Raw genomic sequence first — 61,295 nt, 5'->3', positions numbered from 1 at the left:
TATGTTTAAGTTATAATTTTCTATAGATATAGCTGTGTTATATATTTCATTTTGTGTACAAATGAAGGAGATTTGAAACTAATTGTCAAATTATAAACTGATAAATGTAAATATGTAGCGATATTATATTGAGTAGAGACTTGTTTGATTAGGTACGCTTTACTTTGCCTTAATTATTCAAGATATGATTTTATTGTCACCATTCAAATCGTATGTTATATTTTATGCATTTAAAATGCTTATTAATTAATTATTATAAAAGGAATTGAGTATAATGTGTGCGCCATGATAGATTATATTTAAGATATTTTCAATGTCAATATAACAAATAATTATGTCTTCCAGAAGTCTTCCTAGTCGAAAAAATAAGTGGTTACGCACGGTATGTATAAATTATAACAGCTCGAAGATTATTTAGAAAACAATGGCGAGTTACGTCTGTAGTCTGTACCGTGCTTAAACACTACAAAAAATATATTTTCAGTGTTCAGATGTCGAGAACTATTAGTGTTACAGAATATTTAGCGTTTAGAAGCTATATTATCTTATCGTGAGTTTTTGATCATGTGTAACTTGGAATTAGACGAAATATGATTGTTGCTAAATGTAAACCTGTATAACCAATAAAGGTATTGTTGTTAGTTACTTTGTGTTTTATTGTCATACCTACCTATAAACAGAAATATTATATTGTACTTACGATGGTTTCGATTACTAACACAAAAAAAAAAATACGGACCGCCCGGAAATCAGGGGGCTTAGGTACTCCTAACAGTATCGAGATCGAATTCAATCGAGTTCGTTTCGATTGAACACTGAATTGGTACCTACTCTTGAAAATTAACACAGCACACGATCGAGCTGTTGTCAAAGAGCCAGCAAAAAGATCTGTAGACTAGCCGATGTTCTTTTTAGTATGTGTGTCGAAATTTTACATCAATGTAACAAAATGAATCGCCAAATGTGTTGCTAAGCGCAAACCTCGAGAATGGATGAACCGATTTCATTATAATATTCATTGAAGTACGAGGTACCATGGTACCACAGAGGCCGGGGCCGGGCCGGACCGGTACTTTAATATAATTTTGGTCAAATACACATCAGTGTTTTTTCTGCAACGCGAGATGCGATTTAAAAGATCAAATACCTACGATTTAGCAACATGCGGCTCCATTATTAAATATTTAAGTTTCACCCAGTTCAGTAGTTCTATTGCTTAGGGATCTATAAATAGACTCTCTAACCTCCTTGTATAATAGAATGGTGTTTATTGTCTACATGAGAGTTCGTTAATGATTTTTGATTTATACGATGACTTAACTACGATTAGAATAATTGTTACTTGAAAAATTTACAAAAAACTATATAGTATAGTAAAGATACCACCGGTTTTAGCAGTTTTCACAGAGGAGCCAATAGAGCTCTTAAAATTTGATTTCCATGTCTGTATTAGTTTCTTACATAAAGAAAAGAAAAATGTTTTGTATTGGCAACTTTGCCCCGACTCCACCAACTTCACACATCTCAAGGATAAATAAAACACACTTTTAGCAAAATGAATGGCACATTTATATTTAATTATAATTATTCATTTTTATAATAAGAGCTTTCTTGTAATATTTATAATCCATTTGAACAGAGGGATCGCTCCATTATACAGAGTTCACAAAACAACAAACAAATCTTGCAAAGCCTCATCATTACGAATCACCAGGATTAGTAACAGAAAGAAATAAAAATCAACTCCAGTGCCGCGTTCTATTAACCTGAGCATTTCCAATAAGTTACCGGTGTGACGAGCGGAACCAAATCGATCGATTCATAATAAAAAAAAACTTAAAATTAACGCTAAATGGAAGAGAAAGTCAACTAAGCTAACAGCGGTCGCGATTGCGTGACTTAAAAACTACGACGAAATACTAAAAAAATATTTTGAACTTTCCAATCTCGTGGCGAGTGGGGGGGGGGGGACTGTTGGTGCTGTGCCTCACGCGTAACTAACAAATAGTTACTAATTTGGTACAGCCCGCAGTGCCCCCCCCCCAGCGACCAGCTTCCGAGGCTCACACACACCAATCAGGTTTCCTGATCGAGATATTAGATTCGGAATATATAAATATTTCACAAGGAAACCAAACTATTCCGAACGAAAAAAAATCTAACGTGCGGTTTTACGTTTGTGCTAGGAATTCAGAATCTGACTTCGGGAGCAGGAAACGGACCGCGTGTGTGTGAGCTCGCACCGATACCGACATTACATTGAGCTTCGATATCCACTTCCTATTTACAAGTCGATTGTCGCCAAATAATCATTCAAATGTTGAACGCGAAACGAACACAATGTCACGTTAGCTCTCCTTAAACTTATTTTATTATAATTTATCGAGACGCGTTCGTTCCGTAAAAACAATTTCGAGTGCACTATAAAAAATCTATAAAAATACTTGATTTGCATGCAAAATTAGATTTGTCATGCGTTGCGATTTATAATAATCAATAAATCAAAATCTCGATTAAAAATAATAATAATCATACAAAAAATAATTAATTTCATACAGTGCACTGGATAAGTACGATCCAATCAAAAACGCTATAGCTACCGAATAATATAAATAAAACGATACGCGATCGCGTAACATAAACCTGTAAACGGGGTAAAATCATAAAATTCACTGGAGTTACAAAATAAAAACCTTAAGTACGTCACTTAAGTTAGCAGCCAAACGGAACGTTTGTGTGTTTGTCCCTATTTCCTTCAATTCATTTATTTCATTACGTAAGGCCGTGTAACAGGGACCCTTCCGGGAAAATAGGGAAAAACACACAAATTCACAAATAAAACATTACGTCATTCGTCCCACCATCGAATCTCTAAAAAGGCGTAAAGAAATCCCTAATAAAATAATTCCAAAGTCCATTTCCGAGGTGTTTATTGTCAAGCGATTCGGTCGAGAAGTAATTACAGGCGGGACGGGAGCGGCCACGGAAACGGACTGCGGAGCTTAGCCTACGCTTATGGCAGCGAACGAAAACTATTCCGAGTCGTAATTAAAATATCTCTTCATCTCATATATCCATTAATTATGCTACGTATATCTAGGGGGGGGCTATTTTACAATTTTCCTCCATCGACGCGTCTTTGGATAGACATACAAAATTTCGTGATGAACGTTCGGGATATAAAGCTATGTCCTATGTCTAGGTAATATACACACTTAGAGCTATGTACAGGCCGGGACGGACGGCGCGGAACGGCCCGAGCGCCTACAGACGCGCGCGAACGGCCCGACACACACGCGCAACCCGCACGGCGGCCAATGGAATGTCTAACATTTGCGCTTTGCCGTCCGATTACAGACACAGAAAGGTGAAGGGGAAGAACGAAACGAGATACGAAACAGATAGACAAACAAAAATACAGACAAATTTCAACAGATAGACAGTAATAAAACCTACATTGATGCTATACAAAAAAAAAGTGAAGTTACATTGAAAATAATCCGAAACATATTTGAGTAAAGGCCGCTATCGTGCGGGCCGGCCCCTAGTGCCGGCTAGAGGCGCGCGTGTGTGTGCGTGTGTGTGCACGTGTGGGGGGGCGCGTGTGTGCGCGCACGCCCTCGCTATTGGCCGCCCGCCGGCCCTTGCCCTGGCACTTGGCCCATGCCCTGCAATGCGAAAAAAAATTATGTCAAAATAAATGAAAAATATCACCCTAAAATTAAATCATCATAATCATGACAAAAACGTAAACGATATTTTTTTTTCTTCGACACTAAAATTTTTGTGAATAAAAACAATTTAATCAAATTCAAATTCAAATTTCATTTATTTACAAGAATGTAGTTACAAAAAAGGTGTTGTTACAATATTAAGGCGCTAATACATTCTACCCACTATTTGGGTGTGCAAATATTTAAATGGAAATAAGTTTATTAAATTACACTACACCAACACTACACAAATTCTTCGCGTCACTATTGTTAAACGTCACTAATTCCTTCACAGATTCCGCAATGTAATAAGTTCTTGAATATCATAAAATTGTTTCTCCATTAACCATTTCGTCAGTTTCTTCTTAAATATATTTACTGGGAGATCTTTAAAGTTATCCGGTATTTTATTATATATTGTAATAGTCATAAATATCACACTATTTTTTGCTTGATTTATTCTACATGTTGGAAAGTGCAGTTTATTTTGATACCTCGTTAACATATGCGAATTTACTTCTCCTTTCTTTTTAAAATATTCTGGGTTCAAAGTTTAGTTAAATAACAATTTAAAACCAACAAAATCTTCGACGCTCCGAATTTAAATAAATTTATAAACAACAAGGCTATTTAATTCCTGACAATTATAATTCCAACCATAACAAATCTGACATATATTTCACATCAAAAAATGTAACAAAATGTTCAATAAACCACATAAAGGCTAATAATATAGTATATAGTAACCGGCATGGTCTGGTAGTGGTGCAGCGGCGCGGCGAGCAGCTTGGGCGCGTCCTCCGCCTTCTCCTCCTCGCGCCGCTTCAGGCACGCCGCCTTCGGGTTCAGGTTGCGCTCTGCCAACCAATGGTGCATTTGTCAACATAAGGAATCGTAGCGGACCAACGACGGAGCCTTGGGGGACACCCCCTATAGATTCCCACGACAAAACATTTTTTGGCAGTCTCTTTTTATCATGACTCTTCGGTTCACATTGCCAAACTTGTAAAAATACAATTACAAATTAACTATTATTTATTAGGGACAAACATACTAATTTTTTGAGTGATACTTTATATAAACACTAACTCGAAAGCCAATTGAAAAACTTAAACATGTTTTAACTACGAAAAAGTTTACATTACACCTTTTGAAGTATATAGTCACCAACATTTCAACTCTCATCCTTTCTGCCTCACTTTAAGCTGTAATTTGGAAGAGTATAACAAAATTTACAAATTATCACTATCACTTACCTCTGACTTGCTGCTCGAGCGTCATGATGACCTCAACGGCCATGTTGAGGATGCCGAGCTTGGTCTGCGGCTTATCGCTCTTCAGGTGCGTCATGCACATCCGTCCGAGCTCCTTCAACGCCTCGTTTATGTCTCTTATTCGTATCCTGCACAGTCCAATGTATCAGCAAACGTGTCATAAAAAAGAGCGTGTGTGCAGGGCACACGAGTCAGAAGTGAAACTTCTTTAGCAAGATTCAAAGACACCAAAATCGTCGCCTTACTCCATGACATAACGGCATTACCATGATGCGAATTTTTTGACTTGAATTTTTACTCATAAGAAGTTTCACATCAATAACTCACGTGGTAATTACAGCAGGGTTAGAATGTCACTACACAAACGACACATACGATATTTTTGCTTCATTTTAATTGGACATCAGCCCATCCGTCAAAGAAAATTTTCAATTTGCGAATATTTGGCGAAACTATCGTTCATGATATATTTTTACATTTTTTTAAATATCATTTTTTCTTAAAGGTCATTCTAACCCTGCAGGTAGTTCGTGAAACGGGTATTAACCTTTAACTGGTGACGCGGAGTCTCACAGGCGTCGCGTGTTTTACAAATTCTCAGAATTGGTCACTTCCCCCCGCCTGCCGCGACCCCGCTTCTCAGTAGCCTCTGTTTTAGTGCTAAAACGATCGGGGAACGAGGCGGACTTGTCGTCGGTTGTAAAACACGTGAGTAAAAACACTTACAAAATCTAAAGGAGTCTGTCAGGCTAAATGTCCCTAGTTGTCATACAAATGTTTTTTAAACCATTTTTTTGTTTTTCAGTGCAAAATGGCGGAAAATCAAAGGAAACGTAAATTGTCTGCCACAAATTCACAAACAAGACAAGTCCTGCGGTTAAACAGTCCATCGTTTGAAGAGGAGTTCAATGCCCTCATGCTAGCTTCAGACCAATCAGACAGCGAAGGTGATTGCGATGACTTTTTGATTTCCGAAAATGATTTTTTACAAAATCATGATAGTGATCAAGACGAATATTCCCAGGAGAGTCGGACCATTCGAGAAGACAGTAATGAGGAAGGTCAAATCACTTGTTAAGAAGTTAGCAGCGACAGTTCTGAAGACGAAGACATACCTCTTTCAGAATTACGAATATAGGTTGCCGATAGAGGTGATTTTTTGAAGTCATTAGCCCGTTCGCTAGTGATACCACATATGCAAAGACGTGTCATCAGCAGTCAATTACCAAGGGAGTTACGACTAGTGATAAAGCGAGTTCTGGGGGATGATATGATCGAAGAAGGTGACCAAAGTCACGAGCCAAGTCAGGGTAAACGAAGAGCATGTAGGGTTTGTCCACCTAAACTACACAGAATGACAATTTACACGTGTGTCGGGTGTTCTAATCCCGTTTGCTTGCAATGTTCTCGCCCCCTGTGCAAAAATTGCCAGTGATTTATATAAAGTTGAGCGGTTGTCAAATTTTTTATATTTTTGTTTTCAGAAGTGCTGTTTTGTTCTTTCGTTTCTTTATTGATTAGATTTTAAGTAAAAAATGTTAAATTTCAAATGTTACTTGTGTTTTGTCAATTAAAAGGCTAAAATGGAGATCTCAAGTCAATTAAGGCTGAATAGTACTAGATAGAGTTAATGACTGTTTTTTCTTTAATTTTATAATAAAAGCTGATTGTATTTAGTTTTGTGTCTTTTATTACATACCGATGGTTAAATATCAACACAATTTTGATACGTACATATTACATTTTATGCCTAAAATTTACTTTGAAAGTAGTAGTCTGTCAGACGTCATGTCCCGTATAGTGTTATACATTTTTCACGTCACTGGTTAAAGGTTAAATTCGCTTTTTTGCTATAGTTAAAAAATTACACTAGAAGTATCTTTTCCATCAGCAGTTATTTAAGTCACAGTATATTATTAATAAATAAATATATGACATAACATAAAAATTAAATTTGGATACGTGGTTAAAATAAATCCTTATTTTACAAAGGAGAACCAGTGTCAAAAGTGGTGAACTGCAGTAAGTATTAATTAATCCTTTATAGCGTAGTTTTTATTTTTGATATTGTTATAATTATTCAAAGATGTTTGCAAAATTATAAATAATGAACAAGAATTTAATAAATGATTTTGTACCAAAACTCTTCTAGGTTTGATATAATTACAAACTATCTATTGAATTAGGCATTACTAACCAAATTCAGCAGTTTTTGCATGAACGATTCGCATTTATTATTTTCCTTTATACAAAAATGTTTATAATAATTAAAAGCTTTCGTTAACTTTCGTCATACGTCATTACGCCTGCGGCTTCCTATCTTGTCGTTCCGTCTTTCAATCTGTCAGTCAGTCAGTTTGGCCGCTTTACATATTATGTCTGTCGACTTGTTCGTTTATCCATCTACTTGTGTCTCCGTCAGCGAGTTCGCCAGCTCTACCGGTTCGTGTGCCTGTGTCCCCGTGCACTCACCGCTCGCGCGCGTTGTTGGCCTGTCGCCGCTCCTTGTCGCGCAGCGCTTTGGCGCGCGGGTCGAGCTCGTCGTCGCCCGACTCCGCCGACGAGCAGCTGCCGCCGACACAACACACACACCCCACGTGATTTATCGCTTTTACGTACTTTTCTATTTTTTTACTACGAAGTTTTATGGCTCTGCTTTGTAACGACTTACATGGGACCGGTTTTGATGAGATTTTTGTTAATGTGAAATTTCGTCTTTCCGTTCAGTAGTTTAAAAGAAAAAGATAACTAAAGATTCAATATAACGAATCGGTTCGTACAAATAGTGATATGCTTTGATTCGATAAATTGAAAAATCATTAATTTTAATATTGTAAGCGATAACTCAAATAAACATGGTAATCTATTAAATTTGCAATTACATATATTAATGGGAAGATAAATTTATTTTAGCGTAAAAATAGTGTGATGGGTACGTATGAATGAACCAACGACGCGACGTTTAGAATTTATTGAAATAAAAATTATACTACATAATAATACCATCCAAAATTTACCTCTCAGTGGAAGGCAGCGCGCGAGCGAGAGCAGCCGACACCTATATTGTGTAAAAACAGCCTACTGTTTGTATAAAACACCATCCCAATCGGCCAAGCACAGACATACACACACATTAGCGTATGATATGAGAGTTAGTAACGACATAAGTATATATTTTTAACATTTACGCGACACGCGCGTCATTTGTCAACCGTTAGCCAATGAGAACGCTCCGATTTAATAATGTTCCGTTCTTAATTTGAAATATTTTCGACTTTTTGCTACTTTCGTCATATATTTAACCACGTATCCGTTTAAACATCACTCACCTTGAACCTAATAAGCAAACAAACAAACAAAAAATGGGGAAAAAATATTTAAAAACATATACTGTGACCCAAGTTGTTAGAATGATGGTAAGCTGAAACTCTAATTTTGTTAGGAAACACATTTTATACATGTAGTAGTTTATAAAATAATATTATTTGTGAAAACATACAAAGGGATCATGAAAATGAGATTAGAAGTCAGTTTTGATATTCATGAATAATATAAACAATAAACAATAGTGTATAACGCTATTTAAAATGTTGCTTCGTCACCATTAATATTTTTTTGCAACTTGCGATTTACATAATTACGATTTTGTAAATCTTACTTTTTATGAAAAAAAACGTTGTAAAATAGCCAAATACACTATCATAAAATGTGTCTATGAATTATATAACAAAAAATACCAATTGATATATCGATATAAAATGCCTTAGTCGTTATTTAGTGAGAATATGAATGAATACATAATTGTATTATTTTATATCAATATATTATGGATGCAGAAAGCGAGACGAGGTGAAGACGTGGCGATTCATTGCGCTGTAATTAAAGAGTCGAAAGTTACCTAAAAATTATTTTTCGATCAATTATTATTTGTCCATATTATATTGTATGATTCGCCAAGCCTTCCCGTGAAGCGACAGATTTGAGTTTTAATGGTTTGGAAATTTGGAGGAGTTTATGTTATATTACATTAATTTAGGTATAAAAAAGATGAGGATTTGCAAGATAGAGGAGTCGGACTTTTGTCTATTTTAGTAATGTTAGGGGTATTTTCATTGGAAGTTTGTGAGAACTGAGGTTTTTGAAAGTGTTAAAGGATGTTGCACGATTTTTGTGCTAGGATTTTGTTTGGGAAATCGGAAATGTGTGAAAAGCATGAACACATAATATGTTTACAGGCAATTATAAGTAAAAAGGTGTAGATAGTTTATAATAAGCCTTTTGGCAATTGAAATGTAATCAACCTGCATTTTGTTCAATAAATCTCACTGTGACGTCTAACGTGTGCGCGTTAGTGTGCCGTGTCGGTAACCTATCTACACCTTGTTGCTCATTAAGGCAATTAATTGTTCAAATTAGAGCGGTATCCACTAGGTACCGCCGCGGGTAGCGGTATCCCGATGGCACGCGATTATATCTCTCACGTAGTATATTACAGAGACTCTACGCGTACCTATTGGATACCGCTCTAACGTGAACAGGTCTGTATGTGCGTGCGTGTGTGTGTGTGTGTGTATGTATGGGGTATACCTCTCGCGCACGTTGTTGGCCTGTCTGCGCTCGCGCTCGCGCGCCGCCTTCGCGTCGGGGTCCAGCTCGTCCTCGTCCGCCGACGAGCAGCTGCCGGCCACACTGCGCGCCAGTTAGCGATACACTCTCACACACACTCTACACCCCCCCACCCTACCCCCCACACATATCGACCCCCCGACACGTAATCTTAACAGTTTCATATATTTAAAAAGAATGCTTTGCAAATTTAATTGTTGTAATCCAGATAATTTAATCTAATCTGGCGGATGTTGCGCATAATTTACCAAGATACATACTAGTTTGAGTGTTAGTAATTCTCCCGTCCCAAAACGAAACATCATCATAGTATTTATATTTTTTGGTTTTTATGGCATTCAAATGCTTTATAAATATAAATTAATAAAGAATAGAAAAAATTCGATCACGAGGCGGGACTCGAACCCGCATCCTTCGCGCCATTCCGGGGCGGATGCCTAACCAACTCAGCCACTCGTGACCCGCCTGAGCAATCGAATTTATTCTATCCTTTCAGTTTTATGTGTCTTAAGGGACACACCGCGCGCCATCTATTGAGATGATTTAACAACCATCTCAACCAATATGAAGCACTTTTCAGTGAATACAATATTGTAACGATGGTGTACGATTACCTAATCGTACAGACAATACATGTTCCCGGAATGCAATGCGTCGATGTTGCATATTTTATTATAATGTATTAATTATTATTTTACCACACAATGTTAGTTCGCAGTCGGATTCCGCACCGGGCGGAGCTCCATCCTAGATCATCTCATCTCATCCCATTATAGTGAATTAATAATAAATATCTCTTTATCTCAATCTCATATCTTATAATTAACCCCAACCCCCGCCAACATTGGTCCTTCGAGCAAACGGTGAATTGCGGGACCGGGACGCGTTCAGAAAGTGTGCTGTGTTTGTGTGCGTGGTTCTGGTTTCCGTGATTACGCGACCTCGGTGCTTTAGGAAGGCACCACATATATCTTCACATCTCTACCCTGGTGTCTTGGGGGGACACTGCATCCCAACATCTCAACCTCGGTGCTTTAAGAAGGCACCATACATCTACATATCTCAACCCTGGTGCCCTGGAAAGGCATCACATCTCTACACATCGACGGAATAATTTACATCTCGGCGCGGCGTAAGCGTAACTTGAAGCTGACCAAGTAAGGTTTCTTATATTTTATCTCTTATTTTCAAACATGTCGATGGAGGATATTTTAGCTACCCAAGAGCAATTAATAGATGCATTGGATAAGCTACATATAAACTTTAAAAAAGATGGAGCGGAGCGAAAGACTCCCGATTATATACGACGACGATTAGAAACGTTAGAACAATATTTTGTAGACTTCCACAACAACCATATGATACTTCTATCTTTCAACGATCACTCTCATGAGTATTTTGCATTCAATAGATATGATCAAATTAAGAAAAAATACAATAATATAAAGACAGCCTTACAGAATTATAAATCTTTAGAAAACCCTGAATTACAACCTCCAACCTTTCAAACCCCGTCAATCTCTAATGAATATCAAGAAAAACCTCCTAACAATATCTCCAATATAAATAAAACGGAAGAGCTTATGAAAAAACAAACAACTAATTTTAAGGCTTTTCTGCGAACTGTTTCAAACATAAATCTTGATCTTATATCGGAAAAGTGGGAATTTGAGGATATTCTAAAGTCCTTGCAAATCCGCTGGTCGGTAATTGATACCTTGCATTGGGAATTAGAAAATGAATTGAGCGGAACGAACGCTGAATATGAAGAACAATTTACTAATTATGAAAAACATTACTATAAGTTAAAAACAGATATCAATAAAAAGATGTATTCTCTATCTCATATAGAGAAATCAACCCCAAAAGTAGAGCTGCCTACATTCGAAGGAAATTACATGCAATGGGTTTCGTTTAAAGATCTATTTACAGAAACTATCCACAATAATCCGTCACTGTCGAATGCACAAAAGTTACAGTTTCTCAAGAGTAAAGTTAAGGGCGAGCCTGAAAAAATGATTCAACATCTCCAAATTAGCTCCGACAATTATCTCATATCTTGGAATATTCTCAGTCATCGTTATGATAATAAACGATTAATCTTTACATCTCATCTTAATAACCTCTTAAATATCCCTAATCTTCAATATCAGTCGTATCAACATATTAAACAGATTCATGATATTACATATGAGAGCATTAATGCAATTGAAAACCTTGGAATTAACGTGTCATCTTGGGACCCTTTTCTTGTTTGTATATTATCCCAGAAGTTAGACCCAGAGACATACAATGATTATATGCAATCCTTAAAGTCGCCCAGAGAGATACCTGTATTGCAAGACTTTTTACGGTATTTAGAAACTAAGTTTATGACGCTAGAGACCTCACGAAAAAAGCATGAAAGCTACACAATAAAAGCATTTGATCAACCATCCAATCAGCATACACATTTAAGAAACTATAATAATCAATCATCCTTTTCTAAAAGTTATAATTATAAATTTAAACAGAGTTTCAATAATCCATATTCTACAAATCATGCTATTTCGCAACGAACGTATTCCAGTAATGTTACAACAAATGTAAAACGCAAGCGGTGTCCGATGTGCAATTCTAGTGAACATCGCCTTTATACATGTCCGACGTTATTACAAATGCATCCTTATGAGCGAAGAAAAACGGTTGAAAACATGAAACTTTGCCTCAACTGCCTACATTACCATGAAGGAATGAAATGCTTTTCACGGATATTGTGTAAGCAATGTAACAAACATCATAATACCCTTTTACATGAATGTTTCACGTCACAAAATATGACACCGGAAGCGTCACGTTCGAGGTTCCACGTGCCTCGTTCGAAACCTTTACGCCCACAACAAGAAAATATGAACACATTAGTATCCACTCCAGGTGACCCCAGGGAAATACCTATTACTAGCTACTGCAATTATCAAGGTTCAAGCAGCAGATGGATCTCACCTTAACACGAGAGCGCTTCTAGATCAGGGCTCACAAATCTCAACTTTAAAAAATACCCCGTAAAAATGAATATATCAATGTAATCTTAATTTAAATAGCAATATCCAGTAGTTATGGGAAATGACCTTACTCTAAATCTTACTTTAAATCTATCTCAGGAAGACCTTTAAAGAAAATTTCGAAGAAAAATTAGGTGCGTCAAAATCTTAAATGTATCGCCTAATTTATGCAATTAGAAAACAAATTAATAAAACAATATCATTTGGCACGCGAGTATAAGCTATTCATATCGGAATACAAAGAACTCGGACATATGATACCCTGTATGTCGGACGCCGACTTAAGGCCCAGTTGCTACCTACCGCACCATTGTGTCTTACGCGCAGAGTCATCAACTACAAAGTTGCGAGTTGTGTTTAATGCTTCCTCGAAAACCTTGAGTGGTTTTAGCCTTAATGACCTCATGTATAGAGGGCCTAATCTGCAACAAGACCTTCAAATCCTAATCTTAAGATGGCGCCTATTTAAGTACGGGTTTACGGCTGATATTGAGAAAATGTTTCGTAATATATGGCTGCACGACGAACATCAAAAACTACAAAAATTATTTGGCGTGATCATAAATCCCAACCTTTACAGGAGTTTCAACTAGCAACTGTGACATATGGAACAAAAGCTGCACCTTTTTTGGCGATGATGACCCTGAAAAAACTCGCTAATGATGAGCGGTCAAATTATCCTAATAGTATCGCACCCCATGTGTTAGAAAATTCGTTTTACATGGATGACCTTTTGCACGGTTCGCACACTGTGGAAAAAGCGAAACGATTAAAATTAGATCTTATAAGCCTTCTTAAAGCTGGCGGTTTTAATCTTAGAAAATGGCGTTCAAATTTGCTTGATTTATCGGATGATATGGATGATATTGAAAAGGCGGAATTTGATTTTAAACATTTAGAGTCTACAAAAACGTTGGGTTTACGCTGGGATCCTAATGAAGATCAATTTATCTTTTACCCCATTGAATTTATCTCAAATCCTATTCCTACAAAGCGACAATTTTTGTCCGAAATATCGAAAATATTTGATCCCTTAGGCTGGCTAGCACCCGTCACTATAAAGCTAAAAATTTTATTCCAAGAAACATGGAAATCAGATCTAAGATGGGATCAACCTGTAACCACCGAGATAGCTTCAGAGTGGAATAGAATAAAGGACGACATACCTCATATAAAGAAATTTAAGATACCTCGATGGATACAAACGCAAGATAAAGATATTATCGAACTTCACGGATTTTGTGACGCTAGTACAAAAGCGTACGCATGTGTCGTGTATTGTAAAATAAAGAGATATAATACTACACATGTTACCCTAGTCGCAGCAAAATCTAAAGTCGTACCCTTAAAGAAGGCCTTATCCATACCTCGATTAGAACTTTGCGGAGCTTTGTTGTTATCAAAGTTAATGAAAAGTATAGTCGAATGCGTACCTAACTTTACCGTACGTGTTTATGGATGGGTTGATTCTACGGCCGTACTTGGTTGGATAAATGGAGAACCAGATAAGTGGAAGCCTTTTGTTGCAAACCGCGTAAAAATGATTTGTGAAACAATCCCAAAAAATCAATGGCAATATGTTAATACTACAGAAAACCCGGCGGACTGTGCTAGTCGCGGATCAACTGCGCTTAATCTCGCTAACTCAACATATTGGTGGAACGGGCCTAAATGGTTACCTCAATATAATCCCGAAGAACACACTGAAAATCCTACATATACAACTAATGAAGATCTTAAAAAGAACATAACATGCGTTAATGCGGCAACTACAAGATCAGATTACACAATAAAACAATTGTTATCTAAATATAGCTCACTTAGGAAAATTATAAGAATTTTAGCGTTTATTGTGAAATTTATCGATAAGATTATTTACAAAAAAACGTATGAATATAATTATCTTACTATGAAAGACTTAAAGCGTGCCAGAGAAATGATAATAAGACATGTTCAAGATGAATATTTTTTTCAAGAAAAATCTCAGCTTTCAAACGGCCTACCTCTTAGTAAAAAGAGTACAATTTTAAGTTTGAACCCCGTTTTAGACTCTACTGGATTGCTACGAGTCGGTGGGCGGCTAAAAAACTCTAATATTAATCCCGAAATGAAATATCCTATTATTATTCCGCCACAATCGAAGTTAGCTGAGCTTATTATTGACGAATCACACGAACTTGTGTTTCACGGCGGACCAAAATTAACTGCAGGTTTTATACGACAAAAATACTGGATTCTAAGAGGAAACAGGGCTGTCAAAAAGAGGTTACGATTATGTGTAAAATGCAAAAAAGTGGATCCTACATTGCAACATCAACTTATGGGTGATTTACCCCCTTCCCGTGTCATACCCAGCCGACCCTTTTTTAACACGGGAATAGATTTTACGGGACATGTTTTGGTGAAAGCGAATAAAGGCCGTGGAATCAAAACATCAAAAGGATATATAGCCGTCTTTATATGTATGGTGACGAAAGCTGTACATTTAGAATTAGTCTCCGATCTCACAGCATCAGCGTTTATAGCTGCGTTGCGGCGAATGTCCGCTAGAAGAGGCGTTCCACGACATATTTATAGTGACCAAGGAACAAACTTCATAGGTGCTAACAATATATTACAACGAGAATATACACAGATCTTAGAAATCCTATCAAGTAACGAGTGTACCTCTATTATATCAGAAATGAATATAGATTGGCATTTCAACGCCCCATCGTGGCCTTCAGCGGGTGGATTATGGGAAGCTGCGGTGAAAAGCCTCAAACATCATCTTAAACGAGTCATTGGCGAACAAAAACTCACCTTTGAAGAATATTCGACCTTGTTATCTCAACTTGAAGCTTGTTTGAATTCAAGACCGCTTTGCCCGTTGACAGAAGACCCCGATAACCTAGACTATTTAACACCGGCCCATTTCCTAGCAAGCGGCCCTAATCTAACTATTTTTGATACAGAAAATGATCTTAGAACTCGATGGCACTTAACTCAGAAAATCTATCAGGACGTTTGGGTTAAATGGAAGAATGAATATCTCACGCAACTATCTATAAGATCCAAATGGAAACAACCTCAAACAGATCTGAAGTTGAACGATATAGTCATCATAAAGGATGAAAACTTGCCGCCCGGCAAATGGGCTTTAGGGCGAGTCGTACAACTACATCCCGGAAGTGACGGCCTTGTGAGGGTTGTCACTCTTAAAACCAAAAACGGATACATGAAACGACCTATTGTTAAGCTATCACTGTTACCTACAAATACACATACAATTAATGAATCTACCGACTATGATAAGGAAGAAATTAAAATCTCGAAAACAAAGAATCCCCGTGGCATGTCCTTCTCCGCTATAGTGTTATCGTTAACATTATTTTTCCTCTCAATAATAAGTTCGTGTCACGCACAGTTTACGTATACACCATTAAATAACAACAGTATTTATTTTGACAAATTAACGAACATGCGGCTGGTTAGAGACGATTGGAAGCTAATAGTTTATTATGATAAATACCCTTATCAAGAAGGAACGGCCGCACTCGTAAAAGACATACAATATCTCAAAACAATATGTCCCATGATAAGAGAACAACTAACACAATGCGACGCTATACTATTACAGCTCGAGCACGAGTTCGGCGAATTGGAATATTATAATAACATTTTATTTATGAGTGATTCATTTGATATGGGAGCTAAGCGCCCGCGTCGTGGTTTAATAGACGGAGTAGGCTACGTTGCTAACAGTTTATTTGGATTATTAGATCAGAGATTTGCAGAAAAATATGAAAACGATATCGACCTTTTAAGAGAAAATGAAAATCACTTATTTAAATTGTGGAAAAATCAAACTTCAATCGTGGAAGCTGAATTAAATCTAATGAAAAGAATGGAACAAACAATGATTACACAACATAAAATAATTAACCAGAGACTCAATTACCTTGAAAAGTCAAACCAAATCTTTAAACAAAAACTACAAAACGCATCTCTTATCTCCGATTTTATATCCTCGGCGCTTATAACTAACAACTTATTATACAAACTTAGAAGAATGCAAGACTTCATTTTAGATACTGTGACGGATATTTACGGTGGCAAATTAGACTTTCATTTGTTATCTCCAAAACAGCTGAGATCAGAGTTAAATTTGATATCTACTCAACTACCCAACGATTTGGCGTTGCCTGTTGATAATTTACATTTTCAAGATGTCTATAGTTTACTAAAAGTTAGAGCCAAGAACACTAAAAAATACTTAATTATTGAAATAAAAATACCTTTGGTGGAAAGAAATATGTATGAAATATTTAATCTCATTTCTATCCCACGTATTTCAAACGGCAGCATGGTGAACGTGATACCGACCTCTAATTTAGCGGCTATCAACATACAAAAGGACTCTTATATAACGATCTCTGAAAGCGATTTTAAAGCATGTTTGAACCAGAATCCTACTACTATGTTTTGTCACATCAGAAATCCTATTCGACATTTAATAGATGATCATGATTTATGTAAGAGAATTACTAATACGAGAATTTGTCAAACAACATTATTACCTTGTACGAATCGTTGGCAAGAATTATCGACCTCTAATGTATATTATTATTTTTGTTGTAATGAATGCAACATAAAATTTATCTGTGCTGATAAAATAATCTCTACAAAGGTAACAAAAGCGGGTTTGTTAAGCGTTATGGAGGGTTGTACTATTAAAACTAAAGATTTTCAAGTATTTTCTCATAAAAAGCTGTCGAGCAATATAAATACCACTTCCGAGTTTGTGGCAATAGAAATTGCTCCAATAAATCATCTTATAAACATATCGATCTCCAAATTAACAGATCAGGATCTCAATACAAACAGTTCGGAAGATATTAAGCAATTTGACGAAATAAAAAGAAAAATTGACCTCCTAAAACTGAGTGAACCATTGGGCACGAAGTTGTCGTATCACGACATTCATCATTACTTCATAATATATGTGTTAATTGGAATTCTGGTTGTTGTGGCAATAATAACGTATTGGAGACAGCTGCGTCGTCGACGAGCCTCAGCAGAGCCGGCGGTGGAGGCTGCGACCAGCGTCGCAGTCCCCGCCCGGCCACCTCTAACCCCGGTGACAAGTGATTGTGTGATAAGTGTTAGTGAATGTGATGTGCGCGTAAATAAACATGACCAGGCCTCGTCGCCAATCTTTCGAGTGTTCTCGCTTCCCAACTTAAGTGAATCTCTGTAACGCTATTATTAAAAACAATTGTAACTTAATCTTGTAACCCTATCGTAAAGAACAAATGTATCTTAATCTTATACTTATTGTATCTTCATCTTTTAATCAATGTATGTATCATCTTGTACTCATAACTAACACAATCATTTAGTAAATAGACACTAAATTGTAATATCACCTTGTTAGTTTTAAGTTCATCTTTCATCAAGTTACTAACCTTCACCTTTTTCTCCCCCGGGAATATGTACGATTACCTAATCGTACAGACAATACATGTTCCCGGAATGCAATGCGTCGATGTTGCATATTTTATTATAATGTATTAATTATTATTTTACCACACAATGTTAGTTCGCAGTCGGATTCCGCACCGGGCGGAGCTCCATCCTAGATCATCTCATCTCATCCCATTATAGTGAATTAATAATAAATATCTCTTTATCTCAATCTCATATCTTATAATTAACCCCAACCCCCGCCAACAGATGGAACACGACTTTTGTTTATATCATCATAGTATTTTACTCACTAGAATAACTTATGTAACTTGGTGCTTTAAGGCTTATGGACGAAATCTGTAGCTCTTAAAAAATACCTAAACAACCATTTTATTATAAATTTATAAAGAATAGAAAAAATTCGATCACGAGACGGGACTCGAACCCGCATCCTTCGCGCCATTCCGGGGCGGATGCCTAACCAACTCAGCCACTCGTGACCCGCCTGAGTCACGGCGTATAATGCATTTGAATGCCATAAAAACCAAAAATATAAATTCAACAAAAGGTCGTGTTCCATCGTCACAATATTGTATTCACTGAAAAGTGCTTCATATTGGTTGAGATGGTTGTTAAATCATCTCAATAGATGGCGCGCGGTGTGTCCCTTAAGACACATAAAACTGAAAGAGTAGAATAAATTCGATTGCTCAGGCGGGTCACGAGTGGCTGAGTTGGTTAGGCATCCGCCCCGGAATGGCGCGAAGGATGCGGGTTCGAGTCCCGTCTCGTGATCGAATTTTTTCTATTCTTTATAAATTTATATTTATAAAGCATTTGAATGCCATAAAAACCAAAAATATAAATTCAACCATTTTATTGATTACCCCAAATGGATTATTTCAAATTCTTAAGAAAAAAATATACAAAATCGGATGGTTTAAAAACAATTATATGAACCCATCACACTATTTTATCACTAATTTTTATTAAATTTAACAAAAATGTATTAACTAAAGTTAAAGTGCGTAATTTGTAACAGTAAAATTGTATCAAGTAAACAAATAAATCGGGTCAATAGTTCCTTATTTTACACACATAATTATAAAGTTGAATATACAATGTGGGCAATAGTGAAGAACAAAGTGTGTAAAGTGTCACAAAGTAACGTGAAGTGTAGTGTTATATGAGTAAGTAGTGCATAGTCTCGTATGCTGTAATAAAGTGCGTTGTGTGTAGTGTGATATTATAATATCTTAACTGATTTTAAGTATGTATGTTATGTCTACAGTATTGTTTGATGTACTTTTAATATGCAATGTTATTGTAAAGTATTACTACTTTTTGTACTTACTATTTTTTGTAAAGTATCATACTGTGTGATATAATCTACTAGAGTGGGTAATTGCCGTGAGTGAACTTCAGTCTGCATGTTTGCGTACGGTGCCGTGCAGTATGTGTGAGTACAGTAGTTAGTGAAGTATAGTGTGAAGTGAACGTTACATGTTCTGTGTGCGTGCCTGTGTGTGTGCATGTGTGTATGGGGCACTCACTATCGGCGCGAGCGCTTGGCGGAGGGCGGCTTGCCGGCGAGCGGGTCGGAGCCAGACGAGGACGGCTTCGAGTCCACGCCCGAGTCCGGCGGCTCCTTGCGCTTCTCTGCGACACAAACACGTACACGTCATACAACTTACAATCACTCACGACGATAACGACCACTTTAAAGCCGGATTTAGGCTTGTCGCAAACGAGCCCCTGACCGAAACGACCAGCATTGCAGGCTTTTAACTTTGAAGTAATCATAAACTAGAAAATATTCCTAATTTGTAAAACCAGCCCTTCTTGAAACTTTGTAAACCATCCAGATATAATTTCCATTACAAAATTTACTTATGAGTGGTTTTAATAAACAAAATCTAACTAATTGAAACGAATAGAACCAAGTGAACCAACAAACACTCACTAGTATTGGGCAATAGATGTCGCTCTAATTTGACAGGCTCCGGCTGTAAGTGTGGGAGGCCGCCCAGCCGAGTCGCTGCTGAAGCAAAGCAAATCAAATATTATTTCTACTCTTTATTAAAATCTCTTCAGCTCTTTCCCAAATGTAGGTATTAAAAATTTAAACATCAAATACAATACGAATCTCGTTTTTGTTTGCGAACTAAACTGCTAGCTTCTAACATTAATTGTATGCAAATCAATGAACAGAAAACACAAATAATTAAGAGTACGCGTGTAACAGTAATGGGTAATGCACAGACGCGCACACGCACGCCGTGCGACCTTATAACTGTGTCACTGTCGGCCGACTTTGACCGACACGCGCCAACATGGCGGTGTCAGCTTCGATACGGCCATTTTTACACTATTTAGATATCTCATGTATTTTAATAAATGAAAATACAAAAATAACATTTTTATTGGTAGACTCGCTAGAAATAAAACAATAACGATAAAAAACATTGAATAAAAAATTACAATGATTGTGAAATTAACATGTAAATTGTAATGAGAAGCATGTAAAGCACGTACCGGGCTGGTGCGGCACGTCCTGCGGGTAGAGGTCGGGCGCCTCCGCGTGGTTGCGCAGCACGTTGATGGCGTCGTCCAGCCGCTCCTCCATGCGGGCGCCCTGCACACACGTTATTTAAGACAATAATTCATTTCAATGCAAAAAGAACCAATATGTATCACTGTAAAATAATTATGAGATCGAGAATTTAATTTACAAAGATATATTTCGTTAAGGCAAAACTATAAAACGAAGCGACTCCATGCCACACCTATTTTTACACTCATGCACATAGAAACACTTTAGAAAGCGATCACTCAACTGTTTTCTAACACTTTACCTTTTCACAAACCTTTTATCCCCCTATTATTTAATTTTCCCAAAATATTCGCCAATCATTAAAAAACAATTTTTTAAAGTAATCACGTCATCTTCTCCCTTCAAAACAGCCTTTTAGAACTTTGAAAGTTTTTAAAATAAACTATCAAATTTGTAAAATTCAAGTGAATGAGTTGTGTTCTTACCGCACTGACGCCGACGTCGCTGTGCTCGCGCAGGAACACCATCGCCTCGTCGAGCTGGCGCTGCTCCGCGCCGCCGCCCTGCGCACCGCACGCTCAGACGCCGCTCAGACGTGCGCCTGCCTTTGTGCGAGCCTTACCTCGCCCTAGCGCCTAGTAACAGGCGGCCTAACGAGGGACAGCCCTCACAACAACGAGTGAAACTATACCGCCGCAAGGTTATTCTAACCGAAAATACTGGCGACCCTAATTATCTGGACTCTAAGACTATTTATGGATCCAAAACTACGTAACGAAGTTCAAATCTCTCTGCAAGTTTATTACAATGACTAAACACAAAACAACAAACCTAATAGAAATAATACATTGCGATAATACCGCATAGCAAGCCTCAAATCTATTCGCCTCTAAATATAAGATAATAGATCTTATGGAGAACGTAATAAGAGCTATAATCTAACCTTCTAACAAAAAGACTAGCAGCGTAATAGATGATGAAATTCAACTGATCGTAACTACATAATATACTCAACAGAGGCGGCTCGTGACAAAATTGTATGGGTGTTCACTTGAAATAAACAACGAAAATACAATAGCGTTAGCAGGATAATTTATTACAAAAAAATGAGCACCACATTGTAAATCCATACTAATATTATAAATGCGAAAGTAACTCTGTCTGTCTGTCTGTTACTCAATCACGCCTAAACTACTGAACCAATTTGCATGAAATTTGGTATGGAGATATTTTGATACCCGAGAAAGGACATAGGCTACCTTTTTTTTGCGAAATATGTACCACGGGCGAAGCCGGGGCGGACCTCTAGTAATATTATAAATGCGAAAGTGTGTTTATTCGTTTTAATGTGACATGGCCATGGGTAACTTTTGACAGCGGTGAAACGACTCATACTAATGCCAATTCAACATCAGAGGAATCCCCGCGGAAAGAAAAATATATGAATATTGTTTTCAATAAAAATGATGATGATGATATTGTTCATGAAATTAATAATAATTTCATAATTCCATGGCCCTGGTGAAAGCGCCCAACGATCGGGCGAGTTTATACGTTCACCAGCTATGCAGATACTGAGCCATTCTGCGCACGCGCAGCCTGTGGATAGAGAGCATAGCGTACGGGATGTGGGTGGGAATAGGTGGGTGGTTGGTAGTACTTTAATCAGTCGTAAAAATTTCCAATTTTAGGAAGATTAGAAAAATGATTTTAACAATAGTTAGGGAAATTTCGATTGACAGAAAAATTACGATAAGTCAGGAAAAAATTCTATAAATCAGGAAAATTTCCATAAGTCGGGAAAATTTCTATACACCAGGAAAATTTCTATAAACAAGGAAAATTTCTATACGTCAGGAAAATTTCTATAAGTGAGGAAAATTTCTATACATCAGGAAAAATTCTATAAGCCAGGAAAATTTTTATACGTCAGGAAAAATTCTATAAGCCAGGAAAATTTTTATACGTCGGGAAAATTTATATAAGTCAGGAAAAATCCATAAGTCGGGAAATTCGATAAGACAGGAAAATTTCTATACGCCAGGAAAATTTCTATACGTCAGGAAAATTTCTATACGTTAGGAAAAATCCATATGTCGGGAAAAATACGATAAGTCAGGAAAAAGTTCTATACGTCAGGAAAATTTCCATAAGTCGGGAAAATTTCTATAAGCTGGAAAATTTCCATAAGTTGGGAAAATTTGTATACGTCAGGAAAAATTCTATAAGCCAGGAAAATTTTTATACGTACGGAAAATTTCTATGCGTCGGGAAAATTTCTATAAGTCAGGAAAAATCCATAAGTCGGGAAAATTTCGATAAGACAGGAAAATTTCTAGACGCCAGGAAAATTTCTATAAACAAGGAAAATTTCTATACGTCAGGAAAATTTCTATACGTTAGGAAAAATCCATAAGTCGGGAAAAATACGATAAGTCAGGAAAAAGTTTTATACGTCAGGAAAATTTCCATAAGTCGGGAAAATTTCTATGAGGTGGAAAATTTCCATAAGAAAGGAAAATTTCTATACGTCAGGAAAAATTCTATAAGCCAGGAAAATTTTTATACGTACGGAAAATTTCTATGCGTCGGGAAAATTTCTATAAGTCAGGAAAAATCCATAAGTCGAGAAAATTTCGATAAGACAGGAGAATTTCTATACTTACGTCAGGAAAATTTCTCTTTGTGGAGAAAATTTCTATAAGTCAGGATAATTTCGATAAATTATGATAAAATACGTATTTGAGGCGATAGAAACGATTCAATGAAATTTAGCACACATATAGAAGGTAACTTGGATTAACATAGGGTACATAGTTATATATATTACATTATATGGGTTTTATCCCGGAAATCCCACGGGAACGGGAACTATGCGGGTTTTCCTTTGAAAACGCGGGTGGAGCCGCGGGCGGAAATCTAGCGTCTATATAAACACTAAAAATTATAAAGTATTTCAAAACGAATTTAATTATTATTTAGCAAAATTAGAAAATCCCCGAGTTTGCATTCGCGAGCGTATTCATAGTGTTTGTTTATAATATAGGAGTGGCAACGTCGCGCGCAATTGCTGCTGTCATGCGATGCGCAACGTCGCTTGAGAGCGGCGCTCCGAAAATAGCTATTTTTCCATAGTAAATCTTTTGTTTCACGCGCAGGACTGTGGCGGAATTTCTCTTTCACTCTTATTGGATTTCGTATGTAGGCAATGTACTGAATGTCTTTTCACAGGAGCGCAATCGAGAGCGGTCCGTAAGCTCCTTTTCGCGCGTTACTTATTAAATGAACAAGTGTATGTAATGTATTTTATTTGTTATGTGTAAAGGTACTTATTTTATTGATATAAGTATTGGAGTTTTTTACGATAGATTTTAAATAATGAGCAGGTATAACTTTATTATAATTATTTATGGGAGTTCACTGCACCAGCGCTCCTGAGGACGAGCCGCCTCTGATACTGAAGCTATCACACACGAAATACTCAAGACTAAACTAAGTTATCCAAAATATAAAATAACAGATAGGTTAAAAACGAAACGGAAGATAATCATCTGCGTTCCGTACGACCGTAGCTGGTAAATGAACTATTGCACCTTTCTTGTAGTTCACGTGTCAAGATGAAATGTAACTAACGTTGTTATCACAAGACTTAACAATTACAAGCCTAATAAAATATTTTACGGATTATATTATGTTCCAGAAGACGAACCAAATTGTGGATACAAATAGAATCAACCTAAATACAGATTGAAGTACAGCCGATAAAGGTCTTGTGTAATACGATTTCATTCATAATGAGGTATAAAAAGCTACATCAATAATAATTACCCTCTGTAAGTTTCCTCCATAAGAAAAACATACCTTAACTTCTTTAGAAAAATCAATGCAAAGACAAAAATCTTTTTCAAGCCCAAAATTCAAGAAAAAATTGTATTTTAGTGTACACTATTCAATTGGGTTCGGATTTACTAACTACAAAACTAAACTACGAAAAAACACTAAAACAATATGTAAGGAACACACAAAGGCAAGCTCCAAGCCGTCTTATATACACAACAAATTAAAAAATAAAACACACAAAACAAAATGTGATTCAACAATACTCATGTGTGAGCCAACTTTATTTTTAGACTTATTTCAATCACATTTGAGAAACAATTCCTCAGAACGTATTCATTGTATCACATTTTCAAATAAAGTTAAATTTTAAAGTATTAATCCAGTAAAAGATACATAAGAAACAGAAGACTTAATTAATGATGAATACTTGCGCATTGCCTGAAGCATTATTAGTCTTTCATTTCTTATTGTATCATCTCAAAACACAATAAGTTAAAATTGAAAAAAAAAAGGATCTAAACTGGCAAAAATGATATAAAACAAAATTAGTTAACATCCATGCGAGTTCATGCCAGAAAATGTACAGTAATAACCTCTAATTACCTCTAATTATATTCTCAGTACCTACACTCCCCAAACTTCTAGAAATTATTCAATTATAACTTTCTCGATCCTCATTATTATTCTTTAAGTTTTACAATCATCTTCTACTTTAAAACTATTAACATCTCCTTATAGCTCTTCAATATAATCTACTTCTACAAGAACCTCTAACTCTTCCCCACCAAATTAACTAAATCCCCTCTCTATTCTAATTCCTACATTACATTGTCCAGCCTACCCAACTCCCCCCTTGTTTCTGTCTGTATATGTGTGTGTGTGTGTGTATGTGCGTCCCTCACCATGACAGGCGGCGGGTACACCGCCACGTGGTGGCCGTTGGGCAGCACGCCGGCGAGCGGCGCGTGCGGGCCGGCGTGCTGTGCGTGTGCGGTGTGAGCTGTGTGCGCTGTGTGCGCGCTGTGCGAGCCGTGCGGGGTGTGCGGCCCGTGCGGCGTGCCCGGCGGCGGCGACACGCCCGCGCCCACCCAACTTGTACCCTGGAACGTGATATACACTGTAAATATACTGTATCCAAATAAGTGGATAATAGGAGTCAACTAAAGCCTATGAGGCTAAATAATATGACCATACAATTAGCAAGTACCCTCATATTTTTTTTCCGAGGGTAGGTGCCAAAAGTGCTACACGTGTTTATTTTTGCTCTTCAGTAAATAATTAATCTAATCATCGTTTTTAAAGTAAATAATGCTATAAAAGACCTACGTACTCACCGGAAAACATTCCATTGCATACTCTATTAAAACTAATAATTCTTGAACTACAAACCTTTTGTCTTGCACTGATTGAATTGGCTGTCACTCAACTGATTATTACAATAAATAAACATGGATGTGATATCACTAAGGGAGTCTATGGCACAGATGTCAGACATGTTCAACAAGAAGATGTCGGAGTTCCAGCAGGAATTGCAGAAAACCACTACTACCTCTACCTTGGCAAGTCCCCCATCTCGGCTGGCATCTGATTTTAGCGCATTCCGCTCTTTTGTAATCACTTCTCTGCAATGCTTGCAAACTCAGTTGGACTGTCTTTATAAGCTATACGACAATCTTGAGATGAGGAACCGGAGAAAAATTCTTCTGCTGCATGGTGTCCAGGAAGGCAAGGATGAAAACCCTACCACCACCGCACTAAACATACTCTCTGAGCGTCTAAAAATCTGCAATATGCCTGTGGAAGGTATTAGTCAATGCCACAGATTGGGAATACCTAAAGACAATAAGCCTAGGCCTATTTTGATTAAACTCCGTGACATCTCCATGAAGGAACAAATCTGGTCATCTAAAACTAATTTGAAAGGCACGGGAATCACCCTATCAGAATTTCTCACTAAGAGTAGGCACGACATTTTTATGGCTGCTCGGAGTCAGTTCGGTGTATCTAGATGTTGGACCAGGGATGGTAATATCTTTGTGATTGGTTCTGGAGGTGTTCGGCATCGCATCGAGGATTTGGCTGATTTAAAGGCCATTGCTGTTGCTCCATCGGATAAACCTAATCCAGGTACTGCTGCTACCACAAGTCATGTAGTCAATGATTCTTCTAAAGACCTTAAAGCAGCTCGCACCAGAAGACTGATGAAAGCCAAGTAGCCGACCAGTCTAACTCTAGCACTTGCACTATTTTTAAGCTGTTAATGTTTAGTTTGCCTGTATAAATTCTCCTTTGATATTTTAACTGTTTTCAATAGGTTTAGTTTTAGTATATATATATTCATAACACAGAATTTTTTTTAATATCACCTTCAATTGTTTAACATTTAATTAATTTTTTAGAATACCGTCTACAATCTACATTCTACTTAGGTACCTACATTATTTTGTTTACATTCAAGTTCTATCTGTCAACTGTCATGTGTCAAGTGTCAAGTGTCTGCTGTCATAGTCTATGCGTTCACAAAATTTAACAAACTTATTGCCAGTGTAAAATTGCCCATTTATTAGTTACCAAATTTTATTTTATTCTTTTTTTTCGAATCCGTTTGTGTATTTAAATAAGTGCATATTTTTTATTTCTTTTTCATTATTTGTACACTCCTTTTTTCTTTATTTTGTCTCTCTATTTGCTTTGTATTCTCGAATTATTTAATAATACTATTGTAATTTATTCCGGAGGGTACGGTCTCGAAGTATCTTTATTTTAAGATATATTTTATTAGTTAATTATTTATTCTATTAATTAGTTTACATAATATATATCTATTTATCATAATTATAACTACTTATATATTTTTTTTTTTTACATTCATACGTTTTTTATTATTATGTTAAATATAAATGCCGAGCTTCAAGATAGTCCTTCATCCTCCTTTGATTCTGCAGATAGTGGTGAGGATAGTTTTCATAGTGCTTGTACCCCTCCTCTCGACCTGACCCTTTCTTCTATATTTAGTAATTCCCAGAAAAACTTTAATGCTGTCCATATTAATGCACAGAGCATTCCGGCACATTTCCCTGAAATGCTTGCATCATTTGATTCAAGAAACATCCACGCTATCCTAGTTTCCGAGTCATGGCTCAAACCTTCACTTCCTTCTCAGCATTATCTCCTCCCCGGCTTTCACCTTATCCGTAATGATCGTATGAGCAAAGGTGGGGGTGGTGTGGCAATTTATCTCCGCTCTCACATCCCCTATAGTATTATCCGCTGTTCCCCTCAACCTCCATCCGTCAACAGCACCGAACATCTCCTCATTGAAATCCAACTTTCCTTGTCTAAAATCCTTCTCGGTGTATTCTATAGTCCTTCCCTAACTATAAACTACTTTTCCTCCCTAGAAACTTTACTTGATGAAGTGTCCCCGCAGTACAACCACCTAATCTTCATGGGAGATTTCAATACGTGCTTGCGGAAAGGTGATAGCCGAAGTAGGAAGTTACTGTCTCTCCTTCACTCTCATAATCTTCATACACTTCCTCTTAATCCAACCCACTTTTTTCCTGGATGTACCCCTTCCCTTCTCGATCTTATAATAGTTTCCGCACCCAATTCCGTATCAAAGCACGGCCAGTGCTCTGCTGATGCTTTTTCCTACCATGATCTTATCTATGTATCCTACAAACTCCGTCCTCCCAAATTTAAACCTTCCTCTACCCTGCTGCGTAATTTTTCCGGTATGGATACTGAGTTGCTTTTGGCTGATGCAAACGACACTGACTGGGAGACCGTCATAAGTGCAGAGTCCATCGACTTGAAAGTAAGTGTGTTTAACCATCTGGTCATTGCGCTGTATGACAAACATGCACCTCTAAAACTTGTCAAGAAAAAACATACACCTGCGCCGTGGCTCTCACCTGAACTGAAGTCTCTTCTTACCAGGAAAAATCGTGCAAAGGCTAAAATGAAGACAGCTAAAACAGATCAAGTGCGTGAAAAATATAAAAACATCCGTAATCGTTGCAACATATTGTGTAGAGATGCACAAAGACGCCATATCCATAAGTCGGTCGAGAACGGCGACCCTTCTTCAATATGGAAGTTTCTTAAATCCTTAGGAGTTGGTAAATCTTCTTATAATTGCCCCCCGTGTAACCTTGATACCGACGCTTTAAACGCTCATTTTTCATCATCTTCCAGACTTAACGATACTACTAAACAACAAACGCTTAATTTTCTTTCTACCACTTCAGCTCCTGTTTTTCCCCCGTTCTTCTTTAATCGTTGCACTGTGGGAGAAGTTAAGAAGACAATACTGTCCATATCTTCGAACGCAGTCGGTGCTGACCTTGTAAGTCGTAATATGGTCCTTCCTATCCTCGATATTATTGCTCCTGTGATTACCCACATCCTCAATTTTTCAATTACCTCGGGCAAATTTCCAAAGACTTGGAAAGATGCACAGGTTATTCCTCTGCCTAAAAAATCCAATCCAAGTTGCTTTTCCGACTTCCGTCCCATCTCTATTTTGCCTTTCCTCTCCAAAGTCCTAGAACGTATCATTCATACCCAATTAAGCTCATATCTTAACACTCATAACGTACTCTCTCCTTTTCAATCCGGTTTCCGTCCTGGCCATAGCACGACTACTGCTCTCGTTAAGGTTACTGATGACATCCGTTCAGCTATGGACAGTAAAAAACTTACCATACTATGTCTTCTTGATTTTAGTAACGCATTCAACACTGTCAATCATGACATTTTATTAGGTATGCTACGCCTGATCAACTTCTCCCCCACAGTTCTCGATTGGTTTCAAAGTTACCTGGGTGATCGGCGGCAGCGTATCTTGTTGGATGGAAAACATTCTTCTTGGTGTGCTGTCTCCGCTGGTGTACCACAGGGCGGCGTCTTGTCACCTCTCTTATTTGCCATATTCATAAATAACCTCTCCTCACGTATAACTTCTCTCTACCATATGTTTGCAGACGACTTACAAATCTACCTTCACTCTACACTTGATGATTTACCTAACGCTATTATCACTATAAACGCGGAACTTGCTACGATAGTAACATGGTGCGAGCAATTTGGCCTTACAATCAACCCTTCCAAAAGCCAAGTGACCATTGTTGGAAGTCAGTACCTTATTTCGGAGATTGACTGGGGTATTTTGCCTACTGTAAAAATTGGGTGTGTGGATATTCCTTTTAGCAAACAAGTTAAAAATTTAGGTGTGATTATTGATCAAACGCTTTCTTGGTCTCAACATCTCCAGCTACTCAGTCGTAAATTATATGCTGCATCTAGCTCTTTACGACGCCTTCGCAACTTTCTACCCATACCGACAAAGGTTATGTTAGCACAGTCCCTTCTCCTTCCTATTCTTGACTACGCTGATGCTTGCTTTCTCGACTTAACATCTGAGCAATTGGATAAGCTTGAGCGACTTCAAAACCATTGCATTCGGTTCGTGTACGGTCTCCGTAAATACGACCATGTCTCTCACTTTCGTAAGAAGCTCAAGTGGCTCCCAATCCGCCTTCGCCGGAATGTTCATTACCTACTTCTTTTGTATCGAATCCTTTTCAATCCCAAATCTCCTTCTTACCTAAAAGACCAGTTCCAATTCCTGCACTGTGATAACTATTCTCTCCGATCTGTGGACAGGTTAGTGCTATCTATCCCTTCGCACCGCACACATTTCTATGGTGGCTCCTTTTCTGTTACTGCCGCCGGTTTATGGAACTCCCTGCCCGTTAGCATCCGAAAAGCTCAAACATTGTCTAGCTTTGCCAAACAAGTCCGAAGCCATTACCATAACTTAGCATTTAACTCCGATCAGTAAGTTCTATATTATTTTAATTAGTATTTTGCTTTATTTTTTTATTGTTATGGTTTTCTTCTTCCTCTTGGTTTTAACGTATTGTATGAATAATGTATGTATGTTTTTTTTTTTTTTTTTTTTTAATATATTGTTATTTAGTTTTATATTTTATTTTATATATGTATTATAAATATTTATTTGTATGTATTTTGTGCATATGAGTATGTATATGGATTAGTAATATGTATGCATATATAAGTGTATGTATTTATTATTTATGTAGTTGTGTACTTCTGACCTACCTCCTCCTTTATTACTTCACACAGTGGGTTGCCTGGAAGAGATCACTCTTTAGTGATAAGGCCGCCCTCTGTGCTAGTTTAGCTATAAGTTTTAGTTTTATGTTATTTGTATAACTAGCATAGTAAAGTGTTATAAATAAAATAAATAAATAAAATATTATATCTAGCCTTCGAGACAGTTACTATTATGAAACTTGTTACAGTCAACTGTGAAAATATAATACATAGTCACCCGACTCGATAACATTACATGGACTACCCTTAATGGATCGTATAATGGTAACGTATTTCATTGATATGAATTCTTATTATTACTACATCATATTATAATCATTTGTATTCGCTTGTGTTTCCGAAATATCTATAGCATTTACCACTATATCGAACGTAGATATATTTTATCTTAAGTCTTTTTCTCTTTTCTTCTCCTCTAACACTTCTCTCACCTGTCCATTGTGCGCGTGCTTGAGCGGGTAGAGACGCGCGTGCAGCGGCGGCGGCGAGTGCACGGGCGTGGAGGGCGACGAGCCGTACGACGACAGGCTGGCAGCCTCGCCCCCCGCGCCGCCCGCCACGCCCCCCGCCACGCCGCCCCCCACCCCGACACCCCCCGCGCCCGCCGCACCGCCCGCGTACATCTGCACGCAACACAGTCTTGCATTCAAAGAAAGCTTATTCAGAAAGTGTAGACGACCACTCGAATAAGTTAATTTATTTACTATAGGTCTACCAGAATCTGATGGCATATTTATATTTAAGTAATAAAAGATTTTCATGTGGCAACTTATTTGACAACTATCAAATTGGTTGTCAAATTACATATTTGTCTTTTTTGCAGTTGATGAATAATTCGAAAATGTCGAAAAAGCCGCTGCGATCACAAGCAAGTGGTGTTTTTTATAATGTGTATAGAAAAACATTCGATGAAGAAGGGTCAAACACATCACAATTTTCAATTTTGAAGATTTTATTGGTAAATTGGACTTACCCGTATTGATACTTTAAATTAAAAAAAGATTATAATATTTAGGTAAGTAACTATAATATTGTTTGTTGATTAGAATATAATTTTATGAAAACTTATTAAAGGAGTTTCCCATACGGCTATTCGTCAAGTCCAAGCTGTCCAAGTCAATTTTATAATGTGTGTATAAGTTAATACTTACGAAAATAAACATAGTTTTATTTTATTTTATAAAAAATTATAAGCAGTTTTGATCTACATTAACATTATATCGATATTTTCACATGGCATACTGGTAATGAATATACAAATATAGGTATGTATAAATAATAATATGTATTACCTGTATAAAAGTATTCAGTATAATTGTATATTATACATGTAAGTATGTACCTATATAATATTAAGTGGATATCTCATTATTAAGTACAGTATTGTCCACTTATGTAATGTGACTAATGATATTGAGGACAAAATAAAAAATAAGCAGTATCAAGATCGTTCAGTCCATTTTCCCCAGGGTTGCACACTCAAAATTTTGATTTCCCTAATTGCCATCAGATTCTGGTTTACCTATAGCACTAAAATTAAACGAATAAAAGATAAAACTATCGAAACAAAAACTTTTCTGTAAAATTAATACAAAAAAATCTAACGACTACCAATAGCTTATATCATTGATAAATGAATTTTGAAACATGTGATAATAATCATTGATATTCCATCGTAATAAAAATGGTCCCAGTGCGATACCCTTAGGCACCCCTCATAGATCCCACATTTAAAATATATTAAAATAAGGTACAAAAATATCACATTTATAGTATATTTTACAAGAACTATTACTATTTTTATGTTTAACGAAACTTTTGTCTTAAATAAAGCAACTAGACAATACAATGGCTATATGCTACACAATCAAACGCCTTCAACAAATCTATTCGAGTATGAGTGCATGTGATTGCCGGCACTCACCGGCTGCATGGTGGGCTTGGCGACGAGCATGGCGTCGGTGGGCGAGTGCACCGGCGCCGCGGCGCGGAACGACGACATCGGCGGCAGCGGCAGCTCCGCGCCGCCCGCCGCGCCCGCCTCGCCCGCCCCGGCGCCCGCGCCTATGCCTGGAAACGAACACACATACATGTATCAGTTCATTCAATTCTTATTTTGTAACGTCACTGCCGTCATGTAAACAAACCTATCTTCACTATGTACACTAACTCATAAAATTAACAAAGAAATTCGAGGCTGTTCTGTACTGCTATGAGTTAAATAGAAACAAACACATAACAATACATTATGAATATTTTTTCATTATAATAATATAATGCTCTAGAAATGATCTCATACACGTCTAGTTTTAGCGGTTTGCTTCATCATTGTCAACCGTATTACTGAGAATGCAGGTAGTTTAAAAATGCACTATAAGAGAACCTATACAGTATACAGACTACATAGTATATGAAATTTTTTTTAGGAGTTATGTCTAAGATATATTAGATTTTTGTATAAAAAACATGTATCAATTGATTTGAATTTAATTAGATAACGAAACAATCTAATTTAATCTTTCATTATCCCATTTGGGGAGAACTTACTTTATAACACGTAAATTTGAAGAAATTTTCTTACTGATTAGTGAAATGACATGTATGTTTATATAATATAATTCATAGGTGGCGCTAATCCGCATTGAACAATAACTTCGAAATTGTGTCTATCAAATCATTATTTTTCTTATTACATAATACATAATATTATGTTCATTTCACTTCTTAACTGTATCTGATCCTGCATTTCAAAGCGTGTGAGTATGTGTGTGTGTGTGTGTGTGTTACCTGGCGAGGTCGCGTAGGGGTCGTGGTGGTAGGGCGGCGGCTGGTAGTAGCCGGCGCCCCACTCGCCGCCGTAGTACGGCTCTTGGTACGCGGCGCCCGCGCCGGCGCCCTTCGGCGACGCGTACCGGCTGGGCGAGTCGTGCCCGAACTCATCGCTGCCGTACTGGAATTGCAGACAAATACATTGTTAGCTTCTGAAGATGGTCAAGTGAACGTGTTTAAAAGAAAAACCTAAAACAAAATTGCGATTTGGTCTGATCTATCAAGCATAGATCATCAAGGTACATAAAGGTATGCGGTTTTCTTTCACTGTTAACTTATATCTATTGTTATCGCCGAGCATTTTCAAATAATATTCAATAATAAAGCAAATCTAGATAGAAGGTACATTTATATCCCAATCATCCTAGAATGTATATATATATATCTATACCTAGTTTTAACCATTCTCTCATAGTTTTAATATTGCTCTATCTAGCCTCCGCAGATTTGCACTCAGATTTCCAATAGTTAGTGCACATTTGTTGAATCTATGTTACGCCACGGATAGTTCTGGCGAAAGTACAATTGCCGTTGTCTGCGCAGCACCAAAAACAGCGCGGTATATCGAAATGGTTCACAAATCACAAATCACGTTGCGCAAGCGACGCACTTAGTCACCGCCGCACTAATCAGTTACAGCTATATTGGACTTGTGGCTGATATGGATAATCGTTGTCTATGAAGATAACTTTATTCTGAGCGTGACGAACACGTGAATCCAACTTTAAAGCATGATTATATTTTTTGTTACCAAGTGTTTCGGCTATACATTCTCCAAATAACATATTTTGCCTAGTAGGTATAGAATTATTACACATATTTTGAGCACCAATTAACTCGTTATGTGCATGAAGCGCGAATCTAATTAAGTGCGACATTCTTAAAAGTATCATTCACTATTCTCAAGCCACTGCGACAATTTGGTCGGATCATGGATTGCTGAAACATGATTCAATCCATTGTTATCAAAATTTCAATTTTTCTATGTTTAATATGTGCCTGAATGTTCAATCATTTAAGAAATTCAGTTTGCAGTCCACACATGAGTCGTGCTGTGATTCGTTAATGTGCTAAAATAAATGAAACGTATTCCTCACATATTTATTTCTTTACACAAAAATTCATGTTCAATTTTACAAAATTCATGCTTTAGCTGTGGGAAGTAGGCGGCCTGCACCACTCTCACTTTAGTTGAGAAATTATTGTTACAACTACAGTTAATTTATCGTCACCAGTCGTGTTAGGGGTTTCATACCATGTCTGAATACATTACACACGTAGACTTGCACAGGAAATCGGTTCAACGAGAGCTAATTGCACTTATTATTACTGTACACTGCTGGCCAACACACACACGACAACTCAATTTTACAAGTTATTAAAATAACCTTAAATGTACGAAGGTTCTTCATAAACTAATTCAAGGAACAACAACATTGATCCATTTGATGATTAGTGAAATTATTTATTTTTTTAAGTTATCATATTATCTACTTTTTTCGTTGATAAAATAGCAAAGTATAAATCAGTATATTTTACGAAACGTGAGTTGCAATTTATTAGCTAATACATGTAACATTGAACCGTTTAATCTGATTGGAAATGTTTAAATACAAACAAAACGCGTTATCAAATGCTATAATACAATTACATATTAAGTCAAACAATTTTAAAGATATTTGAAACTATGTACCTACAAAAATTCATACAAGTCATTTACGTGTAAAACGCTTCATTCATTCACATAACACCATCGCATTGGCGGTTGACATTTTTTTATTGACGTGATTTAATGTCCAATGGTAAATGTTAAAAATATATAATGACGTTTCAAAAGTGCTTCTAGAAGACGTCAAATTGAATAAATAAATGTTTGAGTTTTATGTTTGAGTTTGAATTCGTATTATAAATGTGAACATTTTTCATAATGACGATTAATTTATGAATAATAATTATTATATTGTATCAATTAGTAAGCACGGTACTGTATGTAATGTGGCGCTACATAAGGCTGCGGGCAAACGGCTTAGTACAACGCTTACATACTTGGCCAATTTAAATCCTTATTGGCCAGTCTAATCCCTAAATATAATCATACAAAATATTGCACAAGTTTGCCATAATCGACTCGGACGTCGAACAAAATTCAAATAATTTGTCACAAATTAATTTAAATTAAACGTTTGATAAAAAGTTTGATATCAAGTCGTCGCAAATTCCTGACTGGAGCACTTGACATCTGCTTTACCGATCTACTTTATTATTGGGTCGAGCTAATGACCCTACACTGTGTAACGACTTGTGTCCGTAAGGAAACGTTGGTTGTTCTGTGAGAAATGTCCGGAATAACATAATACAACTGTCCGGAAGCAATATAAAGTATGATGTAAATTAAACGTAGAGGATCAAGAAATTAGGTAAGTCAGGGCATTCTCTAATTTAATTCCTGACTCATATGCTTCTTGTGTAACAACATAACAAATTTATAGTTATCTGTTATGAACATTTACCACTAGTTTAAACATATGTAAAATGCATCCACCCTGTAGTAGAAATGGGACCTCACATAAAATCTGTTTTTCTATCATTTTAAAACAACAAAGTCTGTAACGATCGCGATCAGTACTTCACAATTTCCAATTAAACTTTGACGTCACGCTAGTTATCTCGGAGCGCTATAAAAAACAACATAAAATTCCCCGAACGACTCCGAAGTCCGAACTCGGCTCGGTTCCCGCGAAAGTTGGTGAGCTTGGATGGATGTTTGTTACTCATTCACGCAAAACCCACTGAACGGATTTTGATATTACTCGGCAATGATGTAGCTTATGGATTAGAACAACACATGAACTAATAAAATACTCCCTTTTCCAATTGCCACCACGGACCTTGACTATCCACCTATTAGTTATCAATTCAAATACACTGATTGGTAAAGACTAAAGATCATTCGTTCAAAGAAAGCGACACATACAGAAGGCACACAGTTAAGAAAGAAGAGCGTCGTTTAAAAAACAATAACACGCATGAATCACATATCCGGCGCGGCGCTCCCGCGGTGCCCGTGACGACGCCCGCGCACTATTTCCTGCCCAGTTCCTACCGCGCCCTACGTCACTGGAGACAGCGGTTAAACAAACCTCAAAATATCGTTTTATTTAAACTGGTTATTTATTATGAACAATGCCATCCCATTCAGGATCGTGTGCATTATAACTTTACCTAAGTAAGAAATCAGACAGTAATTATCTTTTAACAGAATATCCCCAAAAAATTGCGCGACTCCTTTTCTACGAAGTATATTATTAACATTTTCTTGTTTCATTTTATCATAGACACTTGACAAAAATTACCTATATCAAATGTGTGATAATTTATGCAATAAATTATATTAATTTAAATTAGATAAAATATCGATTTCTAATGAGCAATACACAATCGGATGATGTCATATCATTAGTTGGTCCAATATAATTTGCGCCGATGAATAGCTTCCTACATGTATCACACTGTATCTATCGATTACGCACTGTGCGTTACAATTATAGCACATATCTCTCGACACTTGATTTACATGCACTTCCTCGTTTCCTGTAACTTTAGCTATTTAACGCTATAGGAATATATTGTTAATCTTATTATATTTTATTTCCATATAGTAGCGAGTATAAAAAACATATTTAATAAAATTCGAATACCAAAACATTATGGTAATCTCTAATAACTTTAAAAGGGCATAACCAACAATAAATAATTTAAGTAAATTCTTCTCCGCACTATCATTTGATATCAATCAACACACACCTGATACAACTGTATTTAAAATTCGATATAATCATCTAATCTATGTTTACTAAGAAATTAATTGTAATCCTATAAACTTTCTATGATTACGTTTATCAGTTGAAGCGACGACACTGTTGTATCGCATATAGAAACAAAATCGTTCGACAAAACAAAACAATAACTACTTGATCTCGTTTCGATTGGGGGATTTCGCAGTAAACATGTTTGCAGCTGAGCTTTATCAACATGACTGTATCATATTATGCGCTAAATCTGCTGTCCTGTCAATATCTTGTGACGAAATGGCTGCACCGTCCAAAAAAGTGATGGCCCCTTTTCACAATGGGCAGTGTTTGTCCATCAAATCGTTGATGTTTGCCTCCATCACGGTGATTACGAATAAACATGTACAAAGACGGCCAATCATACACATTTACTCGTCCAACGCTGCCCATTGCGAGGAGGGCTCATGAGATTCAGTAATGTTTCACAGAATAGCTTCGTAGCTGTAGCCTGTAGACTGTAGAGAGCAGTGTAGCCCGCGCCCACTCGTGTCTTGCACCCAATAAGCGCGTCTAACTATCTACGAGGAGGATTATGCACGATTTTATTCTCCACGATTATGTCACTGTGTATTTTTATACTCGTTAAATAACATATCATCTCATTTATATTCCGTTTGAAACATAATATCGCATTAAATCGATATCATTCAAACTGGATTTTGAGAGCACGCCTGACATCTGGTCAAATAAAATTTATAATGTTATTCCATTGATTTTTGTGTCTGCTATATTTTTTTATTATTTGGTCCTAATTTATTCAAATTACCTATATCGGTTTCATTGACAATAATAATCGTTCACATTAAATATTGTTTAAATAAGTTCGTTCGAGAATGTTATGAAAAATTGGGTTAAAATCCGGGGATAATTTCTTCACAGAACATCACCATGAATGTAAGAGTAGCATTACTTCCGAAAAAGATTAAGCAAGAAATAAAGTGTATGTATAAATTAAAAAAGTAAGTAGTAGAAATGGAATACTTCTACTTGAAACTTTCAATTGATTTCATATTTCCAGTTTAATTTACATGCGAATTACAAAACAATCCAGAGCGAATCCAAACGTATCTAAATACATAATCATTGAAGGGTTTTACTCAAAAAAATCATATCAATGGAACATGAAAATCCACAGATAATAGAAATCAAACGTATTTAAACTCAAACCCAAACATTCATTTATTCAATTAGACTACTATTTAGTAGCACTTTCGAATCGTCATTACATAGGTTAGTATTTTTAACATTTACCACCGATTCGGAAAGCAGTATCTATGGAGAAGAATCGGCAAGAAACTCCATAGTTGCTCTTTTAACATCATGTCAATATTACAATATATGAAACTTATATTTAGTATAAACGAGTCTGTATAATACGTGTTAAAATCAAGTTATTAGCCAGTTCTAGTGGCTGGTGAGACAGCATGTCTCGTGGGCCATCGCCGTTCCCACGTGAGCTCACCGAGTCTCCAACGATGGACAATATATTTTGTGTGACACTTGATATCGTTTCTATTCGCTCGCGGTTTCGTGGGAAACTAACATTGATACTTGTCAAATTAATTTTTTGACACGTTTACGATATTATAATTAATTTACTTACGATTAATTATGAACTGGGAAATAGTCATGTTTTCTTCTATCAAATTGGAAACAACGTCTATATTGCAAATCAAAAAATATTTAAGATCTGGTCTGTTTGATACGATTCTGTAATGAGCCTCTGAATGATTTTTATCAATTCTGAATTGCAAATTATGGATGTAAGAATTACGAACGGTAACTTTTTGTCAATCATAATTGATGAATGCAAAATAGAGGAAAATTAGAATGGGAACGGATAAAGTAAGGTCTATGCGAGAGAATGCGAGCGTCAAGTTATTGCCAATGATAAAGAATACGCAGTAACGATCCTTTATTAATAGAAACTCGAACTTTTCTCACAGGTAAAGTATCTTATAATATCGTCTACTTTAATACAAGGAAAAAACAAGAGTTTCTCAACAACGGCTCCCGTACAAAGGTATCGTTGATCGATTTAATTCCGAATATATCCAGTTACGAGATCCATTAGCGACGCTCGGTTCCCGCGAACCCGCCGGCTTCTGTTACATCTTACACTGCTTATTATTGCTAGCCATTAGCGGAATAGATAGACAAATATACAATACACGTGTTAGGTCGTAAGTTAAATTCTTGAAAACTTTTAAGCTATAGTTACTACTAAGAATTAAGTAGACATTAATCGAGGAACACATAACACGCCCGCTATTGGAAAAGGCCTTGAATGTCATTATGATATTAATGACAAAGAATTTGCGAAATTTGGCAAATGCACTCATGAACTCATCTATTCCCCCACGTAAGAGTACGCTTACACGTGACTATCTACCTAAATCTAAATGCAGTACAGTGTTCAGTCTTTATGTGCAGACTACGACATCCCTAATATGTAATCTCGCGACGTTTGCACATCTACGTGTTGTCGCGAGTCACACCAAGGCGGCCGCTCCGCCCACGAGCCACCGAATTAGTGCTTCTAATTATATTATTAACGTAAACAGACAGAAATAACCGCCGATAGCTAGACGGTACGCGGTCACATTGTTGCCCATTGCGGGCATTATCAGCGCTCGATGGATTACTGAGAATAATTAATAATGCTAAGAATTCATTATAATTAATTTACTTTTGCGTGATTTGAACAATCATAATCGCAACACTCTGTAAGATGTGTATTGGTTTATAAACCCGGAGAATGAAAACTATGACTACAGCATAGCTGCTTTCAACTTACCCCGCTCTCCTGACTGGTGGCTGTAGGCAGGCCATGCTCCTCATTGTACCTCCGCCTCGCGCGATGCCTTAATAACGCTGAGGCGTCCGGTTGTCCGAACTGAAACACTTGCTCGTCCTTTCCCAAAAACACTTTGTCACTAAACTCTGTTTTTTGAAAGTCTGTGCTTATAAACTCGCGGCTACCGTCCAATATTTCTGAGGAAACACGTAGCGTGTCCGACGACAGCCGCAGCGAGTCAGACGACGCGCGCACGCCGTCCGCGGGGGCGCGTAGGTGATCTGACGGCGACCGTAGCGCATCATAGTGCCCGCGTAGCTGATCGGGCGCACCGCGTAGCGCGTCTACGGCTCGTAGGCCGTCCGCTTGCCTGTCGTCGCGGTAGTTCTCGCATATTTGGTTGAAAGTGTTAAAGTATTCGATGGCCAAGTCCGTTTTCGGCTGGAACGCGATGTCAGTCATCGGCGGCGTGTCCGCGGGCAGGAAGTTGGACTCCATGACGTCATTTCGTAGAGCCATCCCCTTTGTGTTTACACTTTGACATTATTACGTGTTCACTTGCACATTTTGTTTGTTTTATGTTCACTGTTCGTTCGTTGTATTTCGTGTTGCACTGTGTTAATAACTTATTTATATCACAGATCTAAAGTTTGGATATACACTCCTAAAGTTCAATGAATTTGAAGTAACCTAATGAAACAAATGATTAGATCAATCATGATTTTATTATTAACTAGCGACAGTGGTTGGAGTTCGTCGTGGAAATAATCTTAGTTAATTCACGTTTTTTTCTAAAGTATGCGATGGGGTGTTTTAAAATAAATTTAAGTGTAAATCGATGAATCTAAACGTCTACGTAGTCGCAACTACTATGTGATGTTAAAAATAGCACTTCAAAGTCAAATCTCGATCTCTTATAAATGTAAACATCAACCGTCTATTAGTCTCGCCCAGTGTTATAATTATAAGTTTATTGTTAAACAAAATTGTTTCAAGAGTATTCTCACTTTTATAATTTGATGTATATTTTAATTTTCGTTGCTCTAAATTTAAACGGTTGATAAAATATACAAGTGATTACTGCGTTAAAAACAACCGACTTCAAACTTGCACTTGCAAAAATGCCCATAAAATAAAAACTACTGGGCCTATCCGAATAAAATTTTTATGGGATCAATTCGACACCATCCCGCATCGAACAAAAAAAGAATCACGTAGATCGGTTCAGAAACCTCGGAGTAATCGGTGTACATACATATAAAAAAAAAACATACCGGCCGAATTGATAACCTCCTCCTTTTTTTGAAGTCGGTTAAAAAGTGTGCAAATAAGAACCGAGAAAAAACATCAGGTTGGATACGTGTTGTGATCTGTGTGATGTGATGTGTGATGGGCTGTCGTCACATATCACGTATCTTTCTTTTCGTATGTAAAAAGCGGTTTAATTTCGGAAATGTTTTGAAATAATGTAATCCATATTTTATTAAGTGGTTATATCAAACAAGGTATAACACAGATGAAATTTCTCACTTCAAAAGCGCTCACGGTTGAAATCACGACAAATAAAAAATAATAACTACTTTAATGCATTACGTACTTTCAGGTAAGTATTTAACACCTTGCACCCCCGTCCCGTAACTCTAGCGTCCTGGGAATCGAATCGGGGACAAAGAGAAAGCAGGTAGCGTCGACACTTTCTTTGTCAATGTATTTATATGGGATGGAACAGCTGATTTTTAAATGTTGCCGAGTGATGAAAGCAACAAATAAAAACCACATGTACATGATACCTATAACTACTTTTAGTGAAAAACGGAATAAATAAATGCTAAGAAATTAAATTACATAAAGTCGGTAAAAACGTCAATTTTATTTTAACGCTACAACTTTTCTTTTTCCACAAAACTTCTAGAGTAAATTTTTAAAAATAAAAGGTAATTTAATTTATATTTTACATATTATTATTGATATTGGATGTATCGTATTGCAATGTGAGTTACGATATTCTAATTTTGTATATACTAAGTATATAAGTGAAACTATCGTAAATAACAGCATCTTTATATACGTTCTACGATTATTTTATAATTTGCAATTCATGCAAATACATCATAATATGAATAAAATAAATATCACTCAAAAGTTCAAGTTTTGTATGATACACGCCACGCTCGCCAAATGTTTCCCAGAAAGAACACCCGGTAAGGTCATTATATGGTTTCTTTTTACAAGAAACTACATTATATTGAAGAATATACTCTATTTTTAACTGTATCGATAACACAACAACGACACTTGATTCCCCAAATTCGATATTCACTTTATCCGTGAAGACACTATTATATAATACTTATTATGGCTAGATTGAAGAGGAATAGTATAAGCAACTCCTTGGTACAGTGGTTGACGCGTGAGCGTAGAACCGAGGGGTCCTGGGTTCGATTCCCGATGGAGACGAAGAAAAAAAAATGTCTCGGTCTGGTAGGACACAGAAGGCTGATTACCTACTTGTCCCTAAAGAAAATCGATCAGTGAAACAGATGTATGCATAATGCATCTGACCCTTACCCCACTACGGGGACACGGGACTTCACACTTTTTATTATTATAAAATTTATTCATTTTAAATAAGTAATTAACGTCACTTAATTTCGACACACATAAAATTTTAGTACATCGATAATGTGGCCACTAATTACATGCAGTACTTTTTATCTTAATTGAGGAAAAAATGTCAATAGCGCGAGTTACCTTATATGTGAACGTTGCTACTTGCTCGCGAAGAGGTAAAATTGTTTAGATTACTGAGCTGACGCATACCTGGATACTTGACTGATTATTTTATAGGCATTTAATTGTGAAGGTATAAATGAAATTATTTTCATTTTGTAGTGACCAGATGTAAGTGGCCGCGCGGCTGCGCTTGCGCTGCTTTATTAATAAATAGTAAATGTTTCAATAATGCAGCTTGTTTTCTATCATAACATACACTAATATATTTTAAACAAGGTATCGCTAGAAAAATATAGCATTACTTCTCATTATTTTTAAGAATAACGGATCAGGTAGAAGTACCTACAGCAGTTTTGTTTTGATTTTATTAAGATAACAACAGCTGTTATTGAATACGAATTCAAACAGAAGTGCTGGATGTACAAATAAATTTATTCTTTGTCTTTTGTTATTGAAGTCTTTTCCAACGATATTTAGTAATAATGATCGCAAGTCGCAACGATGACAACACAGCTATGTGGGTACTGTGTAGTGATCGTCGTGGTAGGTGGCGGGTAGGGTTACGGCGCGGGTGGTCCCGGGGCGCGCCCAAACGCGCAAAAACCGAGGATACTGTTACCCACCGTTTCAGAGGGATGCGTTTTGTATGTGCACTTGTGACGGAGGTGTGGTGATAACTATTGACCATCAAATCGATCGCTTACTTCGTTATGTGTGTTGGTTGAGAAGATAGCTCATGTGGTAGTAGAATATATTATGAATCTTCCAACTAATACGATAAACGTATGTTACTCAAGAAAAGATGGTTCGAAGGCAATAATAAGATTTTAACATATATATTTTACATTATACATATATTTACAGCTGTTTTAACTCCAGATAAGTCAATTCTCATTACTTAATGACGTTCAATATTTCAGGCTTTCTCTTACAAACGTAGGAGAAACTGAGCTAGGTTCTGCTCGCTAATCTCCTCGCTGGTCTGCAGCCCAGGGCCACAGGTACGAGACCTGTACGCACACACGCATTGCATCAGCGGCGCGCACCTGCCCGGCAGCTGCGCCCAGCGACCGGTTCGATGCCCGTCGCGTGCACCTTTACGATTCTGACCCGGATTTATGATTATATTTATTTAGTTCTTTTTGTGAAACCTCCTCGTGCCGCTCGTTTCATTAAAATCAGTTGATTTAATTAGCATCTTATTGCGGCGGACCGTTAACGTGCCGCGGCCCTTAGCGGAGAGCGCGGTACCTTCAGTCCACACGTCACATTATGCGACAACTTTTACTCAATCACGGATAATGTTGAAAGTGCCCAGGATCTATAAAGTACATATTTTAAATCAACAATTGCATCCTTTAACTAAACGAGACAGCTGTGTCAAGGGGAGTGGAATTTTATCTAGTGTAAGTTTACATATTTTATTGAATACATTTTCAATGGATAGGACAATAATATTTACATTACGGAAAAGGGTAGAGGTATGATAATTCTTTTATTAATATGACTGCCTTTCTCAATTTCAAAGAAACGTTAGTCTTCATATTTTCATAGTCTTCATCTAGCATTCTAGCTGAACCTATCATTATCGACATATATACATCATGAACATGTTCAACAATATGGCTACCAACGACTACACAAACAAGCTATAGGCATAATAATTCTTAACGATAGATCCATTCGAGCAGAGCCACTAAAGCGGTCGCCAAACGCTTTCCCAAAAACACGTGTTCCAAAAGCCATCGGTGGTTGTCGGCGAGTGACAGGTGGCGCCGCGGTCAAGGTCACCCACCCCGCCCCGATCAGCTGCTGGCAATCACAACACAGGATCCATCCGCGCCTCCACACACCAGACCAGACAGTATTGTTGACATAACACACTAACAGTTTATAGCTCTGTTTGTGCCATAAACTAATGTGACGCGTAGTTCGCACAGACGATACACATGTTTATATGCTTCGTTGGTTTTCCTTCTACTTGATCGGAGATCGAATTGATGTCATTAATTATAAAATATATTAATGTAGTTTTTAACATGAGAGCAAAAATCTTCCGTAGGAAATGTCCTTCGTTTGCCTATCAAGTATGTACCTACTTATCCACTTACGAATACGTAGTTACTATGTACTTATTCGTAGCCTGGCCATTTAGCCATCGAAATTGATAAACATAACTAGTTATTACAGGAGTATTTAAATAATTTTATTGTGAGGTCAATTAATTCTATAAAAATTAAGCACTTGCAGGTAATTTCTTACTCTACGCGATTGGAACTCGATCTTACCTATACATAATAACAGTATCCGCACAAAAAATGTTCTATATTTATCAATGAAAACGAATACTACATAATATTTCTCTGAAGCAAATATGAGATGTCGTGCAACAAAGCGCATTCCGCTGATTATTCACTTATTGCGAGTGCACAGCGGTAAGGGCAGACACACGCGCGACGGCTCACCGCACCGACCGCTTGTGGGGGGGCCAAGTTTAAGTGGCTTTGTGGAATTTTATAAACGCTTTCGGGTATTCTATCTAAGAAGAGTCGCAGTCATGCGGAATCGTACTAACCAAAACACCCCAAATTAACATTTAACTCGAGAAATATAATCATTTAACACAACATTCCTAAAATTAAAGCAAAAGTTAGCTGTACATAAAAATAAAATAACTTCCGAAACCAACTAAACAACTCTGTCACAAAAACGCTTGTAACAATCGCATTACGGACGCGGACGTCATGAACCTAATCCTGCAGCCTACAAGCACCACCGTCACCGCTACTCGCAAGCAGTGGGCCGCGCGTACGACGCCGGCCTACAGCGGCCAGCAGACAGTACGTCGCCGCAATCACTCGCCGTGCACCGCATTCCTGCATACTAAACTATATACACTAACGACCGAACGGTAATATTCCATCTGCAATGCGTGAACCATGGAAATTGATTGTTTTATAGCTTCCCACGACGGTCACAGACCAAATGAGATAACGCGATCTTCTGTTAAATTTATTTTATTAAAGTGTTAATTTGTTTAAATTTTCGGATAAAGTATTTTGAAATAAGCCATCAGCTAAGATAATGATTATAGTGGTGATAATCAATGTGTATTGCATTCAATTTCTCCCCAGTTTCAGGAATCTTACAAGACGATTATTATTTACTCCTTGATTATTATTAGCTGTGATAGCTCATATCCATGGTATAATTTCTATTTTACCAGCAGTAAGTGAGTATACGTAATCTAAGGTAAATACAGCATATTCTGCCCACTTATCCATTCCTGGCCAATCATAATTGAAATTGGCAACTGGCAACTGGCATGTCCTAATGGCAAAAAATATCCACTAGCACGATGCACGTCAAAAAAAGTATAGAAAACGATAGCACAAGAGTGTAACTGCCAACACATTTGTATTCCGGTGCGTCAATGAGATGTGAGATAGCCGTTCACTGAGGACACGATTAATGCAGGAATCCGCGGGGTTCGCGGGATGAATCATGTATGCGCCCGCTGGCTGCATTACAATCGCTTGCGGTACGAGGAGAAAAGTTTTCCGCGTTCCCTAGACATTGGTCGTGATTGCTATTGACTACTTTGTAACTATTTTTTTTTCTTAAAAAAACTGGCGAGTCTCCTGGCCTTACAATGAGCCCGGTACAAATAAAATATGTTAAGAATTAAGAAGTATTTGTACGAAGACAGAATAAGAAGTTCAAAAATGATGACAAAATAGATATCAGCTTTCAATGAAAAATTCTTTTGTGAACATAGTGACACTGAAGGTCTCCCACGCGTCCCGAAAAATTATTCAATACATCAACCATTCAAGTTTAAGCTGATTACCTGTAAGGTCACAAATCAAAACGGATGTCGCATAACGGATGTCTCACGAACTGCTCGTGTCACCTTACGGGAATTGAACCCGACACCCGCATTGTGTAAGGCCATCCGGTAAGGGGGTAATTGCACTTTCCCTTTAATTTCACAAAAAGGGGACCTATACCTTTAATATTTACTTAAAAACATTTGACAAGAAGTGCTCAAAATGTTTAACCCACATATTTTGATTCTGGCATTTAACCTTATCACAGGCATATGCGAGCCATTTATTGAATGCAGCTAAAAATGCGTTATTGCTTCATTGATTTAGAAGTACATAGTACCAAAACAGAAGAATATCTTATCGTTCGTGAGATCGGAGGATATCTTTTCAACAATACAATATAGGTTTGTACGAAGTTTGTAGATATACGATGAGGTTAAATTCATGATAAGCGATATATTATTATGATAATTAATTTAACGTTTCTGCACAACTCATATAAGTGGACCTTCCTGGCCAATATAATACGACGAAGGAAAAATAGAATCACTATTTTCAAATAGAACACAAGCAACTATAGATTTACCAGATCTTCTCATTATTCTTCTTTTTTTTTCTGTATTTGGATGATTCTAAAGCAGTTATAACTTATAAAGGAAGTCTAGTCGAATAAATAAATATTATAATCCGCAATTTCCCAATTCTGGGAACAAGGTGGACATCAATAAGGCATTAGCTGCGCTTACTATTCACGGCTCGTCCATCTTACAAACAGACGATTTTACCGATCACCAAACAATACCAGATTCGATTCCCAGCGGATACTCGTCTACTAAGCCAATTCAGGTTTCGAGGAAAATCAAGAAAATCGTCAATATATGAATATTGGAATTATCGGAAGTTTTCTGCAAATAAATACCTAGTCATAGTTTTATTGAATGCAATAATGCTTTTAAACGTACTGAAACGGCGTCTGTTATATATGTACTTGCTATTGTGCGAACTGGGTCATATTCGCAAACTCATTGATGATTAACGTCTGTTCGGTCATCATCAGTCTATTTATCTATAGCGAGGTACTTCGGCTTATTATAAGAGTTTAGGTCATGGATAAAATATTGCTAAGCCAAATTAATGGCTAAACACGTTTCACGCTACACTTTATAAGATAGTTCAAATCTATTTTCTATTGAAGTAGTAAATTCTGAGGACAATATGTAAAAATTACACATCATTTCATTTCAAATGATACAAACCCTACGTAAATCAAATAAAAGCGCACGTAATATGAGGCAAATAATACAGACTTTCTTTGCAGCTACCAATTTATGTGCTTCTAATAGCGGCTGCAATTCCTCCAGCTCTGTAATTAGGTATCTTGTACGCAATCGATTTTTATTCGCGATCTAATAAAATATTCATTCGCCCTGTGCGGCTGACGTGGCGCGAGCCGACTTAATTGTAACAAAGAAATTGTACTATTGTGTCCTTTCTAATTCTTGAGTCAGCACATTGGGTACAATCTTGCCCTGTATTTTTGGTGTCACCAGGGTTATGGTACTTAACTGGTCTCCACACAGATGTACTACATCAAATAGTAGCGTAATCTCAACACGTTTTATGACTGAATGGACCGTTTCTTTGTGATACAAAAAAGCATTTGTAAACATTTCTATAGGACGATAAATGCAAAAAAATAACCTCGTTAGGCATTTCAGTCATTGTGGAACGTGTAATATCAGAAATTGTTTGTCATAACATGTAATTTTTCAGTTCTTCAGCGCAAAATCTCATCTTTAATTACCTTCAAATAATCTTTGTTCAAACTCAAACTCAAACTCAAACATTTATTTATTCAATTAGACTTCTTCGAGAAGCACTTTTGAAACGTCAATACATATTTTTAACATTTACCACCGATTCGGAAAGCAGTATCTATGGAGAAGAATCGGCAAGAAACTCCATAGTTGCCTCACATCAAACCTCATTTAATTGAATTGCTACAACTGTTTCTAATTCCGCAGCGGGTATATGTATAATCAATGTTATTCCACGATAACCTAGCTTATAAAACTACGTCATTGATTTAAAAACAATGTGCGGCTCACATCCAACAGGTGGTTATGCAACTCATTATATCTCATAATCTCATTAAACAGCCATAGGTGTGTCCACCTTATTGGGTTAATGCCATGTAGTGACAATAATTTACAACATTTATGTCAAAATTTATTCGTATGTTATAAAGTGACGGAAAGATACATATACAGAATGAACTGGAACAAAAATAAATTGATATTGTTCATATTCTGTCAAATAGGTCCTTCGGTTATGTATTTGGTCCTTCAAAGCATTCATAGAAAACAATTATAATATTTTTAGTAGGTATGTCCTTCCATGCAGTAATTTTATTTGAAGGATGCGGTGCAGATAAATATATTATCTTCAACCAATATTGTTTCATGAATTATTCGCTTTTTTATATCGGTTAAATTTACCAACAAAATTTAATTCATTCGTATATCTTTACGTTTCCTACATTTCCTATTCACCTAAAATGCCTTAAGCCGTAACCACGGGACCACTGCGGAAAGTTATCGGATAAGTTGGCGTCAGATTTATTGCCGACAAAATGCGAAAAGTTAAATTAATGGTTAAAAAGTTGTTATAAACGGTCCAGAGACTGAATCCTTTGTAATCATTAGTTCAAATTCTCCATCCACAGGCTCAAATATATGAATAAAATCGGATGTTATTCAATTATTATTATATTGAAAGCTACTGAACTTTTTGTTTTACGTTCATTTTTTTTATAAAATAATATTGTTTTATTTAGTAACATTCATAAGATATTATGTTGCATAAGATGCGCACATTAATAGTGTATCATAAATTACTTTGTTAAATGTAAAGTAATGATCGCAAATTATACTTATAATTTGATCCATCAAAGGAAATCTAATCATTATTGAATCATCACGCGTGTTTAAAATCACAGTATCAACTATCAATAAATTAACAAAAATGAATTAATTATGAAGAGCGCGAAAATATTTTACAATATTTTTTCCTTTTTTTACAAAACTTTTCTAAACGTTGGCTATCTAAAGTTATTTTCACGCTACGAACTCACCGTGCCGCTATTTAGAATTATTAAAATACAGAGTACAGACGTACAATAATCCACAACGTATTTATATATCCTGGATATACACCATTCACAGCACTATTCTTACCATAGACAACCAAACAAACACACAAGTGTATCACGTTAACACAACACTTTTATAAAAAAACTTTTCAAAATTGGCGCGAAACGGCGCGCGTAATGACATCCGCTGTCAATGAAAACCCATGGCCAACTGGCGACCGCCGCTCACTTCGTGCTCGAGTTGCCAGCCGTGTTATCATTTTCCCAACTTTATGTTCAAATTCTACGATGAGAGAACGAACAAATCAACAAATCAGTTAAATTCTTAATGTAAATTATTATTTCGTTATCAATTGCATTTGAAAAGATACCAGAAAAATTGGAAAGTTTTGAGTTTTGTTATACCTAGTCGAATCTATTATTATCTTCACTAATAGTGATAACTATTATAATCAGCACAAGATAAAACAATTAATTAGCACAGTGCTACAATCTTTCTGAACCTATGATTATACAGACATATTGATAGTGTACTTTGTAGTTCGTATTTTATTAAATTTCCCTAACTTTGAGCACACAAAGCTCTCTCGCGGCAGGCAACCCTCGAGCGCGGGCGACGTTGCCGCTTCGGCGCACAACGTAACAATAATGAGGTTAAAGTTTCAAACAACTTTTTTATTTTCAGCGGAGCTTCGCGATCTACGGACTTGTAGTAAACATTGAAATGGTTTTTACAAACTATATAATACTTACGTTGGAGTGCTATTTGTGGTTATTTTTACAGTTTTTTCTTTTAACTACCTACTACGTAGTCAGTTTTACGTTAGATTATAATATTGTAACAGAACTTATTAGTTGAAGATAGTTAAAGAATTGTAACAATATAGGTAATATGACTATGAATGAGTAAATTTGAAGGAAACACTAAAAATTGTTTGCGTTTACGATAGCAACAGACTTTTTGGCAATGCGTGAGGTTAAACAGTCAGTCAAAAGAAAAGCTATTTCCAAAGATATATATGTAGCATTATTATTAAAAATATTACGCAAAATTAAATAAAATTTTAAACTTCTTGACACTGCACTCGAGTGTCTCGATTCAAAATTCTTTTGATAGCTTATTTTACTCTTCAATAAATTGATTTAACAGTAACGCAAAATAGATCAATATACGTGACGATACTCACGTCACTTAATCTTATTCATTAAATAAAAATATCACGTACACGTTGATATATGAGCACAAAGAAACATTGTGGAAAACTAACAAAAAGTCAGTCTTATAAATTGGATAAGTTTTAATAGTATTTTCAAAATCAAGCTTGTGATATACGTGATGAATAATTATTGAATGTCCATTCAACTAAAAGGTTATCTTAATTTGTAGTTTAAATTAACAATTCTTCACAATCTGATATGATCCTTTCATGTGGCTGCAGTGTTGCGCTAATATCAGGAAGTGCTGGTTCCTATGGCACCTTTTGTTTTTGATAGAGCATTTATAGGAGAAGTCTATAAGACTATAATACAACATCACGGATGGACCAATGGGAGTAAAGTATATACGAAAAATGTTGCAAAAGTATACCTTTTGAGAGAATAAGTACGAACTTGCGTGGGTTGGGAATTGTGATGTTGCTTGAAGGAAAAGCTTTGAAAACTGTTTTGTAGTCAATTACAATGTACGAAGTACAAATAACAAAAATTTTCTAAAAAAAAAAAATCGTCGTCGGTCGGTCGTAAAAAATATTGTGCTAATTTTTGACGACCGACGTTATAACATATTTAGTTTAAAACATCTTATCAAAAATGGACACCAACAAGCCAAATACCGCACAATTTTAAATTACCTACAATTTATTATTAACTAAAACATCTGATAAAAAGTGTGTTCAAATTCTGAACAATGAACAAATCTGAAAACAAATTGTCCAATACAATCGAAGTATGATCTTAGTTTACAACTTTATCAAGTGTAAGCGGCGTTGCCGCGCCGCGCCCCCTTTCAACCGAGCGAGAGCGCGCGTGCGAGCGGGACGGCGCGCTGGGAGGGGATCGCTCCTTGCGATTGGGCGCTGGGAACAGGGCTGGCGATCGCACGAAAGGATCAACGGGAGATACTCTTTGTAATTACTTACGGCGACTTTATCCTGTGAGATACGATGTATTTATTGGGTAAATACGACTCCGCTATTCTTTTACTTTGTTCTACATTACGACCAGTATTTATAGTGAAGTGAGCTTTCGTCGTTTCTTCAGAGATATCAGTCCGTTAAAATACGTTTTATCCTTTGAATATTTTAATAAGTGACGTTTTATTCTTAAATATAGTGTTGTAGATATTAGCATGACTGATAGATTTTGCTACACGATTACCCCGATTACCTGATAAATATAAAACAAAGTAAAAAGATTAGGAACATACGATATATGTCATAATCACCGGATGACCATGAAGGGTCATCAGAACAAAAAGATATCACAGATTGTCTCTAAATGAATATTGATTAAATAATCATTAATGAGTCGTTTTACATAAAACATCAAACTTGAGATAAGATAGTAATATGCATATTATGAATGTGATTAGTGAATGCGAAAGTTTGTGACCTACTATAGTCCCTTTATGTGTGGATAGGTAAATTAAACATGGCACTGTATACCATCTAATGTGTAAATAATCCGCGAAATGATATTCAGAAAGAACGTTACTAAATGTCACAGTAACTTGCTAATATTGATTATCATATTACAAAAATAAAATTATAAAATAAGCACTTATTACGTAGCTAAGGTATAAGATTAAAATGAAATTTGGAATAAAACCGCGTGAAATTTGGACATCTTGTTCTTCACGCAAAATACGCAATATTTTTATTTTTAAATTTATTTCACATTAAAATACAAAAACATAAATCGGCTGTCCGTAAAACATTATTTATAAGTCGATCGGCAACCCTACCGTGAGTGTGGCCATTATGAAAATTGTTTACAAAGTTAATTGTTAACCGCTTTATAAGCGTAAGACTTTAGCAGCGTTTTATACCAACTCCCAAGTTTGTTATTTACATATTTTTGGGGAACTTATTTATGGAGTGATTTGAGTGAGGAGTGAGGACAAGCGCACGTACTCACTCCTAATACGAGAGTATCTAGTACATGACACAGGTCGTGGTCACTTTACACAATCTATTAAGCCCTTTTTTGTTTTACTATGGCTATGTGGGCTATGATTTATTTGTCAATTTGGCTATGAGGTCCGTGTAGCATTTTTTCGAAATGTAATTTATTTTAACTGTTTTTAATAATTATTTTATGTTCAACGATTGAATGTCATATGGATAAGACACATTACAAGTATTTTCCTTGGAACTATTTTCCATATTATGCCTAACTATACAATCACGCACAAAACACTACAGCACCAATTCTTGGGACAGAATCTTAAGCCACCACGAAAAAGCATACAATAGGTATAAATAATTCCCAATCAATTAAAGTAAAATCGGTCGAACCACGATACACGAGTCGTCGCTCCGGCACAAACCATTCAGTGGCCGGTTAATGGGCCGCGATTCATTCGTTATTAATTACAGGTACAAATCAAACGTAGCTAATTGTTATTTGATTCATGTGAAATTCAACGGACCTAACGTGTAATAGAATCGTGTAGGTACTCTATACTGTATAGGCACGTACCTCGCCCTAAATGCGCTGTATGAATAAACTAAAAGCAATTATGATCGAGCAACCAATATTGTGGGTCATATCCTTTTTAAACGTACCTAGTATAGTAAATACCAAATCGTCTTATGCCCGGAACATTTCTCTTAATACAGACTTACAATCATCAAATACTTGAAGGTGTTTTATGAATTATTAGAGAGATTTGAGATGTTATCCTTGTGCAGATATATAAAAACGATGTTTTGAAACCTTGAAAGTATCCTATGGAAATAGAGTACCTACTCCATGCTGCATAGTTATAAGTATATTTCTACCATATAGCAACTATCAGTGGTCTTCTATCAGTAGGTATATAATCACAGAACCAAGTATACCAACATAACCCCTCACGAACGCGAAGCATTTCTCGCCCAAGCCTGTGGCCACCTGCGCAAATCTCGCGCAGGTAACAACCGACGCACGCGCCGACGCGGCAGATGTTCAACCTCGACGTAAGAGGGATGCTTCGGCTCGCTCAGCACTCGAAAGACGGGGTTTTATACGTGAATTTGTGGAAATGCATTCAAATCTGTTTGAGGGTGTGGGTGGTTTTTAAAAACAATTCTATAGGTATAGACGATTGAAAGAGAACTTATAAGACGTATAGTGAGTGAATATTATAACCTTCACTCTTAATCATGTATAGTGCTTTCGAATATGCAATTTTGTAAGTCATCTTATATATAAAAATGAATCCCAAAATGTGTTGGTCAGCGCATAACTTGCGAACGGCTTAACCGATTTCGTTAATTCTTTTTTTATAATATTCCTTGAAGTTCGAGGATGGTCCTTATGTAGAGAAAACGTAAATATGTACCACGGGCGAAGCCGGGGCGGACCGCTAGTATCTAAATAAAAACGAACTGTTTTACGTCTGTATTATTTTATCAAATTATAATCTTACTTTCTAGGCATATCTCAACATTTCGGGTGCTAGTCTTCGCTAAAGTTCAAGCTCATCTATGCTCTTATACGTCGTTCTCCCGCGAATTGAAAGCGAAGCGAAGCGAGAGCGTGTCTCTAGAAATAGTATGGTCACATATCAGACAGACAGACACAATGTAGGCACACAGGGCTGCGCAGGTGGCCGGCCGAGGGGAGATAGCCGCGCCGTGTGAATGACCACCGCTTTTTAATGTCGCCCATTATTTACATACACATATAGTGGTATCTACTGCGTTGTATGGAAATGCTGCCGGCATATACGGCATGAGTATTTCCATAAAGGTGACTGTTCACTTGTGCCTTATTCCGCTCAGCGCCTGGGGATTGCGACACCTTCCTAGCGCGACTGCTACTTTTCACAGGTAAGTTTGTATGAAATTCTTTCAGATTTGAAACTTTAAGATACAATTGTTATAAGCTAGGTACTGGATTTAATACAATCGTACTTCATGATATTTAAAAATTCAACTTTTAAGCTTACCTATATCTATTTTCCCAATAGTACACGCGAATAATGTGGGCAGGCAGAAAAGAACTGATGTACCTACATATTTACTTCTACGAAATATCCTTTTTCCTTCTAACGTTTATTATACGTTATCTCAACCTTATTGTTGAACAATAAATTTCAACAAAAAACTTGCTGGCCCTCGAATTTCCAATACCCGTCTAATTATATAGCTCGATCTTTTATGCTGTCAATATAATTTCTAATATTGAATATGGCTCCAGACTCAAATATGTGCTTTTTATTCTATCGCGGAGATCTTCAACTTTTTCCTCCCGGTCCCGTAATACACAAAAGCGCACACACAAAGGGTACCGTCGCGTGCTCCCGCGCACCTACTCCCCGCGCCCCGCGCCCGCCCCGCGCCGCCTCACCCTTTGTGCTCTCCCCTCGTAGCCTTTCCGCGAGGGTCGTTCAACTCGCGACGGGATAGCATGCAAAACGGTCAAGTGCTGAGGGTTCTGTATGGGGGCTACCTACAGGACAGAATTTTCCGCAACAATCTTGTCGTGTGTGTGGTGGTGAGTGTAGTGTCTGATCACGATACTGAGACGAAAGATGGTGGTGAAGAATAGCAGCTTGAGATTGAAAATGGCTCTTAAAAAGATAACGCGCACAATGCATGTCATGAAGATCCTCTTAATAAATAGAGATTTATCCAACTTTTATAGACAAGACATTTTCCCAAGATTTCTCGTTCATTTTGTTGAAAATAAATTGACAATGAGAACGAAATTAAAATGACGCCTTAATTGATGTTTATAAACATCAAGACAGTTATTATAAATACCAGTATGTACTTAAATGTAAACATTTAACGTTAATTTAGATGGTACCAAATACCAGTGTATAGAATCAGTAATATTATACGGCTTGAAATCCATCAGAGAGTGGTTCTCCCCTCTTCTTCCACATTCGAGCCAAAAGGGTTATCGTGTGGACTCAATATAATATAATTTTACACTCCACTGACTGTCAAGTGATTTGAACCCTAACACATACAGCACTAGATGTAATTTAGCATGTCAATGCGTCGCAATCAACTTGTCCGTATTGTTAAAGCTAGATGGTTATATAATTGATTTGATGTTTTTGTGAACTCACTTTGGGGAGACTATTTATTAAGTTGTTGAAAACAAATTGTTAAAAGTAAGGACATTCATCGAAAAAGTAAAATTTTACGCATCGAGATTTTACACTTTTTAATTTATGAATGCCTTTTTTAAAGGTAGGAATTTATCTTGCTTGCGGGAAAACTAAAAAGTTAAACGTCAGTACAACGAGCTGCTTAAGCATGTCAGAATACGACGCTCAGGATGCCTACAATTTTCAAACTCCCACATTCATAATCAAAAGAGCGACAACATAATCACCCACTTGGGATTGAAGATTGCCTTTAACTTTACACTGGGGAGTAAGCTTTCTGAAATTGAAAAAATAATCCGACATATCAATTATCAACGTATGAAGTAAAATCTATATATATAAGTATATAAAACTCAAAGGTGACTGATATAGTAATTAGTGATCTATCAACGCACAGCCCAAACCACTGGTCGTATCGGGCTGAAATTTGACATGCAGGTAGATGTCATAACGTAGGCGTCCCCTAAGAAAGGATTTTAGAAAATTCATCCCCTAAAGGGGTAAAATAGGAAATGAAAACTTATACCATGAAAATTTATCTTTTCCACGCAAGCGAAGCTGCGGGCAACAGCTAGTTTTATATAAGTTATTAGCACACCCATCTTACTTTGACGTCAAATCGTGTGTGCGTTCGTGTGCCGTTTTTGAAGATCGAATGTTTTATTGGCAATCTATTCACACCTTTTTACTTATAAAACATAATATCGTTGGTTCCAACCACGTGTAGCTCGTTGCGAACATCAACAGTTCGAGTAAACATTGCGGAAGGTTATGGGCGGTGCGTGTCGCCTGCTGCACTAAAAGTGAAACCTGAATGTAGTGCAGATGAAATTCGCATCCGTTTCACTGATCCTTTTCATTTTACAAGCATGTTTTACCTGTACCTACTCTTCCGAGAATATGCTTTAAATCCTATATATCCTACATGTTATTTCCTACTATAAGCCCATAAAATATCTTACAATATTGCATTATTTTAGAAGACTATTTAATGTGTGTTATAAAAGATATTAGATATTAATAATTAAAGTGGTCGCAATCCGAGAAGGTTTTCGTGTTAAATTATGCGCTTCAAGTAACTCGATACTCGGTGACGATACGCTCGGGCGGCATACGAATCGCCAGATTATCTCGCCGCCGACCGCCGCGCGCCGTACATCACCCATGGATACCACACTACTAATGCAACTCGATTGATTTTTTATTATCAGACCTATCGACAATTTAGAGAATATCATTGACAAAACGTAAAATATGATGGAACCTGTTGCTCTCTTAACTGCTAGCGTTAAAACAGACTATCTCAATATATAGTATATACCATTCAATAAACTAAACTCGTGCTCTATAAACAGTGGTGCAGATATTTTAGCAATGATGACCTGACTAAACTGAACTTGGATGGTTTTCTTGCTAAAAAAGCTTAGCTTATTTAATGGATTCATTTCCCACTCTTCGATATTACCAATAATTTATAATACCGATTTTAGTTCAATTTGTGTTTATGGGGATCTATATTCTTATGAATGCTGCCAGATTCATGTTACTATCGACATGTGTGGTATAGCTGAGAACATGTAGTAGCGGCGTGGGTTATGCAAATGTTCGGAACAGGTGCGCGTCCGCGACTTTTGGCCGACCCGCGGCTCCGGCGGTCACGTGGCCATGGGACCATCATCTAGATTTCATTCTAATTTGTTTTCTAACCCAACTAGTTGCGTCATTTAGGGCTTGTTGTTTCGTGTTCATATTCTGTACCGATTTCCGAGATTTTATTAAGAGATCACGACGCCCAGAAACTATTGACTTGACTTAACGACTGAAGTCTGACCACAAGGAAGCGCATTAACTAATTACTATAAAAATATGCGCCTATCCTCTCGTCTTATACTGACTCAGTATCCAAAATTTTCGCATCAGCATTTATGGCAGTAGTTACATGTCCTCTTACATTGAACTTCAAAGTTAGAATCGGAGAATTACAAGTATGCACCTCTTGAAGTCATAGCTCATACGACGTTGTAATGATATTCATTTTCAATATTTTATATCCCTACTTAGTAATTCTAATCTATGAAAAAATTCTTGTAAAATTTCTTCGAGCGCAAAGTTATTTGTTGGGCGCAGTCCGATTAGCTATCAGTTTAAACTAATATTGATTCACTTTAATCGAGCACGTGCTGATAAACCTTATTTGTCGAGTTAACATGATCAATATACTGTCGAGTTTAAAAAAAATATTATATTTGATGCAATATTGTGTCATACTTTTCAAATTATTGTTGAACAAAAAACATTTCTGCTGATACCCGATAACTATGCACATTCTCTGCTTCTCTTATGTATACCGGTGCTTTAATATAGCAAATGGTAAAGGTAAACCATTAAAAGCCAGCTAGCCGGTCGCGGCGTATTGTAGACAATTAGTAACATGTAACACTACACACACCAAACATATTTTTGGATCACCTCGCGATTCTAATCCAGTCAAGGTACCTTTATATTTGGCAATCGACTAACTTAACCATCACTCCTAAGTACCTAATAACCAAACGATTTCCATAAATGTTGAACTCGACTTAAGCAGACAAAAAACACCACTTTCACCGAATTTCCTGCAAATGTTCCTATTTAAATTTTCCAATATCTCCTGGTATCGCTCTCACACCAGTTAGCAAACAAAAGGACACACATTTGGGCGCGGGCGGGTGCGCTGGCGCGGCGGTGCGCCGGCGGGTGCTTGACCGCGCTATTTCCGACGCGGGAACCGAACCGACACTTTTAATAAGTCTTTTATCGATGCGGGGGAACGACACTACACCTCCAGTGTAAGTGTATTTGTGCAGTAGTTAAGTATTTCAAAATTAAAACAAATGATAATTTTGGCAGATTACTTCTTTCAGTCAAGAAATGTTGTGAACTGTTAATAAGTTTGTTTTGAAAACAATAACCATCAGTTTTCACTTTCAGTATCAACGCAAACCGTTACTTATCAAACGTATGTATGTATTTCACTTACACATTACATATTCTTTTCTACAGATCCTTAATTTCATAACTAATAATGTTGTATTGAACCATATTAAAACAAACACACCAGCTGCTTACACTGTAGGTACACTGGACTATCATTTGAAATTCTATAACTCGATAAAGTGTAGAGTAAACTTAGTTAATAATGAATGCTAATTGTATACATGTCAGAACTTTAACAGGGACAAAAAATACACAATTTATTGTATTTATTGTAGGAGTAAAATTTTAAATAGATTATTGAGACTTCTGAGTGCAACTTGTTACAGGTATAATTTAGTTTCACAAAAACGAAAAATGTTAATTATCTTACACTGAAATAATTCGACGTGATCCGTTTCTGTGTGTGTATACAATAGTTGTTTGTGCATTTTTGAAACCTTTATTAAAATTCTAGTGTAGGTACTTATAAGGCGTTTCCATATTTTAACAGAACATTTGAATATCGAAATTGATGAATTGCCCTTTTAACATAATTTAATCATATGCATAAAATCAGACTTACTTACAACCCCTTCCTTTAACTTAACTCCATAAACCTGTATTCCCGAATATCACTTACCTTTCTTGTCCTAAATTAATGGATAAAAAATCGCTTCCGGCCGCGTCTCACACCGCAGTGTGGGCGGATCGCGCGCCTCTTTTTACGAACTTTTCGCTAAACACTCCAAGAACTTACGGTGTAAATGGTACTTACCTGCAACAGAAAATTATTGTGTTAGTTCAATTTAGCAGAGTAATAAATGCGATACTTGTATTGTATTGTGATGAAACTAGGCTAAACTATTTCTAACTAGAGCAAACTGCAAAGCCAAACGTAAAAGCTAGGCGGATTTTTATAGGAAGGTATTGCACATTATAATGTTTACATTTAGTATCTCTGATTTATCCAGATGTATGTTCATATTTACTACCGCAACGAAGGAAATTATTACATACTAGCTTCCGCCCGCGACTCCGTCCGCGCGGAAAAATTAAGAAAAATTAAGATTTATTTTTTTTCTACGTATTTTTTCAGGATAAAAAGTATCCTATTTTATGCCCAGGAAATCGAACCGTTAGTTTTTACGTGATGCCTTCACATACAGACAGAAAGACAGAAAGACAGACAGACAAAAAATTTTTTAATCACATATTTGGGTTTGGTATCGATCCAGTAACCCCCTGACATTTATTTTTTCAATATTTTTAATGTACAGAATTGACCCTTCTACAGATTTATTATATTATTACATAATTATTCTCTTTTTGTTATAATTAATTTTCTCTCTGCTTATATTATAATAATTCAATCATAAGTTGATCCAATCTACTTGGCCTTTATTTCATATCGCATACGATAACTCCTATAAAATCGAATTAAATAAATGATATTCTCACAAAAATATTAATTTAAAGGCACCACCGCATATCGAATCTCTTGCAAATTCGCACGAAGCATTCCTCGTTACCTGTAAACGCCATATGCTTTTAAAATCTTCGACTCCATTGTCCGTGAGCGAAGCGAAACGTACAAAAAGCGAAACATCTGTCGCTGCCACCCCGGCCACCCCCGCGAGCGAGACGACGCATACGAGTTGAGCGTGGGTGCGAGCGAGACAGCGCACATTGTTACCGACCTACCCTCCAACAAAAAAAATAAGATGCGCGCACGCATCTATCGGGTTCCGTTTCCGAATTCAAATGACGTATTAAAATCTTTGCTTTTTTTGTCGAGAAAGCGGCGAGAACAAAATGTTGGCTTCATAGTTGTTATTTTTGTAATCCGTATTTTAGCTGTACCTGTATACCTATTTTAAATTACAACTAAGAACATGATCAGGCATATTTTATGAAATGTTGTATTGTTTATCTAACTTCAGTCTGAGAGTTTAGACACAAAGATTGAAAAATTGCATAGTAATTTATTTTTTAATTAGAAACAAATTTTACTTATCAAACCTAGTTTTGAGACAATTTTTGATGTTTTTTTTTAAACTGCCTAGACAGTCTTATTTTTAAATATTTGTTTAAAAATATAGTAATATTTCGAGTGGACCAATTGAATGCTGCCTTCAATTTACAAGTAAATATATTTTGTACCGTAATCCTTTTACAACTTACAAT

General features: G+C 36.7%; 1 protein-coding gene across 8 annotated transcripts; it reads right to left on the bottom strand.

Moving 5' to 3' along the window:
- Positions 1-1,545: 1,545 nt before the first annotated feature.
- On the bottom strand, positions 1,546-50,035 carry LOC123704177 (protein daughterless). 8 transcript variants are annotated; one of them, XM_045652481.1, is made up of 14 exons: positions 49,917-50,035; positions 40,118-40,807; positions 33,428-33,590; positions 32,565-32,710; positions 31,072-31,263; positions 25,399-25,596; positions 21,142-21,219; positions 20,638-20,737; positions 20,066-20,143; positions 19,656-19,761; positions 9,575-9,676; positions 4,970-5,115; positions 4,461-4,570; positions 1,546-3,668 (listed from the first exon to the last, which is right to left on the bottom strand). In XM_045652481.1, exons 2-14 carry the CDS (start codon positions 40,634-40,636, stop codon positions 3,624-3,626), a joined length of 1,983 nt encoding a protein of 660 aa, XP_045508437.1. In that variant the 5' UTR covers positions 40,637-40,807; positions 49,917-50,035; the 3' UTR covers positions 1,546-3,623. The 8 variants fall into 8 exon arrangements, with proteins under 8 accessions (XP_045508437.1, XP_045508438.1, XP_045508442.1 ...); XM_045652482.1 differs by having other exon boundaries at positions 49,814-50,031; XM_045652486.1 differs by having other exon boundaries at positions 9,575-9,664; positions 49,814-50,027.
- Positions 50,036-61,295: the final 11,260 nt, after the last annotated feature.

This window comes from Colias croceus, chromosome 28, assembly GCF_905220415.1.
Source record: "Colias croceus chromosome 28, ilColCroc2.1".
Lineage (NCBI taxonomy): Eukaryota > Metazoa > Arthropoda > Insecta > Lepidoptera > Pieridae > Colias > Colias croceus.
This window is presented reverse-complemented; position numbering and strand designations above follow the sequence as displayed.

Coding starts and splice junctions, on each gene's coding strand:
- LOC123704177 (XM_045652481.1), bottom strand. CDS start 40,636: ATGGCTCTACGAAATGACGTCATGGAGTCCAACTTCCTGCCCGCGGAC. Junction 25,597..31,071: donor AGCACGCGCACAATGGACAG/GTGAGAGAAGTG, acceptor ATCACGTTCCAG/GGTACAAGTTGGGTGGGCGC. Junction 3,669..4,460: donor ACCACTACCAGACCATGCCG/GTTACTATATAC, acceptor TTCGCATTGCAG/GGCATGGGCCAAGTGCCAGG.